The 72,089-nt window shown below is 33.2% G+C and overlaps 1 protein-coding gene across 1 annotated transcript; it reads left to right on the top strand.

Moving 5' to 3' along the window:
* Positions 1–24,878: 24,878 nt before the first annotated feature.
* Positions 24,879–37,044, top strand: LOC117339829 (homeobox protein engrailed-2b-like). The gene is made up of 3 exons (XM_033901535.1): positions 24,879–25,861; positions 34,404–34,603; positions 35,596–37,044. The coding sequence occupies exons 1-3, from the start codon at positions 25,501–25,503 to the stop codon at positions 36,061–36,063; spliced, it is 1,029 nt and encodes a 342-aa protein (XP_033757426.1). The 5' UTR covers positions 24,879–25,500; the 3' UTR covers positions 36,064–37,044.
* Positions 37,045–72,089: the final 35,045 nt, after the last annotated feature.

Raw genomic sequence — 72,089 nt, 5'->3', positions numbered from 1 at the left:
GTGTATACAGAAAGTACTCTAACCAGGTGTATATAGAAAATACTCAAACCAGGTGTATATAGAAAATACCCAAACAAGGTGTATACAGAAAATACGCTAAACAGGTGTATATAGAAAATACTCAAACCAGGTGTATACAGAAAATATTCTAACCAGGTGTATACAGAAAATACGCTAAACAGGTGTATACAGAAAATACGCTAACCGGGTGTTTACAGAAAATACGCTAACCAGATGTATACAGAAAGTACTCTACCCAGGTGTATATAGAAAATACTCAAACCAGATGTATACAGAAAATACCCAAACCAGGTGTATACAGAAAATACCCAAACCAGGTGTATACAGAAAATACGCTAAACAGGTGTATACAGAAAATACGCTAACCGGGTGTTTACAGAAAATACGCTAACCAGGTGTATACAGAAAGTACTCTAACCAGGTGTATACAGAAAATACGCTAACCAGGTGTATACAGAAAATACTCTAACCAGGTGTATACAGAAAATACTCTAACCAGGTGTATATAGAAAATACTCAAACCAGGTGTATACAGAAAGTACTCTAACCAGGTGTATATAGAAAATACTCAAACCAGGTGTATACAGAAAATACCCAAACCAGGTGTATACAGAAAATATTCTAACCAGGTGTATACAGAAAGTACTCTAACCAGGTGTATACAGAAAATACGCTAACCAGGTGTATACAGAAAATACGCTAACCAGGTGTATACAGAAAATACGCTTACCAGATGTATACAGAAAATACGCTAACCAGGTTATACAGAAAATACGCTTACCAGATGTATACAGAAAATACGCTAACCAGATGTATATAGAAAATACGCTAACCTGGTTATACAGAAAATACGCTAACCAATTAACAACAGAAAATATATTTTATTGAGAGAACCCGGGATGTCTTCGTGTGTAATGTTGTTACAAAAACGTAAACAACTCCAAAAACAAACAAACAGACAAATACGACAATTTTCTAACATTGCACTTTAGAAGAAACCCGTATCGCTTCGCTTGAGGGCGGGACCGTATGGGAATTCCGTCCAAATCACTTATAATCTTATCGTTCACGTTTTTGGCCTAAAATTTAAATTGCATATTTTGTATCTCAAGTGTGGTCCTTTTCTTGTCCTATACCTGAGCACGTGCACATATACTTCCTAGGTTAGTTAATTAACTGCAGAACAGAATCAACCTTTGTTTTGTGCCGTCTCATGATATTATGAACATTATCGACGTCCAACTTATCTAAGTCGCTGTGCCAAGTATTACAGGTCCTCTTTGCTTTCGGAATGTTGATGGAATCATGTATTAATCAATAGCATTTCCTAGTTTTAATATAATTACCCCGCTGTTGACTTTTAATCTCGTTTTGTGTTAAATAGTCCCTTTTCCCAGATATATATATATAGAAAAAAAACCACCAAAAAAACAGCCACTTGCTGCATCAGGTACTGCAGATCTCTGTTCTGAATAAACACGAAACATTCCTCGCTAATTCTCTAGAAAAAACTGCAATCGACCAAACGTTAAATGATTACCGACATAGATACTCGAAAGAAAAGCAATGGTAATAGCTACAGAGCTATCCTAACTCCCGATAACAACTGCGCGTGCAAACGCTATGGTTCATTACACAGCTATTGACCTTTGACACGTGACACGCATATTTTGGAAATCGTTTTAAGTAGCAACACCTGTTTGGTCTTATCTTAATTCCCTTTTAATTACAACGTTATTTCACGAGCGTCTGGGGGGACGGGAGGTGACACGTTTACCCCTTAATTTGCATAACTGTTAGATAAGGAACGGTATCGCCTCCCTCGGAGATTCGCGGTTCTGCCATCGTCAGATAAAATGGCCGATGTTTCCTGTCCAGGGAAATGCTCAGTTGATCGCCCGACCATCTGTTATAAAATGTTATACCGACAGATAATAGATTTCGTCACTGAATTCCCATTTTAATGGCCGTTCAGTCATGGTATCCTCACTAACGAAGGACTGCTGATGATCACAAACCATTAGAAAAGATTCTGTTCATGAAATGTAAACATAAAAAAATGGCGCTGACAAAAATAATTTGTATGACTTCATTATCAGTTCGATGACCGATTAGAAGATAATAATACCTTTCAGTGGTCGTGATAAATACAAAAACTAGGAAAACTTACGGAACATACATTGCGTGAATCCGCGAACTTTTATTGGCTAAGAAAGGAGTTTATACAAAATGCAAAATTTTGGGTGTAATTAAAAAAACGAAACGAATGCTCTTAATATGATGTTTGACCTACTTCGGTGTTTTAAGCTGGGTTGCTTAAAACATCACAGAAAAACACACTGTAATTCATGAATACTCCGTCATCTCAGTCTGTTTTTAACTGTTTCGTACTGTTCCATATTCGAGTTGGCCTTACCACTGAAACAAATTCTCATGACCTAAAACAGTGTTTTACTCTTCAATACAGGCTAGTAAGCCATTTATCTAATCAGTATACTTAAATTTCAACCCCATTTGGAAAAAAAACCTTAATAATGCCTGTTTCATTAACCTATGAATATTGGTGGTCGGATTGCACAATTGTTTCACCTAGGCGACCAAGGTTCGATTCCCCGATCGGACGTGAAAAGGTTAGGATTTTCTCCTAACACTCCTTTTTCCTTTCACAGTAAGAACCCTCACACTCTCAGATGTACATCCGGCCCAACAAGAGCGATTGTCATTAATTGATGTAACTTGTTTTGCAATTGTTGTAAAATAAATACTATTTACATTGTACTCAATTGTTGTAAAATAAATACTATTTACACTGTACTCAATTTTTACAATTATTGGTCCGCCAGAAAAGTAGAAAGATGCTGCCTCTCTGACAAAGAGTTACTATGATCGATTAAAAACAAGAATAAGATGTTATATATCTTAATACAGTACAAATAATTAAATACTTCACTATATTTCCACCCTCTTTTTAGCTTTTGATTTTAACTTTTAATTTTAAAATACTAAAATGAATAATTAATTTCAATCTAAAACATTCTACCATGCCCCGCTAAATTTTGTAAGGCTGTTTTTTTTTCATTTGTCGGCGTTAGTTAGATATATTTCTATACCTAGGGTGTCGTTTTACTAACTTTTGTGAGAGGCAGTGTATACGCTATCGGCGATGAAGCATATTGAATATATAGTGTATTTAACTAAAGAAGTATACATGCTTCGTGATATAGTAAAACAGCTTTGTTAAGAAAGATTTATTTGAATTTCGGATCATGAAAATGAACATTCGTATATCTTCGGATTCGTATAGACTTGTACAAGTTAGGAAATGTAGAAATTGACGTTAAAACTGATGAATTTAATTAAGATAAGTATATATAAAGATTAAATCCCGTTGTCAATATCGTTGGTTTATGAATTGATTCGTTCTTCAGGCAAATCAAATTACCCCCGATTGCATGAAATTGACATAAACGCTGATTCAATCTTGAAGCGCTGTGAGAAAAAAATATTTTTTATCATTTGGTATTTTTATAATGATAACATTTTTTTGACGCATTTAAAATACACTGAACCAGTCTAAAACTACAAATCTGATTGTCGTACCGTTCTGTTAACTCGATGCCTTTCCTGTAATCAAATAATAACATTAATATAACAATGAATATATCAAAATTATCAAACTTAGGAAAGAAAATAAGATAAATAAATAAAAGATCAGCATTAATTTTTCCAGATTCTACCAATAGTCTTGTTACGGCTCATACAAACATGTTACTGGACACGAGCTGTGTCTTAACCATTAAATAGTGTCCCGTGCAATACTATTTATGCTAGCACACTCTATTTAACAAACATTCAGTACTTATGAAACAATTGAAATATATTGTACGTGAAAGCAATAATTATATATCCTCTTCGTATTAATTTTGACTCTAAATGCCAGGCAAGGTTAATCGGTGAAACTCTTCATTTCAATTAATTTCGTCCTACAGCACGCAAAGACACAGGGACTTCGAAAGCTTATATAAAAATCGGAAAATAATCGTCATCATGGTTAAAATCCATGAAATAGCGGTATCTACCATTACCAATTAAAATGTTGAATAGTTAAAGTGTGAACATTTTAGACTACCAAGACGTTGCTTAATTTGTAAATTTTCACTTACACATACTCGGCGTCCACACAACTTGAGTAGTGCTTTCTTCCTTGTGACTTCACGTTTGCTTATTTTGACCTTTACCCTTGCTATTGTGATGTTATTTAAGGAACGTGATTTGATTTTTTTCATGAAGTCATAATTATACCGCCTTAGCGATTCATGGTAAACATTCCAGAAAGCCAATGTTGAGATGACCTCATAAACGTTGGAAAATTCAATTTCCTTCCCTATACTTACATAATGATTGTTTTTGATTTTATCTGTTAAAGCAAACGATGATTTTCAAAAAATGCAGTTTTTCATGTTTTTACCTGGGAGTGACATCGGAGCGGGAATAGTCGATTTCGCGGGAAAGTGTCAGATATATGTACAGTATTTTACATTTTCGCTTCAGCGTCACAATTAAAGCGAAGCCTGCTCAGTTATTGATATGGGAGTTCACATTGCCTGTAACCCAAACCGGAAGTTATTTAGCGCGGTTTGTGTTTTATTTTACTGAAATGCAGTCCCGTTCATGTTGCCTATATCTGGAATCGGAGAGCAGTAAAATTTCTAAAGTAAACGCAGGGACTCTTTATAAGTCCATGGTAAAATATAGTCGTAGAGTAGACATTTTTTTTTTAAACATATTTATTGCAAAACATGTCGGTTAATTCACCACTTACATGATAGCATATTTGTTTTACCAAGTAAAACGAATTAGAAAGATGCGTTATAGCTTTCGAAGTCGTTCATTCGTCATTTTTCTCCTGAAAAAAAAGGACAAAAAGAAAGTGTTAGCGAGTTACGTCCCTTGTAATTCGATCTGTTTGACGCTAAACAGGCAGCATTAGTAAGACATTATCAGTGTGACCGTTCTGGCCGACAATTACAGCACTATCGCCAGTCTGCCAAGTGCCAAACGGTTCAGACCTAACTTAATCTCTGGTGAAATGCATTAACGAGGACTAGGACAACACCATTACAGTATTCTCCTATTGCCGGTACAGGGAGGGCAGACTAATTGTGCTGTCCCCAAACCATTATAGCTATTACATGTAACCTCTAGTTTGGCCAAATATTCTGAATTCCTTCTCTCGGAGGGACACAAAACATCCCCAGCAAACGATTTCAATTAATGGCTGCAGAAACAATCCGACCAGGAATACGTGTCCGGAATTTTGTCCGCGGAACAGCCGGACTGGACTGAATGAATTAGGAAAGTGGTCTTCTTCTTATCGACTGTCTATCATTTCATAATGTTTACACTCCCGCGTTAATCAATTATTCCAATCGAAACACCGGTTATCACTCGGGTATTTCCGTCATATCTTCGGGAAAAAACACCCCGATGATATGACGGATCTTGACACGAGTGTCCCGATCAATAAGACGAGTATTGCGTATACCAACATGTACCTACTACGTCATAGGAGATTGTGGCGGTGACGGCGGGTGATTATTGTACATTTGCTTTACAGCTGCACCGGTTGTTATAAAGTTTTAGAAACTATTGCCGATTAGCGGAAGTGAGTTCTTGTTTCATTTCAAGCGCTGCATTGTACCAAAGATCACGTGTCCAGTCCAACTTTTCGTCACGCCCACAATGCAATGTGCACACCATCATTGCTGTTGATGAGAGGCAATTCACTATAGTCATTATAGCAAGTCACCGTCACAAAGCACGCTGTTGTTTTGATAACAAATTACAGCTGGAACCCACAGCGATGTCTGCTGAGAACTTCACCGTTATGATGGCCGCTCTCTGCTTATACCCGGGTAAAACAATACAGCACTCGGGTATTTCCGTCATATTTTTTCCAGATCCATATTTCATTTAAGTTAATGATTTAGCCCACCAACGTTTGTTTCTATATTTGAAGGGGAAACAATATCTATCCTGACAAAAATACAATGTTGCTAATGTCCACTGTAGTCAATTTAAATATTTGAAAAATCCATGTTAATTATGTTAATAATCAAAATAAGCACGAAATACTGCGCCCTCTGGCGGGAACGGAGATGCATGACTCACCGTTCACCTGAGCGACGGAGGTTCGATTCCCCGATCGGACGTGAAAAGGTAATGGGGTTTCCTGTCCGACCACGAGGGTTTTTTTCATGTTACTCCAGTTGCTTCCAATCGGGCCGACAAGGATGCTTAATATAAACGTGTACACTTGTTTCGCAATTTTATAGTCTATATTCGAGTTTTGAAATAATTGTTTATGAAATAATTGTTTATGAAATTTTAATTATCGGTGTAAGAAACTACATCTCTGACAAAAAGTAATTATGATCGATTGATAGACTGTTAAAAATCTTTATACAATACCAAAGCTTACATTCTTTACGTTATTACCACCCTCCAAAAGTTTGAGCTTCAGCTTGATCTTTTAGATTTTAAAGCGACTATAACTGTAATAATCCCTGTTGGGAAAACAATATCAGGCGTAATATTTTCTCGTAATTTATCACAAATCTGAAACTTTCCCCTAATTACAGAAATTAAAAGTTTCTGAAACTACGTTTTTTAAATGCTTCAACTAGTGCAAAATAATGACATAACAATTCATTCGGTAAGTTCTACAAGAATGCTTCCGCTGCACCCACGTGACTCTGATCGGCTATCTCCCAGAAGCATTGTTTACAAGCATCAAGCGAGATAGAATGTATTTGAAAACTCGTAAATATGTATTTATAGGATATTTTTACGGTACAAGCCTGTGTATACCTATATCTTAAACCCATTTTAGTATTTATAAGAAGAAGCCGCTGTTTTATGAGTATGACATCTACGGTTTTAGTCGCTTTAAGTTGTTAAATAATTTATTGCATCACGAAGATATTCTATAGCGTTCCGCCACGGTATTTTGTGTGTAACTTTTAAACTTATTTCCGGTCATATTTAGGGTGCTGTTGTGTTTTATTTTTTCACTTATTGGCGTTAGATATATTTCTAAACCGTGGATGCCATTTCATGCATTTTTTGTGAGAAGTATTGTAAGGGGTATACACTGACGACGATGAAGCATCTTTATATTATAAATTATTATTTATCTTATTATAAATGAAAAACAGTAGCATGAGAAATAGTTAGTGACTGAAATCATGCCTGGATTTGTCTATAGACATCATGACAAAATGATACGTCTATTATTACTTTTGAATTTTCAATCTATTTTGAAAGATGCTAATTCCCTGTGTGTCTTTTGTACAATTCTTTGATATTTCAGGAGGTAAACTTTTCAGTCCCGATGTTTATGGTAACCTTCTTGTCACGTTTCAATTCACACAGTTCAGAATACACACATGTACCAAATGTTCTTTTGAAATTCAAAATGAAGAATTATTAGATTATTGAAGTATGGCTGTTTTGTATCTCCCCGTCCAAATTTTGACCTTAGATTCTACATTTTTCACTTGTTTCTGTCCAACTCCTCTGATCAACCTTTATACACGAGCCCTAGAAAGAAGAAACAATTGTTGATGTAGTTGAATTCATTTTGGCTCCACTGTAAATCTCAATTTGTTCCGAAATATGCTTAATCTTGTGTTTCTTTTGTACAATTCACTCACATTTATTATTAACCATGACGATTTATCCCTTCCCTCCCCAGTTTTTGATGGGCTAGACACTGACATATTGAAATAGAGACTAATATATCGTAATCATTAACCGAGTAAAGAGATTGACCCAGTTGGTATGTTGAATGTTTCCATTTTCCGGAGGTGTTGGCTCCTTGCCTCATCACCCTTCCTTGTGTGAGAAATATAGAGGTTCTCCAACAAATGACCGCTGTTAAATCATGTTTATCTAACTCGAGTTAGTTAATTTTTAAAATTAGAAAAGACACGAGCTTTAGCGGATCAAAACATGTAATGCACTTATTGTACACAGCATCAAACCTCACCATAACACATACGTAAGTTCATGATTATGTATGTATCCCATAACTACGCTTGTTTCACAATTGATATGGCACGTGATAACGTCGAGTTTTGAATTAATCTTAGGGTGAACTTTTAACATCACTATAAACAATGTTAGCATGCCTACCAAGTCCAGGAAAGGACATATATTTGAATCTGACAGTGATTGAGTAACATATCCAGCTGTGACGTTCTATTCTCGAAATAATGACAACTATTAATAATAATTAATAAAAACACAAACATAATGATTGTCATGCTAATATTTCACAATGTAAAATTACAAATTTTACAAATATATTACCATATACATAAGTCATTCATCTAAAATCGATTATAAACTTTCATTCATTACGAACTTTATTTTGTCGCGTAGTGATTTGGCTCATATAATTTAGTTGATACGTTGGGAGACTTTGAACTCGGTACATTTGTATGTAAAGAAATTACTCTTGTTACTTCATTATTAAACTTAAAAACGCACTAATCTCACACTAAAAGTCGAACACGTCTATATGGCTATTACATAGATACCACAAGCCTCCAAAACACACGTGTACGCATCGCCACAAACCGTCGGCACTTTCCGTAAACGAGAAAATATTTTAATATAAAATATTTTCTCGTTTACGGAAAGTGCCGACGGTTCCCGATTGGCCTCTGTTCACAGGGGAGGCAATCCTTAACTGACCACAGCTGTTGATAGGACGTACGACACTATGTTAAACCAAAGATGTTGTCCTTGATGACAGACATAATTTGGGGAAGTCAATGAATGTAAGTTGTAAACATTTATTTGTGTCGAATAGAAATGTCTGCGCCTGTCGTTAGTCTACGCTACATCTAATGATTTAAAAAGAAGATATTTTGCAAGATTTAAGTTGGTTGGTTGGTTGGTTGGTTGGTTGGTTGGTTGGTTGGTTGGAAGGAAGGAAGGAAGGAAGGAAGGAAGGAAGGAAGGAAGGAAGGAAGGACAATAATCAATCTATGGTATTTTCTCTCGAAAAGGACACTATAACAATCTTAACTACTTAGTACTTGCAGTAGAGAATTATATTTCATTCATGATGTCTATACCACAGCGATAAGACACTTTATGATCATGAGACAAGCATGATAAAATGCAGAATACTTGATATCTTCCCTTGATGGTTTAAACATACAAAAACTCTGAAGTACATAGACATGAAAAGGAGTTTTAAGAGGAGCTAAGCATTTTTAGGAATTTAATGCTTTAACAGTGTCCAAAGTTACCGGTTCAAAGGTTGTTGCCAGTTCAACACAATTGAAATCGAGTAGAGTATAAATATTTTATGAACGCGATATGGCAGAGCAATGTGAAAAGATAACAAGTTCTTTGGCAGATTGGCACTTGTAACTTGTATGAAACTATGCAAAAAAGTAATGTTTTGACATTAAAGACTCAGCGCTGAGCCGAGCAAGTGTCATGTATCCGTTTTATGTGGTGTTAAGTAATTTGGAGCTCTTGTAGATATCTCACTAAGTGTGTATTGAGGATCTCGTAAGGGGTCTAACTCCACATTACAGTGGTAATTCTTAGTATTACAACATTGCTATTTCTCAATACACACCTCTTATTGACGTTCTTTTGAAATTAATATTGAAAGTTTTGAAATTTATTGAATTATGGGGCTTTTCCACCTCTCCATCCAGATTTTGACATTCTTTCAACCTATTGTGAGAGTTTTGGTTTCCTCCTAAGTACTGATGCGTCGTAGAGAGACGAAACAGCTGTATGGTGCATTTTAATTCCTGTTAGCTCTTCTCCATCTTATTTCTACTTTGTTTTTGTACAATTCATATCAATGTGTTGTTTCTCAATATTGCAATAGTGCTACGTCTCAATATTAGTATGTAATGTGATTTACCGATATTTCATTAGGGCAGTGAGAAACAATGTGTTGTATAAGGACAATGTGTTGTGTGAGGACGATGTGTTGTGTGAGGACGATGTGTTGTGTGAGGACAATGTGTTGTGTGAGGATGATGTGTTGTGTGAGGACGATGTGTTATGTGAGGACGATGTGTTGTGTGAGGACAATGTGTTGTGTGAGGACAATGTGTTGTGTGAGGACGATGTGTTGTGTGAGGACGATGTGTTATGTGAGGACGATGTGTTGTGTGAGGACAATGTGTTGTGTGAGGACGATGTGTTGTGTGAGGACGATGTGTTGTGTGAGGACGATGTGTTGTATGAGGAAAATATGTTGTATGAGGACAATGTGTTGTGTGAGGACGATGTGTTGTGTGAGGACGATGTGTTGTGTGAGGACGATGTGTTGCGTGAGGACAATGTGTTGTGTGAGGACAATGTGTTGTGTGAGGACGATGTGTTGTGTGAGGACGATGTGTTGCGTGAGGACAATGTGTTGTGTGAGGACAATGTGTTGTGTGAGGACGATGTGTTGTGTGAGGACGATGTGTTGTGTGAGAACAATGTGTTGTGTGAGGACAATGTGTTGTGTGAGGACGATGTGTTGTGTGAGGACAATGTGTTGTGTCATGACAACATGTTGTGTGAGGACAATGTGTTGTGTGAGGACAGTGTGTTGTGTGAGAACGATGTGTTGTGTGAGGACAGTGTGTGATGTGAGGACGATGTGTTGTGTAAGGACGATCTGTAGTGTGAGGACGATGTGTTGTGTGAGGACAATGTGTTGTGTGAGGACAATATATTGTGTCAGGACGATATGTTGTTTGAGGACGATGTGTTGTGTGAGGACAATTATTGTGTGAGGACAATTATTGTGTGAGAACAATTTGTTGTGTGAGGACAATGTATTATATGAGGGCAATGTGTTGTTTGAGGACAATGCGTTGTGTGAGGACAATGTGTTTTGTGAGGGCAATGTGTTGTGTCAGGACAATGTGTTGTGTGAGGACAATGTGTTGTGTCAGGACGATATGTTGTGTGAGGACAATGTGTTGTGTCAGGACAGTGTGTTGCTTGAGGACGATATGTTGTGTGAGGACAGTGTGTTGTGTGAGGACAATGTGTTGTGTAAGGACAGTGTGTTGCGTGAGGACAATCTGTTGTGTGAAGATGATGTATTGTGTGAGGACGATTTGTTGTGTGAAGATGATGTGTTGTGTGAGGACAATGTGTTGTGTGAGGACGATGTGTTGCGTGTGGACAATGTGTTGTGGGAGGACAATGTGTTTTATTAGAACGATATGTTGTGTGAGGACGATGTGTTGTGTGAGGACGATGTGTTGTGTGAGGACGATGTGTTGTGTGAGGACGATGTGTTGTGTGAGGAAATGTGTTGTGTAAGGACGGTGTGTTGTGTGAGGACAATGTGTTGTATAAGGACAATGTGTTGTGTGAGGACGATGTGTTGTGTGAGGACAGTGTGTTGTGTAAGGACAATGTGTTGTATAAGGACAATCTGTTGTGTGAGGAAAATGTGTTGTATAAGGACGATGTGTTGTGTGAGGACAATGTGTTGTATCAGGACGATGTGTTGTGTGAGGACAGTGTGTGGTGTGAGGATGATGTGTTGTGTGAGGACGATGTGTTGTGTGAGGACGATGTGTTGTGTGAGGACGATGTGTTGTGTGAGGACAATGTGTTGTGTGAGGACAATGTGTTTCGTGAGGACAATGTGTTGTGTGAGGACAATATGTTGTGTGAGGACGGTGTGTTGTGTGAGGACGATGTGTTGTGTGAGGACGATGTGTTGTGTGAGGACGATGTGTTGTGTGAGGACAATGTGTTGTGTGAGGACGATGTGTTGTGTGAGGACGATGTGTTGTGTGAGGATAATGTGTTTCGTGAGAACAATGTGTTGTGTGAGGACAATGTGTTTCGTGAGGACAATGTGTTGTGTGAGGACGATGTGTTGTGTGAGGACAGTGTGTGGTGTGAGGATGATGTGTTGTGTGAGGACGATGTGTTGTGTGAAGACGATGTGTTGTGTGAGGACAATATGGTTCGTGAGGACAATGTGTTGTGTGAGGACGATGTGTTGTGTGAGGACAATATGTTTCGTGAGGACAATGTGCTTCGTGAGGACAATGTGTTGTGTGAGGACGATGTGTTGTGTGAGGACAATATGTTTCGTGAGGACAATATGTTTCGTGAGGACAATATGTTGTGTGAGGACTATGTGTTGTGTGAGGACGATGTGTTGTGTGAGGACAATGTGTTGTGTGAGGACGATGTGTTGTGTGAGGAAATGTGTTGTGTAAGGACGGTGTGTTGTGTGAGGACAATGTGTTGTATAAGGACAATGTGTTGTGTGAGGACAATGTGTTGTGTGAGGACGATGTGTTGTGTGAGGACGATGTGTTGTGTGAGGACAATGTGTTGTGTGAGGACGATGTGTTGTGTGAGGACAGTGTGTTGTGTGAGGACGATGTGTTGTGTGAGGACGATGTGTTGTGTGAGGACAATGTGTTGTGTGAGGACGATGTGTTGTGTGAGGGCAGTGTGTTGTGTGAGGACGATGTGTTGTGTGAGGACGATGTGTTGCGTGAGGAAATGTGTTGTGTAAGGACGGTGTGTTGTGTGAGGACAATGTGTTGTATAAGGAAAATGTGTTGTGTGAGGACAGTGTGTTGTGTGAGGACGATGTGTTGTGTGAGGACGATGTGTTGTGTGAGGACGATGTGTTGTGTGAGGACAAAGTGTTGTATGAGGACAATATGTTGTGTTTTTTTCGTAGGTGTATTTGAATCTGCGCCTGTTGGGCTCATTTTCGTAAGAAAACAGAATTATTTCGCGATATACCGCGTTAGTTTCGCGATACTAATTTTTTGTTTTGAAAATGCTCCTAACAGGCTTTCGTATGTATGCAATGAAGACGTTGTAAATGTGTTAAGGCGCTGATTTGAAGCAGGTCTATTCTATTATACACTTTGACTGCAGATGAGCATCCTCTCGGAATAAATCACTTATAAAAAGATGCTGAAAAAAGGTATTCTTGTAAATTAGCGTGCTTTAAACACAGTGTTATGGATTTGTAGTTAAATTTGATAGTTGTATTGAATACAGTCGACATTTTACCAATGTAAAAACCATCAAAGAAATACAGCAATTCAATCATCACAAATGACTTATACAGACCTCTGAGGAATTGTTGGTGGTTCACTGACGGCCTACCACACAGCAAATGACTTGTCATAGACAGAAAAAGCACCCTTCTAATTGGTCGTTTGTATGCCGGCAACAGTAATTGGAGTCGAACATTGCATAATGACTAGGTTTCGTTCATCAAACTACAGATGAGAAATACCAAATGGTTTTCTTCTAGAGCTTGATCACTTATAATTCAGGTCTAGATGCGGTGGAGTTTGTCACGAGCTTTAATCACCAGAGTCGAATGTGCTATCAATTAATCCCGACGATGGATGCCATGTCCATCTCCTTCCTTACCCAATAATCAAGCAGAAACACAGGCTTTGACAATGGGATTAATTTGAAAGCAATAACGCCAAAATGTAAATTCTAGAGAATTGTAGCGAGTTAGGAAATCGACCGCCTGAGACACCTTAAGATAGAGCAGTTTCCCGTTATAATAGCCGGGAGAACACGACTTCTAATGGCAGGGAAGCGATTTTTAAAATTGGCAATGAATCTTATAACACAGGCATAGAGAGAGTTCGCCCAACCTTCCATCATGCCGATGGAAACATTTAGTCGTCAATAGAGAAAAGGTTAGAACTAAATCCATTTTATATATGATATAACAAGTGGAGATTATAGTAGTTTTTGCTAGTAACAAAATCATTTGTGCTGTCACCGGCTTTGAGAATGGCAATACATCACGTGACAAGCGGATAATGGTCGTACGCAGCGTGCATCTGGCTATCGTCACCAGACTGGAGAGGTGTACTTTACCTTGCGAAGCACAACTGGCGCTGGGGTAGATTTATTACAGAACGCATCGTGTCAGGAAGTTCAGGAAGTGAATTATTATAATCATATGTAGATAAGTTACATGTTTAACAATTATTAACATTTGTTGAGGGGACTGTTTGATTATACAAACCCGGAAAATATACATTTACCGAAACAAAGGTCATTATTTCTTTCTTAGTTTACCACGAAATCACAAATACAGAGGTTAGGGCCTATTAGGTTTTGTCACCATATTTTATTTCCCTTTAATTGTACTTTGTCAACTCAATAGCGTTTTGTCACATTGAAAAAGCGTCATTCTTACTTGCTAATATAGCGATTTGATATTTTTTGCTTTTGGTGGAACACACAGCGTTTTTCTTTTTTTTCGTAGCGGAAAAGTGTCGTTTTTAAATTGAAATAAATTCTTCTGCAGGGTAAATAGAAGGATAAGAAGTGACCAGATGAAATTTTTGTTTTGTTTTTATGGACAATCGAACAGAGGATGTGGATTGAATGTGAATTAACTTTTTGTACCATCCGAAGTTCACTCTTCCCATTCATTATCATCTCTTTTGTCTTCCAAATTTTGCCCGTTGTTTTCTTTATACATTCATTCGATCATTATTGATACTATATATATCAATATCACTAGAATTGTAACATAATAGTTAAGGAGAGAGTTTTTAGAAGTTGTTTTAACTTGTGCCCAATCCATTTGTTTATTGCAAAATAAAAATGTTTAAATTAAACTTCAAAAGCAATGTATTTATCCTTATATGTAACCAAATTTTCTTTAAACGGAAGGAACATCACTGTCGTTCCTAAAATAACTTTTTGGTCAATATTCAAGTGACTTTTAAAGTTCTCGATTGGAGTCGCGTTGGCTATCCAACAGCCGGTAGACATGGCGTACATTAATATTCATTATGTTAATTTATAAAGAACAAATTGCGTTGATTGGTCAGTCATTGATATGAACTCTTAATGAGATATAAGTGATCGATATTTTGAAATCACTTAAATGAATTGATTTCTTGTCTCTTTGTTCGGAAATTGACATGTAAATAAAAGTGTGGGAAGCTATAATCTTGTTATCAGCTTCATCAACTTCATATGTAACTTGAGAGAAGACTGGTCAGCGACATAATGGACTAAGAGAGGTCAGTGAACTAACACAATATGTTAAACATGTACTGTTAAGTGCTAAGTACCCCATACACGTGTCAAAACGTGCATCATCCCTCGAATACCCCGGGGTAGTACACGGAACACGATATGACGTCACGCAATGATTTTTGTTTTCCCTTTAGCCTTAATGACAAATATTCGTAATGTTAAAGGAATTATCTTGACCACTTATAAGGGTATATTAGCCGTCACTATCTAAAAATAAAACTCTATGGCTGCTTAAAGAATAAATTCAAAATTATTTCATCCTAGATAACTTGTTGGAAATTATTGGGCCATTCAAAGATGAAGATTCCGTACAATTTAACATGTAAATAAATCATTAAATCAATAAAACAAAATAAATTAATAAATATAAATAAATAAATAAATAAATAAATAGGAAACGTTGAAGAGAGATGAACTATTCATTTGTCTTTTTAGAAGGACGCATTTTCCTACTAATTTTTTTCCTATCAAACTTAAAATACTGATATGTTGTTTTTTTGATAATTATAGCCGCCTAAACATCTATGCTGTAATTATTTACTTTTAATAATGAAATAATTGAACGATTTCTTTTATTAAAAAGTGCATGGGAATCGTTTTATATATACGTTAGATGTGAGAAACATTTCATCGTCGGATAAAATATTTCGACACGAAAGTCAATTAGTAAGAAAGATAGAAGGAGCAATAAAAACAAATAAAAAAAATACATTAATTAGTAATCTTAATTGACGTAAGAGTGATGGGAATGCTAAAGATATACTTTCTCACACACCTTTACCCGTTAAGCTTGACCCATCAATTTCATTACAAGGATCAAAAGAGCATTAAGTCTATTGACTATGTCCGAATGCTATATAACCCTGTGTTCCGTCCTTTTCTCCCGGTGTCTGATAAAATCAAATGGCGCTTGTGTACTGTCGGGAACCTCCTTATGTCTTGTCGATGTTTTTCTAGCCTTAAGACACATTATGATCGCTAATTGCTCGTTCATTTTTCCCAACCATTTCAGGTAATCGTTCGCAAACGACACGAGGCAAATCACATTTCGCCTTTTCCCATGAGATCGCCATTAATAGGGAACGCGTGTAGGAGTATAGACCGATTGGAAACGCTGAAAGGTCACGCGAGCAGTAACCGTGAGTAATAGCTGTCTTAGCCAGGTTCACCTCGTCATATTAATTAACAAAAGACATCAGTTTTATCGCTTTAATTTATATGAATAATTTAGCAGTATGGTGATTTTATAAACTGTGAGAAAAGATTGAAATCATTGTGTTTTAATTTCAAAAGTACTGTAATATCGGATCAGTTTTAATTAAAACACCGATTTACGGATTTTAAATGACAAAATATGAGAATGTTTTTAGAGAACTAATCGAATTCTTCCCTTCATTGTTTTTACCGATAAAGCACGCAACAGTTTGTTTGTGGAGAAGAAACCGACGATAGAGGCAATGTTAAAGGTTTGTGTCAATTCTCAATTATTCAATATTATGACATTTTAAAATTCAGTTTAAAATTCAATTTTAAAACAATTATGCCAGATTGATTTTCAACAGTTTTGGAACGGCTCATTCCAGTTTCAGTTCTGATGTAGAGAACGGGCTCACTGCGCCATTGAAACGTTGTTTTCTTAGAACGTGGATGTGGTGCAGTGATATAAGCTGCGGGTTTTTCTGGCTAGGCGATTATAGGTGCCGTGGATCGAGAGTTTGTGGCCCGGTCAGGGCACGAGTCATAAAGTTGATTCCATCCATCATTTGTGTTATGTATGTATATACAAAGACATGTCTATCAAAACGACAATGACATCTGTCTTTGAATCGACCTGGAAACGCAGAAATAAGATTTTATAATATTCTGATACCTTTTTTGAAATCTTATTTTTACGTCTTTTGATCTTTATTCATATGAGAAAGGGTTCTAGAGGGACACGGTAAGTGTCATATGAAGACATCAACAACCAAGTTTATATGAGAACTGGTATCCTGGAGGACACCAATAGTAAGGGTCATATGAGTACGGGTGTTCTGGAGGACACCAACAGTCAGGGTCATATGAGGACGGGTGTCTAGGGGACACCAACAGTCAGGGTCATATGAGGACGGGTGTCTAGGGGACACCAACAGTCAGGGTCATATGAGGACGGGTGTTCTGGAGGACACCAACAGTGAGGGCCATATGAGGACGGGTGTCTAGGGTACACCGACAGTGAGGGTCATATGAAGACCAATGTCTAGGGGACACAAACAGTCAGAGTCACATGAGATTGGGTGTCTTGGAGATACCAACAGTCAGGGTCAAATGATGACCGATGTCTAGGGGACACAGTCAGGGTCAAATGAATACTCGTGTCTCGGGGTACACCAACAGCCAAATTGATATGAGGACCATAGAGGCCAGGGTCGTATGAGGACGGGTGTTCTGGAGGACACCAACAGTCAGAGTCATATGAGGAACGGTGTCTAGGGGACACAAACAGTCAGGGTCATATGAGGAACGGTGTCTAGGGGACACAAATAGTCAGGGTCATATGAAGACTTGTGTCTAGGGGACACAAACAGCCAGGGTCATATGAGGAACAGTGTCTAGGGGACACAAACAGCCAGGGTCATATGAGGAACGGTGTCTATGGGACACAAACAGTCAGGGTCATATGAGGAACCGTGTCTAGGGGACACCAACAGTCAGGGTCATATGAGGAACGGTGTCTATGGGACACAAACAGTCAGGGTCATATGAGGAACGGTGTCTAGGGGACACCAACAGTCAGGGTCATATGAGGACGGGTGTTCTGGAGGACACCAACAGTCAGGGTCATATGAGGACGGGTGTTCTGGAGGACACCAACAGTCAGGGTCATATGAGGACTGGTGTTCTGGAGGACACCAACAGTCAGGGTCGTATGAGGACGGGTGTCTAGGGGACACCAACAGTCAGGGTCGTATGTGGACGGGTGTCTAGGGGACACCAACAGTCAGGGTCATATGAGGAACGGTGTCTAGGGGACACCAACAGTCAGGGTCATATGAGGACGGGTGTTCTGGAGGACACCAACAGTCAGGGTCGTATGAGGACGGGTGTTCTGGAGGACACCAACAGTCAGGGTCATATGAGGACGGGTGTTCTGGAGGACACCAAAGTCAGGGTCGTATGTGGACGGGTGTCTATAGAGACACCAAAGTCAGGGTCGTATGTGGACGGGTGTCTAGGGGACACCAACAGTCAGGGTCATATGAGGACGGGTGTTCTGGAGGACACCAACAGTCAGGGCCATATGAGGACGGGTGTCTAGGGGACACCAACAGTCAAGGTCATATGAGGACCAATGCCTAGGGGACACAAACAGTCAGAGTCACATGAGATTGGTTGTCTTGGAGATACCAACAGTCAGGGTCAAATGATGACCGATGTCTAGGGGACACAGTCAGGGTCAAATGAAGACTCGTGTCTCGGGGTACACCAACAGCCAAATTGATATGAGGACCAGAGAGGCCAGGGTCGTATGAGGACGGGTGTTCTGGAGGACACCAACAGTCAGAGTCATATGAGGAACGGTGTCTAGGGGACACCAACAGTCAGGGTCATATGAGGAACGGTGTCTAGGGGACACCAACAGTCAGGGTCATATGAGGAACGGTGTCTAGGGGACACCAACAGTCAGGGTCATATGAGGAACGGTGTCTAGGGGACACAAACAGCCAGGGTCATATGAGGAACGGTGTCTAGGGGACACAAACAGCCAGGGTCATATGAGGAACGGTGTCTAGGGGACACCAACAGTCAGGGTCATATGAGGAACGGTGTCTAGGGGACACAAACAGTCAGGGTCATATGAGGAACGGTGTCTATGGGACACCAATGGCCAGGGACATGTGATGACTGCTTCCTTGTGGGACACTAACAGCCATGGATACATATGAGGACTCTTTTTCTTGGGGAACACCAACAGTTATACAGGACAGCGAGCGAAGAAGAAAAAGACAGAAAACATTAATGAATATAGGGTCTCACTTTATCCATGCCTTTTACGACATTCTGCAGGATACAGCAAGAATGTCCAGTCCTGGCTCCTTACATTTGTTGGCATACAACACAGTGTGTCGAACTTTCTGAATATTTTATACTTATATACATGTACTATATGTTTTATACAATGTACTTATATACAAGTACTATGTGTTATAACTCCGATAAATAGTAATTATGTTAACTTTACGCTATAAAACCCTTCTAAAATTTTGAGCTATTTTATCTTTTAAAATTAAAGCGAATGAATAATGATTAATTGCATCCCGCAGAAATTCCATCGAACTCCGCCTCTATAACCAATCGTGTTTAGGGCGCTGTTAATATCATTTTTTATTTCTTCATGTTCATTAGATATAGCCACCTCATCGAACACGCAACCAACTTAGTCACAGTGCATCAAACAGACAACTACGTCCCACTTTATTAAACATCAAACTACGTCACACTTTATTAAACATCAAACTACGTCACACTTTATTAAACTTCAAACTACTCTGTACCTCAAACTTCATAAAACACACACCTACGTCACACTTTATCAAATGCCTCATAAAACACACAACTATATCACATTTCAACAAACCGACAGCTACGTCACACTTTATCAAACACACAACTATATTGTACGTAACACTTCACCAAACCGACAACTATGTCACGCTTCACCAAACCGACAACTGCGTCAAACTTTATCAACACGACAACTACGTCACACTTCATCAAACCGACAACTACGTCACACTTCACCAAGCAAACAACTACGTCACACTCTACCAAATACCAAACTGCGTCATTCTTCATTTGACCCCGACTGCGTCACACTTAATTTGATACCAAGCTAAATCAAACTTCACCAAACACCCACTTCGTCACACTTCATTCCACACCCAATATGCGACACACGTCAGTAAACACTCGGCTGCGCCACATTTAGTCTAACATCTAGTTACGTCACACTTCATCTAACAACCAACTACGTCACACTTCATCTAACACACAACAATTACGTCACACTTCACCATACTTCTCACTAGTCATACTTCATCTAACACACAACAATTACGTCACACTTCGCCAAAATCCTAACTACGTCACACTTCAAACACACAACTACGTACGTCACACTTCATTGAACATTCAATAACATCACACTTTATCAAACGCCCAACTTCGTCACACTTTATCAAACCAACAACTACGTCAGACTTTGTCTAACCTCCAGCTACGTCACACTTAATCAAACCAACAGCAACGTCACACTTTATCAAACCAACAACTACGTCACACTTTATCAAACCAACAACTACGTCAGACTTTGTCTAACCTCCAGCTACGTCACACTCAATCAAACTAACAGCTACGTCACACTTTATCAAACCAACAGCTACGTCACACTTTATCAAACCAACAACTACGTCACACTTTGTCTAACCTCCAGCTACGTCACACATTATCCTGACTTTTTTAAGTTTGCTAACATATACATAATCAATTCGTTCCAAACTATGATTTAATATTATCAAACAGATTAACGACTTCACGGTATAAATTTGACAGGGTCTGTATAACCACAATTATAAGTACAATTAATCTATATCTTTTGTTTAGAGATTAATTAATGACCCTGTTAATTTATTTTTAACATATTTTTTTTTTACGAAATGGATAAACTAGTTACATCTAATTGTTCTCTTTGTTATTGTCACGAAAACCACACGAAAACATAAAAGTTTATAAACAGGTTTTCTGTAAACGAGCTACAATGATTAAAAGGCGTATTAGGTTTAAATCGTATTCCACATCACACGTCAACCGTTTACTGGTTAAGTATATTGCTATAGGGTGGCGCTCACGTCTGTGTAATCATGGTTAATATCAAGACGTTGTTGTCGAAGTAATATAATATATTTATAATCCCCTCATCAAACCGCGGCGTGATCGCTGGTGTCTCCCTAGTTATAGAACAGACGCCTATCACTAACGCTGTCAGCCACGCTTCTTACATGCTTGAATATGTGGCGAAATTGTCGGGAAAGAAATTATGATAAATAATTGCACATCGTAATTCCAGTACGTTGACGCACAATAAGAAACACATGTTTTGTCTATCGTATTTCGATCTCGCAGCGTTTTAAACATCACCTCAAGAACAGCGTTAGTAGCGGTCTGTCAACACTATTAGACCAGGCTACCGTCAGCCGAGAACGTTTATTACCTCGGCTAGCCGACTCTGGGGAACAAAATACCCTTTAAATGAACATGAATGTCAGATTAAATGATCAGATTCATATCAGCGGCCCAATCACACATACGTCGAGTGGAGGCCTTTCTTCGCCCATCATCGACAATGCCAAAACAACTCCATTATCTACCGTCACAAGGGGGCGCCAAAAGGGCACGTGTTATGGAAACGATGTAGACCATTTAAAAACCGAGCAATTGCTTAATGGGATCAACGGTATTCTTAATTTTAGAGGCGATTTAATATGTGTTGCTTTTATTCGAACAGAGACTGGCGGGGCGGGGCGGCGAGAAGGGGGCACTATACGGGTGTATATTTTTATATTATGTCATTCACACGAGTAAACACAGGGACTTGGCATGAATTTTTAACACACGGTCCATACGTATTTTTTATAGTATCAACTTGATATATATATGTGCATCGTGTGTTGGAAATTAGCACCAAGTCCCTGTGCCAGTAACCAATGTTTCATATCACTTAAATTGTTTTCATTTTCAAGTTGAAGAATATCATAACTATCACTTTTTCGTTGGTTATTAAGGGGTCACACAACTAAATCAGACACTTAGCACGTTTTTTTTTATCTACAGATATACTAATCCACTATAAGTGTGTCTGTTAAATACTATACCATGCGGAAATTAATTAATTGGAATCAATGACAGAGCTTTATGAATGAAGATTACAGGTATTTACATTTAGAAATATAAGTAAATTTTGATAATATTTGTATAGTGAGCGCATAAGCAAAAACGTACATTTTATTTTATTTTTGTTCGTTTGACTTGTAAACGTCCGGTTGTTGACTTCAAGATATTTTATAGCTACCGATAAAAATATTACTTTTTTGTGAGTTTATGGTTTATTTTGTTTAATGTCCTATTAACAGCCAGGGTCATTTAAGGACGTGCCAGGTTTTGGAGGTGGAGGAGGAAAGCCGGAGTCCCCGGAGAAAAACCACCGGCCTACGGTCAGTACCTGGCAACTGCCCCACGTAGGTTTCACTTTTCTGTGAGTAGAGGATTTTTTTTTTTTTTCGAGACTGGCCACCAGCCCCTAAGTTTTTTGTAAGAATTGCTCCTCTAAATTATAATATTAGGTTATCTCCCCCTGGTTTCAAACTTAGAATCCGACATCACCAAAATCATAAACCTCAATTTAATTCATGATTCTAAAATTCTATAGACAGGTGGCCATTCTTGTGTTTTTCACTCGTGTTTGACTTTAAATATTAGTCCTAGTGTTAAGTACAGTGGCGTCTTTTGGGTGATGATTATAGAACTAATATAGCGTTTTATCTGAGAGTCTGTGAATAGATTTTGATATGCATTCTTGTAGTCTTTCTTGCAAACCTGTGTCTGTGTTAATTGCATGTATTCTATACACATGTATCTAGCCTACTTTATGTTTATGTCTTTCTAAATGTTTTTATGTAATGTTTTTGTATAATGGGAGAGGGCGTCCATCAGTTGAAAAAAAACCTAATCCCTTGTCAACTGGCAATAAAATATGTTTAAAGTCAAGTCTGTGAAATCGCACCCACACGCTGACTGGACCATTAGGCCTGTTGTATCGGCATGATGGTTATATCCGGTCCAACCCAGTGTGGACACATATCGTCATAAATAGAAGACCAATCAAAAAGCTTCTACCATGAAGCAAATATGCATATGGTTACGGTTACAACATGGAAATATTACTAAAACAACGTGTCTTTAAACGTATAAACTGAATGAAAATGAAATCAAAATGCATTTGAATGCAGGTATTTTACGTGATGAATATGTATAACAACAACAGACAGCGGTGTTTTAAGTTCTGATGAAAAAACAATTAGAATTATTTAATTATAGTGTATTGTACTGATGTTTAAATAAATAAAAAATATGCTAGTGTGACGAAACGTTTATGCTTATGTTTATAAAGTTTTCAGTACACAAGTAAATATCATTGCATTTGTTGTAAGTGTTGTGGATTTCATCAAGATTCCTTAGCTGAATTCCTCTTCCACTACTTTGAATTATCTGTGTATTTAAATACAAATTTGAAAATTAATGTTTGATGACGTGTCTTTAAGACTGTACCAAAATATGAAATGTGTGCATGTTAATTTCACACAAAAAAACCCCATTTCTGTTCATGAAGTGATTTCCAGAAAACTAAACAACAAATCCACACAAAAGGTCGAAGGTCAACCAGATTGTGCGGAATGTGATGGACATTAATGATAGGATGTGCTGATTTTTCATCATATTCTTGAAAAATCACTACTTTTATATAATATGAAGGACCTGTTTGGTCAATCTTAAAGAATTATGGTATATACAAAATGTATATCAAACTCTCGATCGTCATTCCTGTTTTTATACAGACTATGCATAAATATAAAACTTGACATTCTTGTTTGATGTCTTTTCACAACACTATTAGGCTATGTAAGACCCTAGATAATTCCGGGCCTTTACGCATTTTTATGCATCAACCAATCAAAACACATTTTGTAGTGCAAACATTGGAATAATTCACTCGTATCCCTATGTATATCATTCGCTACTGCGATTAGGAGACATTTTGAATTTTCTAGATTGTCAAAGCTTAAGAAAAAGACTGTGTTTACATCTATTTGCCGATTTCCTCCACCCATCCCCTCCTCTCGCTTATAAAATTACTGCTAAATAAATCCAGTGTCTTGTGACCTGGAAAGAAGAAACGTCTTATTTGCGTATTCTGACCGAGGAAATCGTCTCGAAATCAACCAGAAATAATAGGTATACGTTACTTATTCAAGATTATGAATGGAATGCGTTTAATTAGAAAAAAAGGGGGGGGGGGGGGGGGGGGGGGGCAAAACTTTAATTTGAGAAATCTGTAGCTTAAATAGTCCGTAAAACTCCCATTATGACTGAAAGGGGCGCGGTACACATGTTTTCGCTATGTTATCGTTGTCCGAGATCCACTACAATTAAATCCGAATTAGAAAGTCAATGATGACTTTATTTCATTCATTAACAGACCAGACTTATTTCCAGTAAATTAAGTATGGTCACCCGACCATGCCAAAAGTGTGTAGATATGTACAGTGTGTAGATAGCGCATGATTGACACGCGCGATTTGGGACGATAGCGGGCATTTTGTGGCTGCCCGCTGTGTAGAAGTTTGATAGCCCCCTCGGCTCGGTAGACAGGACTGTGTACTAATATTGATTGAAACAATTAGGTGTTCTGTACCTCTGATAATGACCTGCAATATTGGAGTCATTAAGAATATTATAATCCGAAACTGACACCGGAGGTTAGAGGTATTTGTTTATCACTATAGGTTTATGATCATTAATTCCTAGAGTGACAGCGTTATTCCTGGGCCGATTGGCCGAATGACGCTGCTAATCTTCAGCCGAGTGCCCCTCGCTTATAGGCTCCACCACTGGTATGCCGTTTCTCAGCACGGCGAGATTGATCCAGCCCTCCCGTACATCGCTACTAACTTTAGGGCTCATTAACAGCATAATAGATTCCTATCACCCCCTCCCAGCCCCTCTCCCTCCCTCCTAAGACGTTTCATTATGATAACGATACTTGCGGTGTTTGGTTGTTCTTGTCGTTGTACAAATCACCCTGTCTTAATTGAAGAGAATTTATTCATTAAGTGGTGAGCATTAGACAAGGCACGTCCTGCAGCCGCGGTGGTAGACAGAGAATTACTAGTGACTTGAGACAGTTGGTACCGCTATAACGGTTGATGATGCTGTGTCAAGGTGTAAGAGACAGGTAGCTTGTCGGGATGGACCCGCGGGAGGCTGTGCTCTGTTTACAGTTGTAAACCTATTACAGACAGTTTTACACAAGTGCTTCCGGAAGTATCCATGTTGATACTTTTTACTGTGTATTAGTACAGAAGTTTCTTTTTGGAAATACCTTGTGATTTTTGCTTCTCCATCAAAAATTAATTTGGACTTTATATATATATAAATGACGTTTACATTTTTTATGTTATTAAATTTGTATCTGTCATACGGAACATTCTATAACCTGTGAAGTTGTTCAAATACATTGAACAAACAAGACTTTAACAAAATTGTAAACAAGGAATGGATTGCAGTATGAATTCAAGACATCACAATTCGTTGACATCATCATGCTATTCAAGAGACAGTGCTTTTTTCACAGCGCCTCGAACCTGGCATCCTCATATTTACGAGAAGACACCCAAACAACCGACACCCCACTTCATATCTAACATCCTGGGGATCTGCTTCGATAAGGACAATGTTAAAATCGAGGAAAAGAGGTCAATTCACGCGCGTAGTGACGAACGGCGACATCGTGGCTATGGGTACGATTCCAGCGACGGAAAAGAAGGCTACACTAAACACCGGAATTCGGACTTGGACGGATACATATCCGGACCGGAGAACTTGGAAAATAGACATCACGGTACAAGCCATGAGAGTATGTAATGTTTCTTAATGTTTATTTACATTTGTTTCTTTATACTCTAATTGTTCTTATCTTTTGTTGTTTATTTTCTAATTCTTTTAAATATGAGTTTTTATGGTATCCCCCCATAACGAAAATATTTAAATTGATAAAAATATTGATAGAAATGCATTTTACTTATTGCAAATACCTACATGTGATGTCAACAAGCCTACTGTTTATGGAGTTTTCTATTAGCATTAACATCAACACTTAATACAGACTGTTTTATTTAAGTGTATATAATCATTTTTATAATTTAATTCCTTAGTGATGAATACGATAGTTAATTTATTTAGGCCCTACAATGCCCTTCATGCGAGTTGGCATTTCCAAGCTTATGAGGATAATTAAATAAATCTTTAAATGAAATGAAGGCGTTGGTTTAAGAAGCGTTACAAATCTCGAATTCATAACGAACGGATATTAATTTATCTTATGGACATGTTTAATATAAACAAATATTTTATCAGGAAAAGACTTATCTGATAAATATATTTTCAAGTGTGTGGGAAAGTGCTCCTATGGAAGTAGTGGATAAGCATTACTATTTTGAATGGTTACATACAGTTTTTTATCGGCATGCAACTATTTACGTGCACTTTACCATGTATTGGTATCACAAAGTGAAATTTGAGAATCGTCAATCTATAAAGTAATATCAGCAAAAGTATAAATAACGGAATCGAATGACTCGTATTTAAAACTTTATCTCATTCTACGAGTACAGCAGGTCCGTACCTCTAGTTGAGATATTTCTCCAAGTGTATTTCATTATATATATGTATATATCTTGTGAACATGGTTAATCGTATAGAATTTGATACTAGTAATTTCACGTCTGTGATATTGTTCAATGGTTGCTTTTTTCACAAACCAAGGTTTTTTTTAAAAATAGTGCTTACTTACAGTATCCTAAATTCGAACTTGGCTGGAAGATTGCTTGGCTCAAAGAGAACAAAACAAGAAAATGACGAACTAATTTACATGTACCTCTTTTTTCCTCAGTTGAAAAGGGCACAGAAATATGTTTCAACATTTTCTCAACATTTGGATCAAGCTTAATATAAAAGTTATCAATACATATCAGCGATTCTGACTGATTGAATAAATCTTGACTGCCCATGTACCATACAGATTCGATTCATAAGAATGTTTCAATACTTTAATTTGTGAAATATATTAACTTTATAGGTAGTACGTACGATTCGTTTAAATTGAATATGTAAATAAGTTAACCGCTTTTCGTAGACAATCTAACATGGCGATTTGAATTAAAGTTTACAAAGAATGTAATTATTATATTACCTTAATGCTTTGTCCGAAACTGATTCTATTTCTTTAATATTATTTTATATTTATTAAACATTTAAATAATTTATGCAAATTATATATTCTAGTTCACATAAATATCTGAAGGTTTAATTTCAAACAGTGGTTATCAAAGAGATCGACAATATTTCATGTAGAAATGCCTTAATTCATAATGAAATAAAATCTAGATATAGGCAATACGATGATGAAATAAACACCATACAAAATTCAGGAGACTTTGAAAGATAAATATATATATATTTTTTGTATGATGTGATACATAGTTTTTGAAATCAGTTATATTTATTGAACTATTAAGAATAAAATAAATATCTTGTGGAATTTCCTATGATAACATTGAGATAGGACATAAAATATATCTTCGAAAAAAACAACAACAAAAACAACAAAAAAACAATAACAAAAAGCAAATAAACAAACAAAAAATAAATAAATAAAATAGCAAACCGTACCAATAAGGCGTATACACGTACTGTTACATCGCCTCTATAAAGCAGTTTCTTCTTTTTTCTCTATATCAAAATTAAAAACGAAAAAAAAACTAATAACTTATAATGGCGTACAAATAATACTCCATTAAAGCAGCATGCAAGGAGTGCTGACTAAATACATATTAAGTGATATAATATACCCCACAGAATTCCAGGTCACGTCTCCATATCATTCCACCACTAAATAACATAGAACCCGGATCCTAAACGATATGGCAAATCATTCCCACATAATCAGTTGTATGCTAAGAATATTATATACTTTGTCTACATGTGTTTGTGGTAACTATGTTACACTGTGGTGTTATCAGCGCTATCACTAAGTAAACCCTGTATTTCCATATTTTATTTTTTCTTCGTCTCCTGAATATGTACCGATATGTTTTAGACATCAAAAAAAACATTGACATATCTTCATTATTTTGCGACAATGATGTGATGACAGATATATTTTGAGGTGAGTCTTGTAAGTTGTTGATAGACTCGGAATTAAAGTGATATACTGTATTTTGACTTGTGCCTCCCGATATTCCCATCCTTCGCGAAAATGATAAAGTTTCGAGTATTGTTAAATCTAATAATATCACTAAATGACGATAAAATCAAATTTTAGCGCGAAGTTCCAATTAAGAATATAACTTTTATCTGATTTGATAAAACGGATTACAAATTGGAGGGAAAAGAAACAAGAGTGTGGATGGGGTTATGTGATATATAAGATACAATGTATTATATAAGTAAATTATCAAGTAAATATTAATGACAAACAAACAAACATTATCAAACGCATTTTTGTAGGATACCAAAACAAATACCTTATCCGATCAAACTTACAGCAGCTGGTAACAAGATTTTAAATGATGACAGTGTTTTGACAAAATCGTATATCTAGATAGGCTATATACCTATTCTAGATAAATAAGATCAATATATCAAGTTTACACTTAATGATTTAAAGATATTAGTGGTAGGAAAATATACAAACCTGATAGTTCTCCTCTTTTTAATCTGGCATTTTATCTTGATGCTGATTAAAGAAAAAATGCATATTTGTTAATAGCAATTAACAAATTCATTAAAACGTGGCGTTAATGGCATCTCCGACAAATGTCAAATAGGGCTCAGCAGAATTTAATAGGAATATTTAAAAGCTAATATCATCTCATAGGGTTAAAAACTGGAAATAAAAATCAATTTATTAGAATGGATTTTTCTTTAAACAATTCATTAAAACTACCCTGTAATGAAAAACGAACGTCATATCACAATTTAAATTTACATTAATCCAATGAACGAACAGTCAATGTGTGATCCGTATTGAAAGCGATGTTATAATTCTAATTATTACTGATGAAACACGACTTAGAAGATTATGGCTAACTATTAATTAGCAAAGAGGATATTGAATTATGTTCTGTGAAGGCTGGCAATAATTGTGAATTCATGCTACCAATAACAGCCAATCAATCTGGATGACTATAGTAGAGGAGTAGCTGCGCCAGCCATGGTCATTAACACTTTGTTTTGAGTGATTAGTTCTATGTTGGGTTGACTGACAAAGCTAGCTTTTGGGAGAGAATGAATATTGTCAGACAAGGACTGGTGTCCGTTGTCACTCAGCTGGTATAGTATGGCGTCTAGGCCAAATAGTTGTGAAATTCTAACTTTCGAAATGGTTTCCATGAAACTGACAAAGCTATATTTCAGAATGTATATTGTCAGAGGACTGGTGTCTGTTGTCACAAACCTCGAATAATAGGGAGTCTGACCTTAATATAGGTATAAAATATAACTAACAAAATTATTATTATAAAAGTCTATGATATGTCGACTTTCCTGGGTATTGATTTCCACGAAATTCAATAGGCAACCTAAATTCTAATATACATTTTGTATAAAACTAAAGAGCTTTAAAAGTTATTAAGCGAAGAGGTGCATTTAATATTATCTAAAAGGTTTTAGTTATCACTAAAGTAAGAAAAAGGCCACTATCATATTCATTTCAAATACATTTATTTTTTAATTGTACGAGTTACATCCTTGCAAAATGATATGAGCATGTCTTAATTACGTATACCCTATAGCATCCTCAGGAAACTGGTACGATATTTCAAAATCGAACAATGACTTAACAAATACGTATATACGATAAAGGGATGTCGAATATCACAGAACACAATTGAAACAAATATCTAGAGAAGTGGTAAATAAGTCATTTGCATATTCATAAACTATTGTTAATTTCATATTTGTCGGTATTTTTCGCGCGTGGCTTTATATAATTATACATAATTGCAACATCTACAGAAATAAGGCAATGCTACAGACACGAGGAGAAAGTGTGAACGTAAACGTTATCATTAATACAAGTGATATTGGCGTGTTTATCGCTATAACAGTCTCATTTATATAACGAGGTGGCATTTGTATTCCGGAGTAATTATCGGTGTAAATCGTTATGACTGGCGCAGTGTCTAACTGACCTGGGACTGCGTATGCATAACGCTATGTAATGTTCTGTTTACAATTACTGCGCAGCATCTCAGACAAGTGAACTATAACATTGTATCAAATATCCCTACAATTACCGGCAATAAGCCCAGCGTGAGATGGTATGTATTAGTATAGAATGTGATATAGTGTGAGCGAGTCAGACACATGTGTTACACACACTAGTGTCTTGATGGCGGTTACGTAAATATATAATTAATTTGGTCTCGCGGTGCATTTTAGGTTGTCACCTTTGTATAGCAGCTTGTAAGGCTTATCGCTATGATGTATCATATAGCTTATGATGTATCATATAGCTATACCCAGTTACGGAAGCCAGACAACATTGTGTTGAAATTTCAATAAAAAGAGCAGTTTTGGTGTTTGTTATCAGCTCTGTTTTAATTGTTCTGATTAAAAATCCGTGAATACGGTAATTTGATTTTTGGGGATACCATTACGATTATTTTGTTATTACGACCTTTGAATATATGCATATATATATAACTCGTTAAGATATTGGGCCCGTGTTTTATTTGATGAAGATATTGTCACAAAATCTGAACATTATCTTTGTAAAATAAATATTTTTCAACTTACAATGATTATTGCTAATGCCAAAATGATATGTAAAAAATAAATAAAACAAAAACAATAAAATAATAATACAAGATGTGATAGAAAATGATAATATAATAATAATAAAATGATAATACTAGAAATGTAAAAGTTCAGGTTTTTCTTCATAAACACTATTTAATACAAATATAGTGTGAGTATAGAAGAATGCTAGGATAATATTTCTTGTGTATAAATAAATAGATACTAAAGAGTACGGTATTTAGCAATGTGGTTCCCACACAGGTAAGGCGTATTTAGGACATTATTAAGAGGGTGGGGGCGGTTTTACACTCGGCGGTCAGTTCTCACCATTTACCTATGTCATACTAATCACACTGATATCTGTCAACCTATGCAGTATAGATAAGACATTAGTTACCTATCAGCGTACTATATCTTATATATAAGAACAAATTGTCACGTCTTTTATACCACCGTATAACATACGTTTATTGGAAATAAGATGGCAATTAATAGCTGGTTGCTAGACCGAGTAAATAATCAAATGACCACTTATATACATGTAGGGGAAGCAATGTCGATCGATTGTACAAAAGACTAGCACGTGAAACAGCACATTCAAATTTGAATTTATCATAAATACATGTACAGTATATACCACATTTAGAATATAAAACTACAGCATACAAATGTTTCGATGCTAAGGACAAATTGAAATCCATAAGAAAAGGAAGTCGGTATTTATTAATCATGTACCTCTAGTGAGGTCAATGTGGTGTTAAGTCGACCTCGCCCTCGGTCAAAAATTTGATTCTCGGTCAAAATTTAGATTCTACCAGATCGGTATAACACTATTGACCCAATCAAATGTCGTTGCAATTTAATCTCTTGATAATAGGGAATTTACATTAGAGCATTGTGACGTCACAATGATTATGATGTCATAATTGCAATTTTGATTTGGTGTTTCTGAAACTAGAAACATTAGTTCACTTTCTGAAAATTTTGACCTCCATGTGACCTTGTTTTAGTTAATGAAAATTAAGGGAAATCAGACCATGTCTAATATTAAACTACATCTTGTACATGTATATCGCACCTGGTCTGCACAAATATTAAGATATATAAAAGGAGGCGCATCAACATTAATTCTTTTAACTACATTTGACGTGATATAGCTCTTAAATGTTTTAGTCCCTGGGGTTTATCATAACCTGCTTGTCACGTTATAAATCATTTGCATAGTGAAACGGTTCGTAATATTCACATTCTTATTTTAGTATCCAGTTTTGAAAGTTGTGGAAATTTATTGAATTGTGGGTCTTTTGCACCTTTCCGTCGAGATTTGACATTTATTATGGTCTATTTCGAGTGTTTTGGTCGCTTTTTATGATCACTTTAGACACTTAGCATCAGCCTTACAGCACAGCTTAATTCATTTTGACTCTGCTATATCTGACACCAACTTTGCTTTAAAAGATGCCAATATCTTGTGTGTCTTTTGTGCAATCCCGACAAAAAGCGTTTATGACCTGGTAATACTCTTCAATACTTAATGAAAGACATTTATCTGAAAAAAATTCGCATTTGATCTTTATGCTGATGTAGATCATTTTCAGTGTGAATTACCAGTAAACAGTTGTTTCTAGTTTGTATAATGGAAAAAAAAGTCATCAACATCAAGATTATCTAAAAAAAAATCGAATGTGCGTAAAACTTGATAGACCATGCCACAGACTAAGTAGAATATTCAGGGATTATAGTTCATAACAATGAACCTGTAAAAAAATGGCACATGCTTATACTGCAGTTAAACTAAAATGATAACTAAAAGTAAGGTGATAAATTTCCTCCATTTTTGTGGCGTTCATTAATTGAAGACATGCTTACTAAACAGGAGAGTATAAGGCATTAGAGAGGAGAAAATTATTACTAGAAATTTGCATAAAAAGTGGAATATTCCATTGGAATAATGATTTCTCGAATTTAAACCGATGGAAAATATTTTATACAAATAATGCCAAGTAAGACAGACATATAAAAGGGAACGACATTTCTAAATATGAATTCAGTTTTATATTCGTGATTCGATATTTATTATATTTCACCAAATGAATGTTTAAAGGTGACACTATTTTGTGTCTTTTGTACAATGTTTGGATGACTAGTTCGTAAGCCCTGCTGGTTGTGTTTAAGGCCCCGGGGAAATTCCATTACCCTGAATGCCACATTTACATTCTTACAAAAATAGGCATTGGTTAAGTAAACTTGCACCTATTCTATGCAATTTTAAAATGGTAAAACATCTGAATATTACGAAATTGTTTCAGTTATTAACTTAATGCACTTCCCACTGTTTCCAATATTTTAACATTTGTTTAAACGAATGTTATATTTTCGACTTCTCTTCTAAATCCCCAAGCATTTAGTGACAAGTCCCCGAAGGGCGAAACAGCTATAAAATGATATTTTATGTTAAGTATTCGGGTTCAGCTTATGAAATAATCCGTAATTAAGTCGTTTGAATGTGCTATTAACTTGATGTCTTATAGAATCCTTAAGTAAAATATACATGATATACCGAATAATGTTTAAAGGCTCCTTTACATCATTTATATATATATATATATATATATATATATATAGAATATTGAAGTTTACGATTTAGTTTAAAACTGTAATTGCTATTTAACGGTATTACTTATTGAAGTTCTCAGTATTTCTCAATATAGTAAAACAATTGCGGAGGAAATTAGACTAATCATACACGTACCACCAAAGACGGTCTCTAAGAGACAGACAGTATATCGAAACGTTGTTATTTATATGATCACATTCATTTGATTTTGACTTCCGGTTTAATAAAAGATTGATATTATGAATGTCTATTTGTTGATATTAAATAAATAGGAAAATTAAAAAAAATAGCAAGACGTTAACATGAAATCAAATTTCGAGCTGAAAAACTCAGGAGATGTAGAAATAATCGAAGATATTGCATAAAATATATAATTTATGAGCACATAAAACTGTATATATGTCCTTTCCTAAAAATCAATATCAACAACTAAAATATATTTATGGTGTTGACATATATTTTAATGAGACAAATTTAACGCTCGGAAAAAATGCTACCTTTGCTATGTTTAGTAGCTTTCCTAAATTTCCTAGATTTTCAGAAATCGAAAAATGTTCCACTCTCCTGTATTTCGTCTGAGAATAGTCAAATTTAAATGTGATTTCCAAATTATCGAAGTGATACCAGCTTGAAACATGCTTGAAAATAACCAGAACTTATCACCCCATATACATACAAACACATAACATGAAATAATTATTTACTAATTCATTATTGATCTCTTTGTGATTTTTGAAAATTAAAGCAAATTTCTAATTTGTATGTTAACTTAAATTGAATTGGTGTTCGTATCATAAGTTGTACATTTCGTTTAAAAACAAAAACAATAAAACTATCGTATAACATCTTTGTTATACAAAAATTATTTAATCCATCCAGTTCGAATTGTTTTTTTTTTTAAGTTTGTGTCTATTCTGCATGATATTGATGAACGTGTCTATATCAATCAATCAACTTATGTCAATTTCCTTTTATCAAGGTGACTGCGACACAAAACAGAAACGGAAAAGTGAAGACGAGGATTCAAACCCTGACAATCAAGCAAAGAAGAAAAAAGCACGAACCACGTTCACCGGCAGACAAATATTTGAATTAGAGAAGCAATTTGAACAAAAAAAGTACCTTTCATCAGCTGAACGTGCAGAAATGGCGGCGCTATTAAACGTCACAGAAACACAGGTAAGAATAAGTCATTGTTTTACATATTAACACAAATAAATAATTTGTGGTACAAAAACAGTTTCGGATATTGTTTAACACGAGATAAACATGTCAAGTAATTAGTTGTATAGATAAAGAAAGGCTGTGTCTATCTCGCCCTCTCTTTTGGAAAGCTTAAGATGTCAGAATTAGTTCGCTATCATAAAATATTTTTTGTCTCAAAACTAAATCTTTTTAAATAAGTTTGAACATTTACTTAATCATAATTGATAAACACACTATAATTAAAATATGATATATATATGAATATTAATTTGAATACGAAATATGTATATGAAATATCAATGAATTTAACCATATTGAAAAGAATAACAATATGACAATGACACAAAGATATAAGACTATTCTTTTTCATATATACTTTATATAATTATTGGAATTATCAATATTGATTGAACAATCACACAGCGAGACAAAATGATAGTGGTTTTCATTTTCTCCGATAGAGTGTTTTCCACTTCCGATCAAGTCCGGTTCAGGATTTGTCTTGAACAATATGAGCAGATGACTCATCAAAGAATTTAGTTGAAATTATTTTAAAACTGGTGAATACTGACTTGATCTGATTAAGATATTTCTTTGAAGGAACCCATAATAATTATATATGAAGATAAAGATAAGACAATATTGATGAGCGTCGTATTGAGTCAGTTTTCTGGGGTATCGGATTTATGCCTTTTCGTTGTACTTGTGGACATACCGCTTTAACAAAATGGTGGTATATCTGTTTTGAATAGCTATATGTTCTCAGCTTCTGTTTGAGGTGTCACTTAGAAATCCTAATATGTTTACCACGCGAGGGTGATTACTCTTATACTAACACTGTTTACAATAAGCACTTGTACCCTTGAATCTGTTCCGTGATGTATCTTGGGTCGTTGATTAACAGCGTGTAATGTATAGAGGCAATCTTTTCTTCGTTTACAAGTTTGTGCATCTTTTATTTCTAGGTGAAGATTTGGTTTCAAAACAGACGAACGAAATGGAAGAAACAGGAAAACATTTCCAACGCTGAAGCAGCGGAACATAAAGTGCACGTGGACAAAACTCACGACATGGCACGTGCGTCTGTCAACACTAAAGCGGGGAAATCGGAATCCCTTTCTGTACCCGTCGTCCAGATATCCTTAAAACAAACAGTTTTTACACAACAAATAAACATGGAAGGTGATATCGTAAAACAGTCAAATGATTCTCCCATTCCAAACAACAATTCTCATGATTCCACTCCCAGACATGACCCTTTATCAGAGTGTGAAAACTCAAAAGACTCTAATGTTCATCTGGAACATGAAACTTCGGAACCTTGTGTTGATGTTGACGTCACCGAAACTCGTGTACCAGAAAGTAATGACGTTTTAGACGATGAAACATCGAAAGATATCCCAGCAACAATTTGTTCACAACCGTACCAATGACAGCATGTCTTTGTGCCATACACATAAATTATTATCGTTATCTTATGTTAATTTATATTCCGCGTAAGGCGTATTACATGGAACATTTAAATAAATAAAACAATTGTGGAATATAAGGTCTGTAGCATATATTACATATGTAACATAATGCATTGCACATAATAATTACTTGTGCTGTGTAAACACGATTGTCGCCTCTTTCTTGGCGGTGCTTTAGAATCCAATTCGGAAAAAAATATCATCACCAACATAAAATGCTAGGGTTTAATGATATATGAATCATAGAACTTCTATCATTAATAAACTAAGCAATAACGGAGAAAAAGTTCCAGTTTGTCATAATTTAATTGCCCACTCTGTCGAAATCTTTCTATTCAGTATCATTAACTAGCTTAATGAGTTTATCCTAAAAAATATTTCTTACTACTCTACCCCAATCTGGAAAAGCCGTAGACTTGTACAATACGTTAATACTACAACATTTATAAATGAACAGATATGGCATCTTGCCATTGGCCTCTGCAAAAACCCTGGTTACAATTTCCAATAGCGTCCCGAGAGTATTTCGGAGCCTTTAACATTTTCCTGAAAAGACTATTTATCTGAAAATGAAATGTGCTAACGTCGACCGATATGTACGTCTATAATAGCCTGTGCTGGTCACTTAATTGACCACACACGGCTGTGGCACCGGACCAATCGCTAGAAGGGAAACAGATGACGAACTAGACATTTTGTAAACAAGTCATCAAAGTATAATGACGTTTCGTTATGGGTCCCGTCTTCTGTTTTTGCTAAGTAGGGTGTGTAACGGAAGGGTAGCTCTTTACTCAGGCCAACAGGAGCGTTTTACATTGTAACACTGTAAAATGATGTGTATTCCGTGTTTGTTGATGTTTATTATGTATATGTGGTGGCTGTGTATTATTTCTAAACACACTGATAACATAAACATTACAAATAATAAAAGTAATCAATGATGAAATCGTTTTGTTCTTTTAAATTTGCTATAACATGTCGATATAATTTCGTGTTGTCTCGTGTGGTATTGAACATTTATTGACATCATAACCAAAAAAAGGTCATAGTTAATTTCGTTATGACAGATTAAAATGTTCATTTGTTCAGTTGTGTGTCCCCTCATAATGCACTTTTTATTGAACCCACACACATTATGTTCTGCTGTTTCATTTAAGGTATCGTATCAAACAACTTGTTTGTTTATTTGATAAACAGACAATTTCGCTATCATAAAATGTTTCTTAAGAGCCATTGCATCATTGAAGCGAATACCTTGTTGAAGCTGCCTATTCGATACATAGATAATTTCGCAATTGACATCCTTCCGAGCTTAGAATATTAACCTCTAACGAATCCGATAATAACCAGAGCGAGAGGGGTACGCCACCATGTTCAAAAGGCCAGCTTGACCTGTATATTGGTTATTGAGCGTGACACCATGATTCCAGACCTTGATAAAATATTTCTTTCATTTTCATATGGGAACAGGAGTTTCTATGTAATCCACACTCCATAGAATGAACAATACTTCTGAAAACAAACAGTATGAATAACGCAACACAATATAATCATTTAAATCATTGATAAAAACACGGATTGCTTGTTATTTAACGACGGCACTTACAAATTCTGATCGTTGTACGTCATTGGAACAACCGATCTCGTGCCGTTGTTGTCTATATAGATAGTGTAATAAATAAAGAGGGTAAACAAGCAAAAATATAGTTAAACAAAAATATGGAGGAATTTCATTTATTCTCTTTATTGTCTCCTTATCAGAAGAATTAACTTAACATACCTAACTCTGATTTATTATCAAAAAAAGTATGCAATGTCGCCAAAATACACAATTACGTCAAAGGTGGTTTATTTTGGTGGAATTTCCATTTGGTCTAACAAGAGTCTCATTTTGGCAGTAAGTAATGTATAAAGTAACACTACATTATTGTTGTTGTTGTTGTTGTTGGACACTTCTATGGTATTTTCTTTCTTTCCTTAACCAACATTTTGTCAATCAGCAGAAACATGTGCCTAGACAATACAGTGTATAAATCTTTGAGCTTGGTGATGTGATCAACTCTGCTGGTGGAATTTTAGTCACCTATGTCTGCCGTTATCCTATACGCCGCGTCTGAATATTCATATATAGTGACACTCGTTAAGAATAAACATGCACAATTTGTTTTTGTATAATAAATTGACGAAAAATTGTCTAGTTAATATTGATCGAGATCTACTTTTCAATAATAAGGACTTGCTTTATATTGATTACGGTCTGTTTTACATTGAAAAGGATCTACTTTTCATTGATAAAGATCTACTTTATATCGATAAGGATCTACTTTACATCGATAAGGATCTGCTTTGATAAAGATCTATTGACATATACTTAACAGTATTAACATCTTCAAAATAGTGATAAAGATCTGCTTAACATTGATGAAGGTCCACTTTATATCGATAAAGATCTACTTTACATCGATAAGGATCTGCTTTGATAAAGATCAATTAACATTTACTTAACAGTATTAACATCTTCAAAATAGTGATGAATATATACATAACAGTGATACAAATCTGCTCACCATTGATAAAGAGTTACTATATATCGATAAAAATCTACATTAATTAAGATCTACATTACATCGATAAGGATCTAGCTACATGTATTGGTAATTTTAGATTGATAAAGATTTACTTTACTGTGATAAAGATCTGCTTAACATTGATAATGATTTACTTTACATTGACAAATATCTAGTAAGCAGTGATAAAGATCCACTTTACATTGATAAATATCTGTTTACATGAAAATGGATATATTTTAAATTGATAAAGATCTATTTTAAAGCAATAATGATACTATACATCCATAAAGATCTACTTTACATAGATAAGGTTGTTAATTTTCACATTGATAAAGATATACTATACATTGATAAGGGTATACTTTACATTGATAAGGATATACTTTACATTGATAGGATATACTTTACATTGATAGGGTATACTTTACATTGATAAGGGTATACTTTACATTGATAGGGTATACTTTACATTGATAAGGGTATACTTTACATTGATAGGGTATACTTTACATTGATAGGGTATACTTTACAGTGATAGGGTATACTTTACATTGATAAGGATATACTTTACATTGATAAGGGTATACTTTACATTGATAAGGATATGCTTTACATTGATAAGGATATACTTTACATTTATAAGGGTATACTTTACATTGATAAGGGTATACTTTACAGTGATAGGGTATACTTTACATTGATAAGGGTATACTTTACATTGATAAGGGTATACTATACAGTGATAGGGTATACTTTACAGTGATAGGGTATACTTTATATTGATAAGGGTATACTTTACAGTGATAGGGTATACTTTACATTGATAGGGATATACTTTACATTGATAAGGGTATACTTTACATTGATAAGGGTATACTTTACATTGATAATGGTATACTTTACATTGATAGGGTATACTTTACAGTGATAGGGTATACTTTACATTGATAAGGATATACTTTACATTGATAAGGATATACTATACATTGATAAGGGTTATACTTTACATTGATAAGGGTATACTTTACATTGATAAGGTATACTTTACATTGATAAGGTATACTTTCATGGATATGGTATACTATCTTAACAGTGATAGGGTATACTTTACAGTGATAGGGTATCTTTACATGCTAGGGTATACTACATTGATAGGGTATACTTTACATTGATAGGGTAGTACTTTACAGTGATAGGGTATACTTTTACTAGTGATACGGGTATACTTTACATTGATAAGGGTATACTTTACCTTGATATAGGGTAACTTTACAGTTGATAGGGTATACTTTACATTGATAGGTAATATAGGTAACTTTACATTGATAGGGATATACTTTACATTGATAGGTATACTTACATGATAGGGTATACTTTACATGATAGGTATCTTTACATTGAAAAGGGTATACTTTACATTGATAGGGTATACTTACATTGATAGGGTATACTTTACATTGATAGGGTATACTTTACATTGATAAGGGTATACTTTACATTGATAAGGTATACTTACATGATAGGGTATACTTTACATTGATAGGGTATACTTTACATGATAGGGTATACTTACATTGATAAGGTATACTTTACATTGATAGGGTATACTTTACATGATAGGGTATACTTACTAAGTTGATAAGGATAGTATCTTACATTGATAGGGTATACTTTACATTGATAAGGATATACTTTACATTGATAGGGATATACTTACATTGAATAGGTATACTTTACATGATAGGGTATACTTTACATTGATAAGGATATACTTACATTGATAGGTATACTTTACATTGATAAGGTATACTTACTTAGGTATACTTATGATAGGGTATACTTTACATTGATAGGGTATACTTTACATTGATAAGGATATACTTACATGATAGGGTATACTTTACATTGATAAGGTATACTATTACACTGATAAGGTATACTTTACATTGATAGGGTATACTTTACATTGATAGGGTATACTTACAGTGATAGGGTATACTTTACATTGATAAGGATATACTTTACATTGATAGGGTATACTTTACATTGATAGGGTATACTTTACATTGATAAGGGTATACTTTACATTGATAGGGTATACTTTACATTGATAATGGTATACTTTACATTGATAAGGGTATACTTTACATTGATAAGGGTATACTTTACATTGATAAGGGTATACTTTACAGTGATAAGGGTATACTTTACATTGATAGGGTATACTTTACATTGATAGGGTATACTTTACGTTGATAAGGTATACTTTACATTGATAAGGGTATACTTTACATTGATAAGGGTATACTTTACAGTGATAGGGTATACTTTACATTGATAATGGTATACTATACATTGATAGGGTATACTTTACAGTGATAGGGTATACTTTACATTGATAATGGTATACTATACAGTGATAGGGTATACTTTACAGTGATAGGGTATACTTTACATTGATAAGGGTATACTTTACAGTGATAGGGTATACTTTACATTGATAAGGGTATACTTTACAGTGATAGGGTATACTTTACATTGATAGGGTATACTTTACAGTGATAGGGTATACTTTATATTGATAAGGGTATACTTTACAGTGATAGGGTATACTTTACATTGATAGGGTATACTTTACATTGATAGGGTATACTTTACATTGATAAGGATATACTATACATTGATAAGGATATACTATACACTGATAAGGGTATACTTTACATTGATAAGGGTATACTTTATATTGATAAGGGTATACTTTACATTGATAGGGTATACTTTACATTGATAGGGTATACTTTACAGTGATAGGGTATACTTTACATTGATAAGGGTATACTTTATATTGATAAGGGTATACTTTACATTGATAAGGGTATACTTTATATTGATAAGGGTATACTTTACATTGATAGGGTATACTTTACAGTGATAGGGTATACTTTACATTGATAATGGTATACTTTACATTGATAATGGTATACTTTACATTGATAAGGTATACTTTACATTGATAAGGTATACTTTACATTGATAATGGTATACTATACATTGATAAGGTATACTTTACATTGATAAGGATATACCATACATTGATAAGGGTATACTTTACATTGATAAAGATATACTTTACATTGATAAGGATATACTTTACATTGATAGGGTATACTTTACATAGATAAGGATATACTTTACCTTGATAAGGATATACTTTACATTGATAAGGAGATACTTTACATTGATAGGGATATACTTTACATTGATAGGGATATACTTTACATTGATAAGGATATACTTTACATTGATAGGGATATACTTTACATAGATAAGGATATACTTTACATTGATAAGGATATACTTTACATTGATAAGGATATACTTTACATTGATAAGGGTATACTTTACATTGATAGGGATATACTTTACAGTGATAAGGATATATTTTGCATTGATAAGGATATACTTTACATTGATAAGGATATATTTTGCATTGATAAGGATATACTTTACATTCATAAAAAATCTATTTACATTGATAAGGACCTATTGTTCGGTGATAAAGATTTACCTTAGATTGATAAAGATCACGTTACATCGATAAAGTCCTATTTACATTGGTAAGGACCTAACTTATAGTGATAAGGATCTATTTCAAATTGATACAGATCTATATTACAATATTCAAGACAGATTCACTTAACATTGATAAAGATCTACTATACATTGATAAAGATCGACTTAACAGGGATATAAATATACTATATATTGATTAAGAACTACTATATATTGATAAAGAACTTCTTTACAGGGATATAAATATACTTTACACAGATAAAGATATACTATATTTTGAAAAGATCTACTATATATTGATAAAGATCTACTTTACAGGGATATAAATATACTTTACACAGATAAAGATATACTATATACAGATAAAGATCTACTATATATTGATAAAGATCTACTTTACAGGGATATAAATCTATTTTATACAAATAAAGATCTACTACATAAGTATAAAGATCTACTTTACAGGGATATCAATCTACTTTACACAGATAAAGATCTACTATATATTGAAAAATATCTACTATATATTGATAAAGATCTACGTGACAGGGATATAAATCTACTTTACACAGATAAAGATCTACTATACATTGATAAAGATCTACTATATATTGATAAAGAACTACTTTACAGGGATATAAATATACTTTACACAGATAAAGATATACTTTACAAAGATCAGGATCTATTTTACTCTCATAAAGATCTATTTGCATGGATAAATAGCTAAAGATCTCCTTTTGATTGGTAAAGATCTACTTTACTGTGATGAAGATCTACTTTATGTCGATAAATATCTACTTTATAAAGATCTTGTTTACATAGACAAGGATCTACTTTTTTTTTTTTTATAAGAATCTACTTTACATTGATAAGAATATCCTTTACATTGATGATGTTTTACAATAATGAGGATGTACTTTACATTCATAAAGATCTATTTCACATTGATAATGATTCACATTACATCATAAAGATCTGTTTCACATTGATAATGATTCACATTACATCATAAAGATCTGTTTTACATTGATAATGATTCACATTACATCATAAAGATCTATTTCACATTGATAATGATTCACATTACATCATAAAGATCTGTTTCACATTGATAATGATTCACATTACATCATAAAGATCTGTTTTACATTGATAATGATTCACATTACATCATAAAGATCTGTTTTACATTGATAATGATTCACATTACATCATAAAGATCTGTTTCACATTGATAATGATTCACATTACATCATAAAGATCTATTTCACATTGATAATGATTCACATTACATCATAAAGATCTGTTTTACATTGATAATGATTCACATTACATCATCAAGGTATATTTTACATTCACGAAGATCTATTTGCATGGATATAGATCTATTTTGGATAGCTAACGATCTACATAACATTGATAAAGATCTGCTTTATATTGAGAAGTGCGTACTTAACATCGATACCTATCTACATTACATTCAAAAAGTTATATTTACATTGATAAGGATATACATGTACTTAACATTGATATACAGTGTACATCTACTTTACATTGATATAAAGTGTACATCTACTTTACATTGATATAAAGTGTACATCTACTTTACATTGATATAAAGTGTATATCTACTTTACATCGATATACCGTGTACATCTAATTTACATTGATATACAGTGTACATCTACTTTACATTGACATACACTGTATATCTACTTTACATTGATATACAGTGTACATCTACTTTACATTGATATAAAGTGTACATCTACTTTACATTGATATACAGTGTACATCTACTTTACATTGATATACAGTGTTCATCTACTTTACGTTAATATACAGTGTACATCTTCTTTACATTGATATAAAGTGTATAACTACGTTACATTGATATACAGTGTATAACTACTTAACATTGATATACAGTGTACATCTACTTTACATTGATATACAGTGTTCATCTACTTTACATTGATATAAAGTGTACATCTACGTTACATTAATATACAGTGTACATCTACTTTACATTGATATACAGTGTACATCTACTTTACATTGACATAAGGTGTACATCTAATTTACATTGATATACAGTGTACATCTACTTTACATTGATATAAAGTGTACATCTACTTTACATTGATATACAGTGTACATCTACTTTACATTGATATACAGTGTACATCTACTTTACATTGATATACAGTGTACATCTACTTTACATTGATATAAAGTGTACATCTACTTTACATTGATATACAGTGTACATCTACTTAACATTGATATACAGTGTTCATCTACTTTACATTGATATACAGTGTTCATCTACTTTAGGTTAATATACAGTGTACATCTTCTTTACATTGATATAAAGTGTATAACTACGTTACATTGATATAAAGTGTATAACTACGTTACATTGATATACAGTGTATATCTACTTTACATTGATATACAGTGTATATCTACTTGACATCAATATACAGTGTACATCTACTTTACATTAATATAAAGTGTATATCTACTTTACATTGATATACAGTGTACATCTACATTACATTGATATACAGTGTACATCTACTTTACATTTATATACAGTGTACATCTACTTTACATTAATATACAGTGTACATCTACTTTACATTGATATACAGTGTACATCTACTTTACATTTATATACAGTGTATATCTACTTTACATTGATATAAAGTGTACATCTGCTTTACATCAATATACATAGTACATCTACTTTACATTGATATACAGTGTACATCTACGTTACATTGATATACAGTGTATAACTACGTTATATTGATATAAAGTGTACATCTACTTTACATTGATATACAGTGTACATCTACTTTACATTAATATAAAGTGTATATCTACTTTACATTAATATAAAGTGTACATCTGCTTTACATCAATATACATAGTACATCTACTTTACATTGATATACAGTGTACATCTACGTTACATTGATATACAGTGTATAACTACGTTATATTGATATAAAGTGTACATCTACTTTACATTGATATAAAGTGTACATCTACTTTACATTGATATAAAGTGTACATCTACTTTACATTAATATACAGTGTACATCTACTTTACATTAATATACAGTGTACATCTACTTTACATTAATATAAAGTGTATATCTACTTTACATTGATATAAAGTGTACATCTACGTTACATTAATATACAGTGTATATCTACTTTACATTGATATACAGTGTACATCTACTTTACATTGATATACAGTGTATATCTACTTTACATTGATATAAAGTGTACATCTACGTTACATTAATATACAGTGTACATCTATTTTACATAGATATACAGTGTACATCTACTTTACATTGATATACAGTGTATATCTACTTTACATTGATATACAGTGTACATCTACTTTACATTGATATACAGTGTACATCTATTTACATTGATATACAGTGTACATCTACTTTACATTGATATACAGTGTACATCTACTTTACATTGATGTACAGTGTACATCTACTTCACATTGATATACAGTGTACATCTACTTTACATTAATATACAGTGTACATCTACTTTACATTAATATACAGTGTACATCTACTTTACATTGATATACAGTGTACATCTACTTTACATTGATATACAGTGTTCATCTACTTTACATTGATATACAGTGTACATCTACTTTACATTAATATACAGTGTACATCTACTTTACATTGATATACAGTGTACATCTTCTTTACATTGATATACAGTGTACATCTACTTTACATTTATATACAGTGTATATCTACTTTACATTGATATACAGTGTACATCTACTTTACATTAATATACAGTGTACATCTACTTTACATTGATATACAGTGTACATCTACTTTACATTAATATACAGTGTATATCTACTTTACATTGATATACAGTGTACATCTACTTTACATTAATATACAGTGTATATCTACTTTACATTAATATAAAGTGTACATCTACTTTACATTGATATACAGTGTACATCTTCTTTACATTGATATACAGTGTACATCTACTTTACATTGATATACAGTGTATATCTACTTTACATTGATATAAAGTGTACATCTACTTTACATTGACATAAGGTGTACATCTACTTTACATTAATATACTGTGTATAACTACGTTACATTGATATAAAGTGTACATCTACTTTACATTGATATACAGTGTATAACTACGTTACATTGATATAAAGTGTACATCTGCTTTACATTAATATACTGTGTACATCTACGTTACATTGATATAAAGTGTACATCTACTTTACATTGATATACAGTGTACATCTACGTTACATTGATATACAGTGTACATCTACTTTACATTAATATACAGTGTATATCTACTTTACATTGATATACAGTGTACATCTACTTTACATTAATATACAGTGTATATCTACTTTACATTAATATAAAGTGTACATCTACTTTACATTGATATACAGTGTACATCTTCTTTACATTGATATACAGTGTACATCTACTTTACATTGATATACAGTGTATATCTACTTTACATTGATATAAAGTGTACATCTACTTTACATTGACATAAGGTGTACATCTACTTTACATTAATATACTGTGTATAACTACGTTACATTGATATAAAGTGTACATCTACTTTACATTGATATACAGTGTATAACTACGTTACATTGATATAAAGTGTACATCTGCTTTACATTAATATACTGTGTACATCTACGTTACATTGATATAAAGTGTACATCTACTTTACATTGATATACAGTGTACATCTACGTTACATTGATATAAAGTGTACATCTACTTTACATTGATATACAGTGTACATCTACTTTACATTGATATACAGTGTACATCTACTTTACATTGATATACAGTGTACATCTATTTTACATTGATATACAGTGTACATCTACTTTACATTGATATAAAGTGTACATCTACTTTACATTGATATAAAGTGTATATCTACTTTACATTGATATACAGTGTACATCTACTTTACATTAATGTACAGTGTACATCTACTTTACATTGATATACAGTGTACATCTACTTTACATTGATATAAAGTGTACATCTACTTTACATTGATATACAGTGTACATCTACTTTACATTGATATAAAGTGTACATCTACTTTACATTGATATAAAGTGTACATCTACTTTACATTGATTTACAGTGTACATCTACTTTACATTGATATACCGTGTACATCTACTTTACATTAATATAAAGTGTACATCTACTTTACATTGATATACTGTGTACATCTACTTTACATTAATATACAGTGTACATCTACTTTACATTGATATAAAGTGTACATCTACGTTACATTGATATACAGTGTACATCTACTTTACATTGATATAAAGTGTATATCTACTTTACATTGATATACAGTGTACATCTACTTTACATTAATATACAGTGTATATCTACTTTACATTAATATAAAGTGTACATCTACTTTACATTAATATAAAGTGTACATCTACTTTACATTTATATACAGTGTATATCTACTTTACATTGATATACAGTGTACATCTACTTTACATTTATATACAGTGTACATCTACTTTACATTGATATACAGTGTACATCTACTTTACATTGATATACAGTGTACATCTACTTTACATTGATATACAGTGTACATCTACTTTACATTGATATACAGTGTACATCTACTTTACATTGATATAAAGTGTACATCTACTTTACATTGATATAAAGTGTACATCTACTTTACATTGATATAAAGTGTACATCTACTTTACATTAATATAAAGTGTATATCTACTTTACATTGATATACAGTGTACATCTACTTTACATTGATATACAGTGTACATCTAATTTACATTGATATACAGTGTACATCTATTTTACATTGATATACAGTGTATAACTACGTTACATTTATATACAGTGTACATCTATTTTACATTGATATACAGTGTATAACTACGTTACATTTATATAAAGTGTACATCTACTTTACATTGATATAAAGTGTACATCTACTTTACATTGATATACAGTGTACATCTACTTTATATTGATATACCGTGTACATCTACTTTACATTGATATACAGTGTACATCTACTTTACATTGATATACAGTGTACATCTACTTTACATTGATATAAAGTGTACATCTACTTTACATTAATATACTGTGTACATCTACTTTACATTTATATACAGTGTACATCTACTTTACATTGATATAAAGTGTACATCTACTTTACATTGATATACAGTGTACATCTACTTTACATTGTTATACTGTGTACATCTACTTAACATTAATATACAGTGTTCATCTACTTTACATTGCTATACAGTGTTCATCTACTTTACGTTAATATACAGTGTACATCTTCTTTACATTGATATAAAGTGTATAACTACGTTACGTATAACTACGTTACATTGATATACAGTGTATATCTACTTTACATTGATATACAGTGTATATCTACTTTACATCAATATACAGTGTACATCTACTTTACATTTATATACAGTGTACATCTATTTTACATTGATATACAGTGTATAACTACTTTACATTGATATAAAGTGTACATCTACGTTACATTGATATACAGTGTACATCTACTTTACATTGATATAAAGTGTACATCTACTTTACATTAATATACTGTGTACATCTACTTTACATTTATATACAGTGTACATCTACTTTACATTGATATAAAGTGTACATCTACTTTACATTGATATACAGTGTACATCTACTTTACATTGTTATACTGTGTACATCTACTTAACATTGATATACAGTGTTCATCTACTTTACATTGATATACAGTGTTCATCTACTTTACGTTAATATACAGTGTACATCTTCTTTACATTGATATAAAGTGTATAACTACGTTACATTGATATAAAGTGTATAACTACGTTACATTGATATACAGTGTATATCTACTTTACATTGATATACAGTGTATATCTACTTTACATCAATATACAGTGTACATCTACTTTACATTTATATACAGTGTACATCTATTTTACATTGATATACAGTGTATAACTACGTTACATTTATATAAAGTGTACATCTACTTTACATTGATATACAGTATACATCTACTTTACATTGATATACAGTGTACATCTACTTTACATTGATATAAAGTGTACATCTACTTTACATTGATATACAGTGTATCTCTACTTTACATTGATATAAAGTGGGCATCTAATTTACATTGATATAAAGTGGGCATCTACTTTACATTGATATACAGTGTACATCTACTTTACATTAATATACAGTGTATATCTACTTTACATTGATATACTGTGTACATCTACTTTACATTGATATACAGTGTACATCTACTTTACATTGATATAAAGTGTACATCTACTTTACATTGATATACAGTGTACATCTACTTTACATTGATATAAAGTGTACATCTACTTTACATTGATATACAGTGTACATCTACTTTTCATTGATATACCGTGTACATCTACTTTACATTGATATACAGTGTACATCTACTTTACATTGATATACAGTGTATATCTACTTTACATTGATATACAGTGTACATCTACTTTACATTAATATACTGTGTACATCTACTTTACATTTATATACAGTGTATATCTACTTTACATTGATATACAGTGTACATCTACTTTACATTTATATACAGTGTACATCTACTTTACATTAATATACAGTGTATATCTACTTTACATTGATATACAGTGTACATCTACTTTACATTGATATAAAGTGTACATCTACTTTACATTGATATACAGTGTATATCTACTTTACATTGATATACAGTGTACATCTACTTTACATTGATATACAGTGTACATCTACTTTACATTGATATACAGTGTACATCTACTTTACATTGATATACAGTGTATATCTACTTTACATTGATATACAGTGTACATCTACTTTACATTAATATACTGTGTACATCTACTTTACATTTATATACAGTGTATATCTACTTTACATTGATATACAGTGTACATCTACTTTACATTTATATACAGTGTACATCAACTTTACATTGATATACAGTGTATAACTACGTTACATTGATATAAAGTGTACATCTACTTTACATTGATATAAAGTGTACATCTACTTTACATTGATATATAGTGTACATCTACTTTACATTGATATACAGTGTACATCTACTTTACATTGATATACAGTGTACATCTACTTTACATTGATATACAGTGTACATCTACTTTACATTGATATAAAGTGTACATCTACTTTACATTAATATACAGTGTACATCTACTTTACATTTATATACAGTGTATATCTACTTTACATTGATATACAGTGTATATCTACTTTACATTGATATAAAGTGTACATCTACTTTACATTAATATACAGTGTATATCTACTTTACATTGATATACAGTGTACATCTACTTTACATTGATATAAAGTGTACATCTACTTTACATTGATATACAGTGTACATCTACTTTACATTGATATAAAGTGTACATCTACTTTACATTGATATACAGTGTACATCTACTTTATATTGATATACCGTGTACATCTACTTTACATTGATATACAGTGTACATCTACTTTACATTGATATACAGTGTACATCTACTTTACATTGATATAAAGTGTACATCTACTTTACATTAATATACTGTGTACATATACTTTACATTTATATACAGTGTACATCTACTTTACATTGATATAAAGTGTACATCTACTTTACATTGATATACAGTGTACATCTACTTTACATTGTTATACTGTGTACATCTACTTAACATTGATATACAGTGTTCATCTACTTTACATTGATATACAGTGTTCATCTACTTTACGTTAATATACAGTGTACATCTTCTTTACATTGATATAAAGTGTATAACTACGTTACGTATAACTACGTTACATTGATATACAGTGTATATCTACTTTACATTGATATACAGTGTATATCTACTTTACATCAATATACAGTGTACATCTACTTTACATTTATATACAGTGTACATCTATTTTACATTGATATACAGTGTATAACTACGTTACATTTATATAAAGTGTACATCTACTTTACATTAATATAAAGTGTATATCTACTTTACATTGACATAAGGTGTACATCTACTTTACATTGATATAAAGTGTACATCTACTTTACATTGATATACAGTGTACATCTACGTTACATTAATATACAGTGTACATCTACTTTACATTGATATACAGTGTATATCTACTTTACATTTATATACAGTGTACATCTACTTTACATTAATATACAGTGTATATCTACTTTACATTGATATACAGTGTACATCTACTTTACATTGATATAAAGTGTACATCTACTTTACATTGATATACATTGTACATCTACTTTACATTGATATACAGTGTACATCTACTTTACATTGATATACAGTGTACATCTACTTTACATTGATATACAGTGTACATCTACTTTACATTAATATACTGTGTACATCTACTTTACATTTATATACAGTGTATATCTACTTTACATTGATATACAGTGTACATCTACTTTACATTTATATACAGTGTACATCTACTTTACATTAATATACAGTGTATATCTACTTTACATTGATATACAGTGTACATCTACTTTACATTGATATAAAGTGTACATCTACTTTACATTGATATACAGTGTACATCTACTTTACATTGATATACAGTGTACATCTACTTTACATTGATATACAGTGTACATCTACTTTACATTGATATACAGTGTACATCTACTTTACATTGATATACAGTGTATATCTACTTTACATTGATATACAGTGTACATCTACTTTACATTAATATACTGTGTACATCTACTTTACATTTATATACAGTGTATATCTACTTTACATTGATATACAGTGTACATCTACTTTACATTTATATACAGTGTACATCTACTTTACATTGATATACAGTGTATAACTACGTTACATTGATATAAAGTGTACATCTACTTTACATTGATATAAAGTGTACATCTACTTTACATTGATATAAAGTGTACATCTACTTTACATTGATATACAGTGTACATCTACTTTACATTGATATACAGTGTACATCTACTTTACATTGATATAAAGTGTACATCTACTTTACATTAATATACTGTGTACATCTACTTTACATTGATATACAGTGTATATCTACTTTACATTGATATACAGTGTACATCTACTTTACATTTATATACAGTGTATATCTACTTTACATTAATATACAGTGTATATCTACTTTACATTGATATACAGTGTACATCTACTTTACATTGATATAAAGTGTACATCTATTTTACATTAATATACTGTGTACATCTACTTTACATTGATATACAGTGTATATCTACTTTACATTGATATACAGTGTACATCTACTTTACATTTATATACAGTGTATATCTACTTTACATTAATATACAGTGTATATCTACTTCACATTAATATACAGTGTACATCTACTTTACATTAATATACAGTGTACATCTATTTTACATTGATATACAGTGTACATTTACTTTACATTGCTATACAGTGTATATCTACTTTACATTGATATAAAGTGTACATCTACTTTACATCAATATACATAGTACATCTACTTTACATTTATATACAGTGTACATCTATTTTACATTGATATACAGTGTACATTTACTTTACATTGCTATACAGTGTATATCTACTTTACATTGATATAAAGTGTACATCTACTTTACATTAATATACTGTGTACATCTACTTTACATTTATATACAGTGTACATCTACTTTACATTGATATAAAGTGTACATCTACTTTACATTGATATAAAGTGTACATCTACTTTACATTGATATAAAGTGTACATCTACTTTACATTGACATAAGGTGTACATCTACTTTACATTAATATACTGTGTACATCTACTTTACATTGTTATACTGTGTATATCTACGTTACATTGATATACAGTGTACATCTACTTTACATTGATATACAGTGTACATCTACTTTACATTAATATACAGTGTATATCTACTTTACATTGATATACAGTGTACATCTACTTCACATTAATATACAGTGTACATCTACTTTACATTAATATACAGTGTACATCTACTTTACATTGATATACAGTATACATCTAACTTAATATTGATAATGATCTTCTTTACATTGATTAAAATCAACTTTATATTAACAAAGATGTACTTTATATTGATTAAAATCTACTTAAAATTGATAAAGATGTATTTACATGGATAAGCATATATATTACATGGAAACGTATCTGCTTCGTTGAGCGTTACATTACGATCCCCATTTCATTTTTAATGTGAACTTTACATCAATTCACAAATGATAAAAAACAACTTTACTTAAGCTCAGTTCACCTTTACTAGGATTAAAATCGTGTGCACATTCTGTTGATCATGGTCAATATGGAAATGTGGTGTGATAAGACGAACTTGTTTATAGTATATGGAGCTACAAGCTACATTTGAGTTATGTTCGCCGTGTTGGAATATAATACAGGAGGCCATTTTCAGCGTTTCATGTAATACTCACAAAGTTACGCTGAAGTTGTGGCATTTTGAATATTTTAAATACCGTGCACAGTCTGGGCAATCAGGACACCGATTTTAATTGTAACTTCTGAGGTGTTTTCTAGTTCTAGGTGTTATTTCAACACAGACACTATTGCTGTTCGAGTTTAATGTTGAGATTGCCTTTTTATGTCTGGTGGTACTATGTACAAGCATTTAGAGTATTTGCCATTCCTCCAGAGAGTCAACACATTTTTATGAGCAACAAAACAGGTATATATAGCATGATAAATGTTTAACTTTGGATAAAAATTGAAATATGACTTAAACGATAAGATAATAAAAACATTGCTCACCATTTGTTCCTCAAAGAAGGAAATTGAGAAGTTAATATTCTCTTTAACAGCGCAAAAAGATTGCACTTAAATTCATTTTCTCTCTTCTAAAACGTTTCCATTGCTTTCAACGAAATTTAAGCATTGATTTTGGAGGGAAACTGTTACTGTCACTAGTGATGAGATTTCTGAGAGGACGAGTAAAGTAAAACGATGGAGAAAAGGGAAGAGGAGGAGGATGAAGGGGGTAAGATGGTGATAAATGCCTTCACTTGAGTTCAGATAAGGCCGGAACAGCAAAAGGGCATTAGGAACCACTTAGGAAAATAAACAGTTTAAAAATGAGAAATCAATTACACATTCGATATGTTAAGCTAACTATGGCATATATAATGAATAAGTATATATAAATACGTACACGCGATGGTGAATATATAATGTGCATGCATGATATGTGCATATAAAATGAATGTTATATATATTGATATGATCATAAATGTGATATAAATATATAATATAAATATATAAATGTGCTAAATCAAAGAACTTTCATAAAAAATGATTCTTATAGTTTGAAGGGGTAATGCATCTGCTTTAATTTTGTGTGTTTATAATATAAACAGTGTTAAGATAACGTTTATTAATGAGAATAATTTTAGACAGGACTGCAATTAATTTGAGACAGGACTGCAATTCGATATTAGGAAATGAAGCCTTATGCATGAAAATATTCTTCCTGTGAATAATTCTCAAACAGTAACATCGACATTTTCACTCACTATTACCTTAAATAAATCCAGTATACAACGACATTATGACAACTCTTAAGTCGATTATGTTTGAATGTGTATGACGTCATTCTAGTGTTTTTATTATGACGTCATTCTAGTGTTTTTATTATGACGTCACTGTCGCGATCATTTAGCGTTATATTATACAGCTGCCAAAATAGCGGTCGCGGATAGTTCCAGGTACAGAATGAATCCCATTCGGGTCAACGTACCATTATACCAGAAAATATATTAAATATCGTTATTGAAATATCAAACTATAGCAACGCTTTTATTTCAATTGGTATATACATAGATAGATATGAGACCTCTGTAGGTGTGAAGTATTGATATATAATTTATATGTATGGAAACACCCATATTTACTTATTTAGTAACTACGTTTTCATATGTAGCGATTTCAAGTATGGAGGTCTATCATGGGGGATCAAACATCTCAACTACTATAAATAAATATTAGTTTTTAGTTAATCATAACGTCGATAAGAATAGGTATTGTAGACAAAATAGTTAGCGTCTTTGTTGTTAAATATGTGTTACATTTCCTTATATATGTGTCTGTTTAACTTAAGACTTAACCACTCAGATTACATTGAATGATATTGATTAATACGATGTAAATGAATGATATTGATTAATAATATTTATATGAATGATATTGATTAATACTATGTATATGATTGATATTGATTAATACTATGTATATGATTGATATTGATTAATACTATTTTTATGATTGATATTGATTACTGCAATGTATATTATTGATTAATACAATGTGTACGAATGGTATTGTTTAATAATATATATGAACGATATCGATTAATAAAATGTAAATTATTGATTAAACAATGTATATGAATAATATTGATTGATACAATGTATATGAATAATATTGATTGATACAATGTATATGAATGATATTGATTAAAACAATGTATATGAATAATATTGATTGATACAATGTATATGAATAATATTGATTGATACAATGTACTGTATATGAATGATATTGATTAAAACAATGTATATGAATAATATTGATTGATACAATGTATATGAATGATATTGATTGATACAATGTATATGAATGATATTGATTGATACAATGTATATGAGGGATATTGAATAAAACAATGTATATGAGGGATATTGAATAAAACAATGTATATGCAGTATACGGTGTAAATTGCAGTAAACACCTTCTGGTGATTACTTCTTTCTTATTTAATGTTTTGCATGTCGCTTATCTTTGATGAAACAAATTGATAATGTTGTTGTTGATTTTTTTAAGTTAATTTAATGTTGATATTAATGAAAATTGTATAACTTTAATAGTTATTTGAATAAATCAAACAAAATAGTCTGATTCCGTTGCGCAGAGTATAATGTCTTTTTTAAGTCTTTGTTTTTAGAGGCAAAAATAGGAATTACGGTTATATGAAATGTAAGAAGCAAAATAAATTGATATTGAAAAGGAACTACAGTCTGACCTCATTATCTCAAAGTCATTTTGGTCATTAAAAGAATCGAGGTATCCCTAGTATTCGTAATAACTGAATATACTTTATGTATATTTTTACTATTGACATTGATTTTTTTATTTCGAGTTATCATGTCAGAAAACATTTGTGACAATCGTAAGTACATTGTAATCATGAAAATAAAATAAAATGTTCTGATATTATACTTGTAAATGTAAAATCAAAAATTATCTAATTCTCAAAGACAAATGAAATTGTAGTTATATTGGAGTTATGGTGTTAATGAGCCTCTACCTATTTTTTAGAGTTTGTTTAAGCTTATTTTGAATTTGTAATTATGAATTTAAAGATTATGGCGTAGGAAACAATTGTATGATGTAAGAAACTGATGTATGATACAGGAACAAGATGTATGAAGTAGGAAACCGCTGTATGATGTAGGAAACATATTATGATGTAGGAAACCGCTGTATGATGTAGGAAACAGATTATGATGTAGGAAACAGCTGTATGTTGTAGGGAACAGAGGAAAGATGTAGGAAACAGATGTATGATCTAGGAAGCAGATTATGATGTAGGAAACAGCTATATGTTGTAGGGAACAGAGGAAAGATGTAGGAAACAGATGTATGATCTAGGAAGCAGATTATGATGTAGGAAACCGCTGTATAATGTAGGAAATACATATATGATGTAGGAAACAGATGTTTGATGTAGAAAACAGATGTATGATGTAGGAAATAAATATATGATGTAGGAAACCGCTGTATAATGCAGGAAACAGATGTATGATGCAGAAACAAATGTATATTGTAGGAAACAGATTTTTGATGTAGGAAACCGCTGTATGATATAAGGAACAGCTGTATGATGTAAGAAACAGCTGTATGATGTAGGAAACAGCTGTATGATGTAAGAAACAGCTGTATGATGTAGGAAAGAGATGTCTGATGTAGGAAACAGATTATGATGTAGGAAACAGATGTATGATATAGAATTATATTCAAGATATGATATATACTATTTTTGTTACACGTAATCCCTTTTATAAAACTGCTGAACATTTACTTTCATGGCCTGTTTTACCATTAAAGAAAAATTAAGAAAATATGGTTTTTATGTATTATATAAAATATAATGTGTAAATGTGGTCAAAACAATATATAATACTATATACATTAACTAGTAATTTAATATAAATAGAGATTTATTACAGATATTTGACGAAATAAATAAAATAAAATTATTGAAAATGGACGCTAGCAAAATTCCATCTAAATTAATTCATACTTCGGTTTATGATTCAAATGCCTTCTACGCAGGTTTGTGTGTTTATTTAACATAAGCATTACCTTATGCGTCGCACTTAGGTGTCCAAATTAACTGTAGTATGGTTACGAGAGAAAATGTCTTTTATTATTATATATATATATATATATATAGACATGATAACGTTATAAACAGAATAGCTCCTCCCTTGTCTGATATGAGGCGTTTTCATTATATTTGTGATATGGTCTCTTACCATATTTCATTTTATATACTTACTACACAAGCAAAGACTGAGATTAACAAAAAAAAAAGTACTTTATTGCAAGAAGCGCTGATTCAATTCGACATATTCAGTCCAACTCTCATCAAAAGATTTATTTTTTTCTTTTTTTTTTCTTCACATTTTTAATTATTACATCAATGAAAACTGTCAATATCATCTGTATTATAAAATGCAAAATTGGAGATTGTCATTTAGGAAATGCCCAGTTACGCTTGGCTTTACCCCAATAATTCTAGACAAAATATGTCTTTAGACAAAACTGAATAAATTCTTAAGAGTTATGGTAAGTGGCAGACAGTATCAGGAACTGCATTAAGGTTTTTACCTGAGAAATTCATTACCTATTTCTTCAGCTGTAAAAGACTCAAAGCATCGCTATCAATAGCTGAAATCTACTACAACGATAAGACATAGTTGTAATCAATATCATTCGACTAAGCGGGTTAATTAAAGGGTTATAATTGGAATCACTTTCATCATAACAAATCAATAAAACTTTGGGTCCTGGCTTGTGTTCGTGTTACACACAATGCTTCACCACAGTTAGACTATCGTTGCCCCCTTTCTCGTGCATTTGATTTCATTAGATTTTAGAGATAGCAATTAGTAGCTAATTTGCCGCTGAAGCTTTTAATTCTGTGCCATAATTCATGTTTCATTAAAAGTGATTCAATTGAGCGAGCTAAATCGTTTACCATTAAACGGAGAAGATAAAGCGACATTGAATCGGATCGGATTCTCGTTCACATCTAATGTTACTCGCAGAGTGTGAACATTTTCGTGTTACTTTCGTATTGCGTGTCCGAGAACGGTAATGCCTCTCAAAGAAGGGAAGCTGATCAGGGGGAAGAAATGAAGCAGAAACAAAGTCACTCAGTATATCGGGGAAAGTCTGGGTTGAAAATGTAAAATTTTCCTATGTGCTCATCTAAAGCTATTACTCTGAAGTGTGTATCTATCGACCGCGTAATAAACTGGTCATTGTGTCTATAACCATTTAGGCAAAGCGACACTATGCAATTCGTGCTAAATGTTTTCTGGTGTTAAAAACATCTGCATACCGATTTATCTTTTGCACGTATGCCGGATACGGCTTGCGGGAGCAGTCGCCATTAGAAAGAATACGGTGATATCTGGTGGTCGTTAAACCAGGCCGAAAATAAATGGCGATAGAGGGACCAAGACGCCGAGTCTTCCAATATAAAGCAAATTATGCGTGTCGACAATATCCCTAGTCTACATTATCTGGTCGTTAGCGGATAGGCGATAACTTAATACAAGGCTTTACCTCCAGTGTCGGGCCTACTTGTGTTTGTCTATCACTCGCCGACTTGTTTATATGTAATATTTATTGAGTAATAGACATGCAATTAGGATATTGGATACTACAGTATCTGATTAGTCCAATGAAATGCTGTTTATGATATCACGTGCGGTACTTATATACAATCCCGCACCTGTATATGATACAGACGATGTACCCTACGCGGCCGGTCATAAAACGTCTTTTCTTGACGGGCTTAACCTCATGTTTCGGCACTTAATGGTGGTGTGAATATTTTGACCCGTTTGGGAGTGATTTTGTTTTGTTACTTACATTTTTACTTGTTGCTTGAATATCTCATCATTTTCACTTCTGTCGTCTTCCATATTCTTAATTTCACATTGTATTCCATAACTTTATTCCATCAAGTTCTCACGTACTTGTAATTAATAATGCTGAATAGAATTGAATATAATCTGTCCCTTCAAGTGCTTTTCTGATTCCCTATAACACAAGATATTTTTTCTTTCTAATTCAATTAGCCATATTTGTTTTGCATTGCGTCTGACCTAAATAAAACACTACTATTACCTTGCAAATGAACGCATTCCAATATCTCTGCCCTCCCCCATTAATGCACTATCTGCAATCCGTTGGCTCTACTGTTCTGACCTTCACACAGACCAGATCCTGGGGTTGTGTTCTGGCGTATTTCAGCTGTTGACTAACACTAACCCTGATAACACTAATAATAATCCTAGAGAAGCTTGCTGCACCTGCAGTAGAATCAAAGAGGTTATCTTTTAATTCGATTTATAAATTTATTGGTTATCAACACAATAAAACCAGCAATTCAAACTAAAAGTACATGTTAGTTAAAAGAAAATATCATTTTGGAAGATGATCTGGGTAGCATTTTTATTTATTTATTTATTATTTTTTCTTATTTATTTATTTATCTATTGATTATTTATTTATTTATATAGAAATATTGAGTGAGTTGTTGTTAAGTATTATCCTTAACTGCTTTATTATTTCGTATTCGTTATGAATTTGATAAGTGATTATGTCAGGTGGGTTGATATTCGTTATATTTATATATATAGAGTGTGTATTATGCTGCATTAAACAGTCAATCACATTTCATGAATAGTGCTTAATTAAACAGTATGCTGGTCACGTTTATGGTTGCGATTGGTTAATTACCATAATATTGGATGCTAATTGTGACGTCATATGTATCGTTTTATTTGTGGCTATCACACTGCAGAAAGTAAAATAAAATAAAAAACTAATTTTTACTAATCCATCTTCTTTATGTTTCAAACATACGGACATAATAATTTTGGTTTAATATCTTTCCTCATCAAAATTGATTGTTAGATTTTTTTTACGAATTTGTTTTTAGCTTTGATTATGATACAGTTAAGGTGCTTAACTTAATACATTCGCCATGCAGCGAAACTGGTCTGGTTTGAACGCCAGTGATCAGGTGGCTCATATGGTTAAAACATCTGTATGTTCGGATGTCCCGGTCTAGTCGTTTCATTTTCCCCTCTCATGTTAGACAGTTAAAGATTTTAATCAGTATGCAGAAATCGTTACTCGAAAAACAACGCATGTTCAATATTGTTTATATAGAAAAAGCACAACGCTTATTGCAAGTTCTCGATTGAATATATAACATATTTACTTCAATCGGAAATAAATACTGTTATGGAATCACTATAAATAATTCATCAAAATTAAAACTATATAACATCATTTGATGAATGGAATATTGCATTCATATCAATACTAAATCTTAAAGATAAAGTTTGGATTCCGGTCAATGCAGTAAAATGTATATGTTTAATTGGAAAAATTAGTGTTTAAGCATAAATATAATAAGGCTGGACATTTAAACATATTACTTGTATAATGTGATGTATCTTATATAGATGCAAAGTATAATATAATACAATGATGAAAATTATATTACCTTATACCGAGATCCATTTATTGAAATCGTATTTTTCAAAGCAGATTAATCTATACTTTCCTTAAAAATATTAATCCCGGCATTACTTCCTTCCAACTTCCCTAGCCAATGTGTTCAATTCATTAAGAAACTGTTTTGAACAGCTATAATTTTTTCTATTATATTATAATAAGATTTCAGAAAAATAAATCTCGTATTTATAATTTGGTTGAATTGGCCAGAATTATGAGTTTCAGATTTCTTCTAAATTAAAATATTTATGAAATGATTAAAATTAAAAAAAAAAAAAATTAAAAATGTTTTACTTGTATCGTGTAATGAGGCAGAAATTAATATTTCAAAATCACACCAACAATACGTAGGATGTAAAAATAATGTAAAATCATACAATGCATCAAAAAAACACAATTTATACAATGATGTGAGCAATACACATTCCAGTTCTAAAGCTACCCGGCGGTGCCATTCCTGAAATTTTTGGTCGTCTAACTGCCTGAAAGTTATCCATGACTAGTATGCGAAAAGAAACTGATTTTAGTCGAAGTTGTCACGTCAAGATAGTTCACAGTGGTATTGCCACAGGTATGATAAAATAAGATTTGTGCCATTAGGAAACACATGTTTTAAAAGAATGTTACATGGCGGGATGACTGGGGTATTCCAAAAGATAACACACTATTGACTAGTGGACATTTTGTGTCGTATGCTAGAGGACAATGAACCCAGACACAACAACGGAACCACAATACAAAACTCATATTTTATTTATTGAAGGCAAAATATCAACAAAAATACGGAATTGCATAGAGACACCTGAAAAGGGAACAAGACCAGGTGAGAAAAGGTGAGTTTCTGATCCTTGGTTCAATCTATGACAATTTATTTAGATAAGTATGTTCGACATATAAGCTTTAATTAATAATTTACGAAGAAGTTCATTACACATATCGACAAGATAGAAATGTTATGTTAGGAGCCAGTCGCTATGTCAGAAAATGTTTATTTATGATGGGACATTTTACACTTAAATATCTGGAAATGTCCATAACGTGAATCATAGGTACTGACACTTAGATATCTGGAAATGTCAATAACGTGAATCATAGGTACTGACACTTAAATATCTGGAAATGTACATAACGTGAATCATACATGATGTAGGTACTGACTCTTAAATATCTGGAAATGTACATAACGTGAATCATACATGATGTAGGTACTGACACTTAAATATCTGGAAATGTCCATAACCTGAATCATACATGATGTAGGTACTGACACTTAAATATCTGGAAATGTACATAACGTGAATCATACATGATGTAGGAACTGACACTTAAATATCTGGAAATGTCCATAACCTGAATCATACATGATGTAGGTACTGACACTTAAATATCTGGAAATGTACATAACGTGAATCATACATGATGTAGGTACTGACACTTAAATATCTGGAAATGTACATAACCTGAATCATACATGATGTAGGTACTGACACTTAAATATCTGGAAATGTACATAACGTGAATCATACATGATGTAGGTACTGACACTTAAATATCTGGAAATGTACATAACGTGAATCATAGGTACTGACACTTAAATATCTGGAAATGTACATAACGTGAATCATACATGATGTAGGTACTGACACTTAAATATCTGGAAATGTACATAACCTGAATCATAGGTACTGACACTTAAATATCTGGAAATGTACATAACGTGAATCATAGGTACTGACACTTAAATATCTGGAAATGTACATAACGTGAATCATAGGTACTGACACTTAAATATCTGGAAATGTACATAACGTGAATCATAGGTACTGACACTTAAATATCTGGAAATGTACATAACGTGAATCATACATGATGTAGGTACTAACACTTAAATATCTGGAAATGTACATAACGTGAATCATACATGATGTAGGTACTGACACTTAAATATCTGGAAATGTCCATAACGTGAATCATAGGTACTGACACTTAAATATCTGGAAATGTACATAACGTGAATCATACATGATGTAGGTACTAACACTTAAATATCTGGAAATGTACATAACCTGAATCAAACATGATGTAGGTACTGACACTTAAATATCTGGAAATGTACATAACCTGAATCATAGGTACTGACACTTAAATATCTGGAAATGTACATAACGTGAATCATACATGATGTAGGTACTAACACTTAAATATCTGGAAATGTACATAACCTGAATCATACATGATGTAGGTACTGACACTTAAATATCTGGAAATGTACATAACCTGAATCATAGGTACTGACACTTAAATATCTGGAAATGTACATAACGTGAATCATACATGATGTAGGTACTGACACTTAAATATCTGGAAATGTCCATAACGTGAATCATAGGTACTAACACTTAGATATCTGGAAATGTACATAACGTGAATCATACATGATGTAGGTACTAACACTTAAATATCTGGAAATGTACATAACGTGAATCATAGGTACTGACACTTAAATATCTGCAAATGTACATAACCTGAATCATACACGTGTGATATAAATGTATTAATTATTTCCACTGTTCAAATGATTAATGTCAACAGGGCGGAAATATTTCAACATGGTATATATAATACTTCACTTTAAATCTTTCATCAGTAGTAATTATGCCAGGCGCTTATCTTGTGATACATTTTATAAGATTCTATTTCAGTATGCTTCAATGACAATAAAATCAAACCACTGTAGGGGGATCGACCTCATGCCCATATCACTGTCAATCCTTCATATTGCCAATAATACACAGAAAGTGGCAATTGAATACTCCATCTTTTGTAAGGGGCGTAACTTGACGCTAGATTTTTTTTCAGTAGGACTCTCCTTCACGGGTATAGCTCGATTTTTTTTGTCTTAGCTAAAAAAATTTATTAACAAAATGTAAGGATATGAATCACATATGTAGAAAAAGTGTTCCCCAGTGAACTAATTCAAAATGTTTTTTTATTTATATTTTAAATGCGACATTTTTGTTCTATCAAACATTGAAATTATCACAATTCTTTAACACAATAGTCTTTCCTTGTGATGACATAATCATAAAGCATATCTTTCGGAGTAGTAATTGACTTTTCTTAATTGGTTTAATCAATTCATTAGACTGGTATTAAATGGATATTAAAGTCCATCCACGAATTGAAACCACAAGAAAGCCTTGAGGCTGAGTGGCAGATAGACGTGACAACAAACATAAAACGACAGCAGCAGCAAAAGCTCACAATGAAACTACATCAACATCATTAGAGAAAGGAAACGTTAAAAAGGAAAGAAATAAGGAAGTGAAGAGGAGTGATCGGGCTTCTTTATACATGACAAATCTGTTTAATTAAGATTGAGGGATACTGTGGTTTCTACAATGTACAAGTAAACGTTACCAATTTCGCCCTTCATAAAACCGCAAACGTGTCGCATTTGGAACCACAACGGGGTATCGAGTCACATGCGGGATTAAATTAATAGACACAATGATAATAAAAATGCTTGCACCCTCTAAATCACCGCTCATGTTAATCTAAAGGGAAGGATTCGGACTGAAGACAACCGTTTTATCGTGTTTGATTGGTGCTTTGACGCCTCGTCAGCGAATCAATGCCATCTTGATTGAACATAGGAAGGTTATAGGGGTGAGGAGGATGAGGGGGTGCACGCTGTAAGCTTTATTAGGGACGTGTATTTAATGGAATAGTAATGAAATGTTTAATCCTGTTATTGTTTCAATCTTCAGCCCCTTAACAATTTGCTATGGACCTGTTATGGTTATTTTGACAGAGAACAACAATTTACATTCTGAACAATTGTGACATCTGAATGTGAACAAAGGCGTCCTTTCTTTTTATTTGTTGTTTAACTAATATTTTATAACCATTTTATCATCATATGACGATGATTCTGGCATATTGTCCCTTAATTCTCACTTGTATATTGGTGTTTTGGCATTCGTTGACATTTATTTCTGAAAAGAAAATACACTTAATATCCTTTATAAACTAAAATGAAAGTGGCTACCTCTTTACAGAGAAATGGTATATACATTTGTCAGCCTATATATTTCAATCAATCCAATATGAACGCCATTCACAACAGCTGTTTTTGTGATGTGAGGGCAATAAAATGAGTACAGGAAAATGTTTTAGAGAAAGCATGACTTTGTGTATTCTGTCATAACATCTAGGCATTTATATTATGCTTTGTGTTCTATAAGCTACTAACTATGCCATGAACTTGAAATTGTTTACAAATATTTCAATGGACACGACATCCTAAAGATGAAAAAGATAAATTGGTTATAATTAGTTTCTTCTGTCAAATTGTTATTATTTGTAGGAAATATCCTCTCGTAGACTAGGTCGCAGATTTAATAGACCCTAATATTTACAGATCAGCAGTTTAGAAATCTATCAAATCCAAAGTCTGTCGAGTTTGTCACTAAATGCCATTTTAATTCAAAATTGGAAAATTGGTTGAAATAACAAAGGAATGATGCCAACAAATGAGTCATTGAGATAAAATGAGGACACAGTGATATTGTGTAAGTGTTAGATGGATCGTAATGTTCAGCAGATGGTTCAATGTCTTCTCTTTTCCCCCGTTGGGATGGATCATAGACTAGACGGGTGCTACTGGGACGATGATGTTTCAGAAAAGAAAATAGTATTGATAATATTGTCATTTTCATTTTTTGTACGAACCGAACACTTAAGAATAAATTGATATTTCATTCTTAAAATACATAACGTAATAGAGGGGCTTGTGACAATGTACAGACAACCTAACAAATAAAACCCTGAAACTGGCCAAGTTTCCTAGAATTTGGCGTGGTAGTGTTTCGTATCCAACTAATTAGATTAATATGTATACATTTTATTTTTCAATATCAGCTTTTTACAAATATGTAGAAATTTAAATGAGACTATTTTAAATCACTTGACAGGTGTGTTTACTGCTAAAGTTCGTAATTCGCGCAAAATTGACTTATCCGACAAACTGCTAGCTAATCCCATGGGACCTGATTTCGGAGTTGATCGACCAAGTGGCTAAGTTGTCTGGACGTGGAGAACCCGGAACATGTCCTGCCGTTTTAGACGCCGGAAGTAAATGGTTAAACACGGACGATTTTAAAGCGGGTCTGATGTAAGAATACATGAGATTGAGATCATTTCTGCCAGACAGTTTGACAATGGCATTGTCTGACGTCATGGTTAAGACATCATTTTGAATCAGACATTGTCGATTTCTAGTTACATCTAACCACATATAAAAAGTTGCGAAATTGCGTTACACTGTCAATTTGGTTAAAGTATATTGTATGAGTAAACAAAATGTTAAATGTCAACATTATACTGGATGCAATAAATAAACAAGAGACCCAATAATCATTGGATATATCTGCAGCCGCTATAACAATAACATATTGTTATTTGCCATGCGTACACAGCAGTAACTATCTATACTGCCGTTTGCCTATTAAAACTTAAATCAAGAAACATTTTTATTGACAATCAATACTTGAAGAAACCAAAGAGCGTTATTTAATTTTTTATTACTTAAAGAAAATCCTGTTTAATGTTTAGACATGGTCTTTTCTGTAATTGTTTCTGAAATACAATCTCGAGATATTTAAGAAAACGCTCATAAAATCGAAGTTTCCACATCTCCTTTGACATTTCAAATTAAAAACTGTTACTCGGAATGGATTTGAAAGTCATAACGAGTTTCTATTATCCAATAATCCATATAAACGATATTACATGATGTGTTGGAGCTCTCCAATTCAAAAGTCCAAAGGAGCTCAAAGAATACTATACTTCCGGTTATAAGACGCCGCAAATCGTGTTCGCTGGTCTTTTGTAAAATCGTCCATCACGATATGATATCATTAGGAGTGTGTAACCGTGACTCTTTGTCTCGTCTGTTAAAGAGAAGATCAAACTATTCCACCATGGTAACCGCCCTATGTATGTACTGAAAATTACCAATACATATGTACATCGATTAGATAGATGTCAAAAGAATTTTTCCTTCTCTTTTATTTACAATTTTCATGCAAAATCCTATTTCACAAACTTGATTAATGAACTGTTCTAGCATGCGTATTATCTCATTGCGTTTATACCTGATTGAAGTAGTTTTTAGCATGCACGCATTTCCGTTTATTAAGAATCGTTTTAAATTACTTACTACATTTGTTCGTGGGAAGGAAAATGTTCGCGAGGAAATCCCCTTGGGGAACAATTAAGAAACCAAAGGAAAAGGTTTCTCATTAAAGCCAGCGTGGTGTTTTGATAAGGGATAACTTCTTCTTAGAGTAACAAATTGCCACTTGTCTTTCAAGCATGATTCATCAGCAGAGAGTTATATTTCTCGGTCTCCCAACATTGTGATTTCATTATTACTAATTAGCGTTTGTGGCAAGAGATACTGTGATGGATGGTTTGGTACAATAGAGCTACATCCCTATAATTGCCGCAAGCCAATCGGTCGGAGATAGGATCAATTTGTGTGGGTCAGCATGGTGATCGCTAACATCAGTCTGTACGTTATTAAGACAATACTTGTCTTTGTTAAATGTTTCTAACAGTGAAAATTGAAAGTAAAACCGTTTAGATTAATTATCATACGTTTACAAATTAATAAACGATATTGGAAGCATAATTGTATATTTTACAATAATTCATTTGATAGGTACTATACTCATTACTTAATTAATTTCCATAAGTGGTTTCTTTTGCTCAATCCTGAAACATTTAGCTCATCAAAAATAGTTCCTTATACCAATATGCAATACTTTACTGCATGCATCAAAATGATTATAAATGGTTCACGAAGACAAATGAGAAATTATCAATTTTGACATGATCTCTTTTCGAAATTTTCGTCATTTTTGTCGTCATTGAAGCAAGAGGCACTTACTCTGCCTGAATGCCTGGTCTTATCTCCTTTAATATGTTCAGGGGTCTCCATTGAAATCTACATTTTTGTTCATATTTTGCCTTGAATTACCGATTTTCCGCAGGAATTACGTTTTTGTTTTTATGCAGGTATTCTTTATTGTTTACATGTACGATAGGAAGTGAATTTATATATAATGTTTAAGTAAACACGCCAGTTCATATGCTTTATTCTATACTATATGGAAGCCTGTTAAGTAGAGTAAAATACAAACTTTTTTGTGGAGTACCATGAGAGAGTGTTGCCTTGTTATATGACGTCATGATTATCAAAACGTTTCCTGAGCAGAAGTGGTTACGTGCAGGTTTTACAATTAGAAGGCAAACAAAAGACAAAACAAAACAAAAATAAACAAACAAAATTATTATTTCCTTTTATGCTTCCTTTTTTTATCTCAATAACTGTAATAAATCTCACATATTTTATTATCAGTTTTGTTAGATGAACTATTTGACCTAAAACCGTTTTGGAAGGTGATACCATACTTACTTTATTAGACATCATATCTCGTAGTCATTAAACAGTCTAAGCAACCCTTGCATGATGTTTTGTTGATTCTCGCTACAATTACTAATTTACCAATGGTTTCAGGGACGCTGTAACAATTGATGTTCGTAGCATTAAGCTATTTGTGCTGCACTAGACCACTGTTTAATCCCTGAAAGTAGATTTGGCAAGAAAATCGACACTATGGCACAAAATAATCGTTAGATATGGAAAAGGACAGAAAATTACCCGAAAAACTAATGCTTCTGTTTTAATCGATTTTTTTTTCTTTTCTCAGACAGATGACGTTATTTCTTTTCAAAAAAAATGCGGTCTCCATTAGCGGAATACTAGCACTTGCAGAGTTTCCCAATCAGACAAACGATTGGAATTACTAGGTATGAGATAATTCATGGAAGGTTTACTGTTTCAAGTATACACTGTCATGATGATATTGTTATGGATCTGATATATTTGGTAGGTTTCTTAGTTAGAACCAGTTCGCGGTCAATACATTTCGCGCAACCAAGCTTCGTTAACATGCATTCTGTAGCAAACACTTGTACACAATGTTGTGTATACATGTAAACATTATCGTTGAGTATTTAGCTTAAGTATTGAATATTACAAATTATACAGCAAACACTTCTAAACAACTGTTGAATATTACAAATTATTCAAAACTTTATTGGTATTTAACACGCATATTTGAACAATTATTACATGTACATTCACTTCACGAGCTCGCACGTGAAACAAGTAATATTGTTCCTCTAGAAGAACAGAACATGTATATGATGACGTTTTATATTCATATTACTTATGTATTACTTAATTCAAAGTGGATTGCCTATTCACTTCTGTATCTTGTGCAATACAATACATTAAAACTAAAATATATTCTTACGTTTTAATACGGCTTCATGTTTTATTTCCGGCAGACAGTATCGTTAAACAAATCAAGCCATTGTATCTAAATGCATCAACTTAAAATAAATCATTAATAGCTGAATAAACAGGTCAATAGTCATCACAATTACAAAACACTTAAAGATAAATACATTATCTATAGAAAAGAGAATAAAACAACAAAGTTCAAATTTACTCGTCAACGCCATATAAACTGCTTATTCATCAGTTTCACAAATAGTTAGACATAGTTTAACCAATTTCAAACTAAAACTAGCACACGTGTTTTCCATTTACCAATTGATTTCCGTCTCCTACTGTCCTACAATAATCCCATACGCGACCGCTAACATCAATGCAAAAATATCAATTTGGTTTTGAGTGTGTTATGTGTAGGGGCCTTTTAACTAGCCTGTTTCCGAGCCTTATCCCGAGTAAAAGCTCTTTCAAAGTTGACAAAAGATAACAGTTTAAAGGTTGGTATTTAAACAGCATCTTTTAATCGTCATTACGAACAAAATGGCCGCCACGGTGACAAACACTATATTTAAATGGCGTCGATAAAGGTTCCGTTTCCTTTTTATAGCCCCCATTGTCTGCGCCACACTTCTCTGTCCATCCCAACGCAGATGCTCTAATGATAAGTCAGCTTTATTTGTTTCATTTTTCATATTTTCTTGGCTTTAATCATTAAGATTTTAAACATTACTTTTATGGCTTTGAAACAAAGTAAAACGTTTTATCCAAATGTTTAAATACCAAGTTAATAAGTTTGAATTGATCCTTAATATAATTGATTGTAGACCTCTGCGTGTGTTCTCCTGTTTTACCATGCTTCAGACCATTGAGCTGTTATTGTCAGAGTTTTGTCAGTGGGGACAGATAACTGACGGTATATCTACTGACCAGACAAACATTGAGCGATAAGTTAGCAGAATGATTAACTATCCCTTCTGACAACAATAAAAGCATAACACCTAATAACTGATACATGTAGAATAACTCTCAAACTTTAACACTTTTTTCCTATAGCTGTCTGGTTCCAGTAATCATCCACAGCTCACACTTGATGAAAATGAGTTAAAAGGCATAATTTCTGCTTTCAGTATGTTGTTTATGTACTGCAAATTGCGCCTATCGCTGTTTGCGATAGTAAAACAAGCATTGATAAATAGGCAAACAAGTTGTCCTTTGGGACATAAACAACAGCAAACTTCACTCAAATGCAAAACAAAAACCAAATTCATCAAGACACTTAAGTTCCACTTCATGTGCCCAGCAGACGGAATTCGCGGGTTATAAAAGAATTGTATGGCCATTAACACAGTTCTGAGACAAACACTGCATCAGCACCTTAAAGAGTGATCTGAAAATATAGAAATGGTTAATCACTTCATGTAAATTAAATAAACATGCAACGATTTGTCTTTGTGATGTATTTACCAAAAGGCCAGTTTATCGTTTTTAAACACCATTTTTCGGGTAGTAATATCCTGACAAAGGATAGTAGCGCAGGTACGTATTTATTGTTTAACTTATTACAAAGAATTAGCCATCGGTTATATGAGGATTGAATTGCTTTGGTCGATTTCATGGGGTTATGGATGAGTTGCTCTTGAAACAAATTCAACATGAACAGAGTTGCTCTGTAGACACATTCAGCAGTTCAGGTCGACTTTGTCTCAAGAGCAATATGGACAATTGCACGATTTTATTGACATATTAATTTTGTCGTTGAATTTAAAAAATTGACATGAAAACGATCCGCCAGCTATGCGGAAGAATAATCACTAGACAGTGTTCTCCGCTTGTCTCCCGCTTCGATTCGAACTGAACAGCCATCTTTACGAAGTATATTACGGAGTGCATTAATACGAGCTCTACAACTTACAAGAAGGTGAGGCTTTATTTTTGAATGATAACTGATAGTTCCCGGTATACGTGGTTTCCAATGGACCGCCTGACACACAGGGACTTGACACGAATACTTGATTCCCAGTCCACTGTCCACCCAACCGATTTACAGGATCGGGGAAGAATCCGGCCATTTAAGTGATGATTATGTATTTATTTTTATTGTAAATATGCATATTTAAACATAATGAGCTAATTTACACAAAATCAGGAATCACAGTGAGGTGGGTATTAGGGAGTATTACCCGTGAAGAATTTCCTTGAAATTCTCAGAATCTTGATTTACATGAGGAGAACAGCCCCGTTCACTTCCTATAAAGCCCTGATAATCTAACATACATGTACACTTGTATATGCTATTTCTGACACAGACAGCTAAAATAATGCTAAGCTTATTGTCATTGAGATTTCCCCCTGCATAACTC

This window comes from Pecten maximus, chromosome 12 (assembly GCF_902652985.1).
Source record: "Pecten maximus chromosome 12, xPecMax1.1, whole genome shotgun sequence".
Classification (NCBI taxonomy): domain Eukaryota; kingdom Metazoa; phylum Mollusca; class Bivalvia; order Pectinida; family Pectinidae; genus Pecten; species Pecten maximus.
The sequence above is the reverse complement of the archived record's forward strand: the minus strand, read 5'-3'. Positions and strand labels throughout refer to the sequence as shown.

What these genes read in the sequence shown, in the direction of transcription:
- LOC117339829 (XM_033901535.1), top strand. Translation starts at nt 25,501, where the DNA reads ATGGATTGCAGTATGAATTCAAGACATCACAATTCGTTGACATCATCA. An exon ending in TCACGGTACAAGCCATGAGA is followed by an intron (nt 25,862 to 34,403) that starts GTATGTAATGTT and finishes CCTTTTATCAAG; the next exon opens with GTGACTGCGACACAAAACAG. An exon ending in TAAACGTCACAGAAACACAG is followed by an intron (nt 34,604 to 35,595) that starts GTAAGAATAAGT and finishes TTTTATTTCTAG; the next exon opens with GTGAAGATTTGGTTTCAAAA.